Genomic DNA, 71,213 nt, shown 5'->3' with positions numbered 1-71,213 from the left:
TGCTAGAGTTTAATAAACAACATTATCAAACTCAATCCATCAGCATTTCGTATGCAATAAGACATCAAAACTTATTCGCTATTGCTTTTCTGATTAGTGGTTTGAAAATATTCAGAATTTGAGATTATACAGGAGCAAGGCTCAGCGTTTTCGGTTTTTACCAATTTTCACCGAAAAATACCCAGATTTTTTAAAAGGAGCAGATCGGTTTAAACTGATTTTCACCCAGATTTTATGTTTCCACGGATCCAAAAGTTGTTCCTGTTCGTGTGAGGTTATGTAACAGTGTCCTCTTGTGGCGAAATTCAGCATGCTGGATGGCTTTGAAAAATAAAAACCAAAAACGCTGAGCCTTGTACAGGAGTGAGGCCAGCCAAGCATCTGTCGATACCGCAGCGCCCCTCTTGAAGCCATTTTACGTCTCAAATAATGAACATGCTGCTTATTACAGCTGGGGACGGCGAGCGGTGCAGAGGTATAGGTGCACACTCATCCCCCGTTCACAAATTCCTATCCAAACCACGTTTATAAAAGTCTACTTTTACCTAGACAATAGTTAGTTTAGACCGCGATATTGCCACTATCATTAGAGCATAAAACGGTGCAACCTTGTGCTGGGCGATATGGAAAATGTTAGGTTTTTACAGTATCGCTATATATATATATATATATATATATATATATATATATATATATATATATATATATATCACCACACCTGCTTATACATGCAAAAATATCATATTTAAGAATATAACTGAGGTTCATCCCATTGAACTGTTTTGTAATGTAAAGTGTAACCTCAAACCAACATTAGTTTTCAAATAATACCCCCCCTCAGATATTTCAGACCTAATTTTGCCAGATATTTTAGGCAATAAATTCTTGTTATCATCACAAAATTTTACAAAATTGTGTGTCATATGACAATATCCAAATTTCATCCCAAGAAAATAACACTGAAAGTTGAATAAATGATAATATTATTGCCCAACCCTGGGCACTAAAACCATTTTCAAAACACCAACAGGTAGACTCAGAGATGGACAAGTGGGATGTTTCTATATTGTATAACTTATTATCATGCAGGATACACAGACAAATAAAATGAAACAAGTGAGTCAGTATAATAACAAAAATAACTAATGTGACTGAGTGCAGACTATGAAGCAAGGTGAAATCATAGCTGTGCCCAGTCGAACCCCATCACCCAGACTTGAGCGACAGCGAAGGACGACAAGCAAGACGCTGAGAAAGGAGAAATGGCAGAGGGGAAGATGGGTATCGACGCAGGCGAGCATGCTTAGCAAGCAGACTGGTCACCCCGCAGGCAGATGGAAGCGTAAGAAGGCAGACAAATAGACAATGCTACTGAACCACCAGACAGACAGACAGGTGTGCAAGCGGGCAGACAGGTATTCATGTCAAGGAAACTGGATGACAGAAAGGAAATTGCAAAACGGACAAGATGGGCACGTGGGCGGGCAGGAAAAATGTCAGAGGAACAGACAGACAAACGGAAGCATACCAACAACGAGACAGGCAAATTCACTTTGTACCGGCAGCCAAAGGTAGACAGACAGGAGGACCAGTACACAAGACGGGTACGGTTTAACAGAGACAGACGGGTGAGGTTCAAATGACAGACAGGTGGGGTAAACGTAGTCTGCAAGGGATGCAACGACAGGCGGGGAAACGGACAGGCAGATAAAGACCACGCAGACAGACAGATTCAAAGACAACACAGGTGAGTTTGCAGGCAGACAGGCAGGCAGGCAGGCAGACAGGTAGTGCAGACTGTGTACCTGCCAACTGGTCAGCTAGGGGGGGTAGTAAGGGGTGGTGGTGGTGGTGGTGCAGGAGAACAGGAAGAGGCGGAGCCAGAGCAGGAGCACTCTTAGCACTGCGGATAAAGGCTGAGGACAGCAGAGAGTCCCCCGTAGAACAGCTACGCAGCGCTGGGGGGGGGGGGTAGAGAGCAATAAGGGTGAAAGATAAAAGAAGAGAATAAGAGGGAAACAGAGAAAAAGAGAGGAAGATGACCACAGGTAACAAATGACGGAATGAAGGAAAAGGAGGTGGAGGTGCGAAGTGAAAACAGGGAGGTATAGGGTTTTGGGGAAGGAGAGGAAAGTGAGGGTGAGGGGGAAATAAAAATGTATCACGTTCAATAGAAGGATTGAAATGAAAGGGGCCAAGAAGGGACGGAGAAAAACATCGATGACAGAGAGGTTGAGTGAGAGGGATGCGGTTGGAAAAGGGGGGGGGAAGAAAGTACATCGGGTGGAGAGGGTGGAGGAGGTACGGGGGCAGAGGAAGAGGGTTGAGGGGAGAGAGCAGAGGTGGGGAAAGGGAAGGAAGAGTGAGACACTGGGTTAAAACCGGAGGAGAAACAGTGAACGTGAGAGGATAGCGACAGCTTGGCTAACCTTTCCAAGGATGACAGACAATGCTACCGCTAGTCTCAACCAACCGTACACGTTTCGGATTCCTGTGGTCCCTGTGTTCCAGGCGATGGCGTATTCATTTATTCCCCCATCACCATCCCAGTCACAGCCCATATCTCCATTCGCACAAAGGTTTACCAGACACACAGAGCCTTGTTTATTTTGAAACAATCCTGGATGGGAGACTTGCCACCAGCAGCCAGACAAATGCCAGCGGCTTCAGCAGCTGAGGGGGCGAGGTAATCGAACCGGACGGCTTCTCTGAAACCATCCATCCATCATCCAAACCACCTATCCTGCTCTCAGGGTCGCGGGGCTGTTGGAGCCTATCCCAGCAGTCATTGGGTGGCAGGCGGGGGGGGGGGAGACACCCTGGACAGGCCGCCGACATGAAACCAATTACGCATTGGAGTTCCTGATATTTTTCTGAAATCTAGTTTTCCTGAATTCTAGGGAGCACTGAAGCCTTTTCGGACAAAAAGGTTCCCTTTTCCCTTCTGACGTGCCCTATAGACAGGAATGAGAAATAGCAGAAATGGAGTGTAGTCTGACAATGTGAGAATATTACATTAAAAGAGGAAGCATGTCTGGTTCTTGTAGCAGCTGCTACGGCCTTGTTTGTGCAGATTAGTTTAGAATACATGTGGATGCATCCAGAATGTGTAGAAGTTATGCGTTGAAAATAAAAATGTCGTCATGTATTCCATAATAAATAACACTGAGGAGGAAACCACCCCCTTCCTGAAGGGTTTGTGTAATCCATGTTCTACTGAGGAGAGGAGGAGCAGGAATCAAACAGTAGCCAGGATAGAGCATAATGTCTTAGGAGAAAACCAATAAGGGAGAGAGGAGGTGAAGAAGAGGGAGAGAGCAGGAGAGGCTGTGTCCACAAGAGTTTGGGGAGTGACAGATAGCGCTTCTGCCTCTACACCAGTGGTTTTCAATCGGCAAAAAACTGCATTGCCCCCGTCCCAATCTAAAACCTCCCTGATTAGATGGCTGGGATACCTGAGAGTGTCTCCCCTACGTAGCGCCACCTGTGGTGCCTCGCCACAGTATGTTCAAGGCAGCCAAAGCATCAAAAATTATGCCTGGTGCAACAGGCTGTGACGCACCGCAAAAGTAAAGCAACAATTTCGGTGTTGAGTCCATTTCTGGTGCTCGCAAATTCCTACAAAAAACAGCCAAAACTAGAAGAGTGCACCCAGGAGAGTGAAGATCTCCGCCGAGCGTACCTCACCCTTCTCTAGGGCTCAGACTTGGCAACACTTTTTTCGGCTACCAGAAGAAGGGAAAATACTGATGCACTGCCAGCTTATCTCCCCTTCTCCGGTGCTCGGATGAAAAACCAGCTGAGGAGTCAGCGCTCAATTGCAGTACAAAACAGGTTTTTCAAAGGTTTTGAATCACCGCAACCACAAGAAGTCCTTGATAATACGGCCATAACTGTGCACAAAAATTATTAGGCTGACAGGTCCAGTAGTATGCGACATTAGTTGCGGACACACACACACACACACACACACACACACACACACACACACACACACACACACACACACACACACACACACACACACGACCAAACGCACCATCTCCTTAAGGCTACCACCTGGCGGAGACAACAAAGCACTGGAGAAGGTTCAACTGACAACACATCACCACAACAGCATGTCCCTTATGCTCACATTTAGTCTCTATTCTATATGCTTTGTTGCTGATTTTGAGTTGAACATCCTTCAGAGTTGCTTTTAATTTTTGTAGGTTGATTTTGTGTCATAAAATGGGACTTTGGTGCCCTTTCTCTGCCTTTTGGCAGGGCAATAGAGTAATGATCCTGTCGGCCAATGCTGAGGAATATTTTCATCTGGCAAGACTACAAGGCTATTTTAAGTTCTTCAGGAACAGGATTTTTTTTAATCTATAAACAAAACAGCCTGTATACGTACATGTAATAAAAGCCTACTTTTGTTATTATGCCACGACAAAGCCATATTTTTGTCACGTTTAGTAGAGGGCACTTCAAAAAGCACTGGTGTGTCAGCTGTGCTGTGACGGTGTGTTGTGATTGCACCGGGTTTTGCATTTGGCACTGCCGGTTACATCGTCCCACACCCACCAGGCCCTCCACAGATGACCTTTGAACTTAGGGGAAACACTGTTTGACACGATGAGGGAATTCAATTAACTATCTGGTACAACAGAAAACTAGCAATATCAGGAGTGCCCGAGAACCGGATAGAAAACCACTGCTCCGGGCGCTCAGGTGGCGTAGCGGTCTGTTCTATTCCGTAGCCTAACAACACGGAGATCACCGGTTTGAATCCCCGTGTTACCACCGGCCTGGTCGGCCATCCCTACAGACGCAATTGTGTCTGCGGGTGGGAAGCCGGAAGTGGGTATGTGTCCTGGTCGCTGCACTAGTGCCTCCTCTGGTCAGTTGGGGCGCCTGTTGGAGAGGGAGGGGGAACTGGGGGGGAATAGCGTGATCCTCCCACGTGCTACGTCCCCCTTGCGAAGCTCCTTCACCGTCAGGGGAAAAGAAGCGGCTGGCGACGTCACATGTATCAGAGGAGGCATGTGGTAGTCTACAGCCCTCCCCAGATCGGCAGAGGGGGTGGAGCAGTGACCAGGATGGCCTGGAGGAGTGGGGTAATTGGACAGGTACAGCTGGGGAGAAAAAAGGGGGAAAAATCCCCCCCCCCCAAAAAAGAAAACCACTGCTCTAAACCTCCCTTTGAACGTACCTATGCACACACGCACACACACACACACACACACACACACGCACTGACACCTTATTAATTCCCAAGTTCAATCACTGGCAGTCTCTATCACAATCTACGCATAAATCAATCTCTAAGAATCTGAGTGAATACATCAATATTTTTAAGGGGCTTTTTTTTACCTTGCAACTTTGCAAGCATACACACCTTTTTATAGTATTTTCTAGTGCCCCCCCCCCACACACACACACATACACACACACACACAAGGCTAGAGGTCCAAAGACACGGAGACTGACCGACAGTCTTTTGGCGCACTATGCTCCTGGCCTTCTCGATGCCAGGGGAACCTGCCGTGGTGGCACTGCGTTGTCTCATGGCCGCCGCCTGGCCGGGCTGGTCCCTGCTCCAACCTCGAGAGAAAGAATGGTCCACACACTGACGCTGGCCCTCCGAACCTATACCTGGTATGGCGGGAGAGTCAGAGGGGGGGAAAAAAAGGACAGAGAGCGAGTTCACATGGGGGAGGGGGCAAAAAGAGTGTAAGAGATGCAATCTTACCTCTTTTCATTAGCAGGGATAAGTTAGAAGCATGGAGAGGCTTGTCACACTGTATGACGAAGCTATTTACGAGCTACACAGTAACTTCAAAATGTGTTCAGAGGTTATAGCACCTTTCATAAGGCGATAAAGTAACACTTACGTTCCTTGTTACACGGTAGCGGAATAATTTTAAAACGATTCAAATTCAGAATCGAATCAAAATCAACTTTACTGGCCAAGCGTGCCTATGCACACGAGGCGTCTGACTCCGGCACACAGCAGCTTCTAGCACTTGCAGACATCTCTCACACAAGGACAAAAAAAAAAAGGAATAACTGACGGTTTTTATGTAAAAAACAGGCCTTGTGAACTGTGATGACTGCAAAGGATATTTGTTTTAAACCGTGCAATGACTTTTTCCATACAGGTATTAATTTCTGTGCATACGGAGACTTCTGAGAGCGACTGACCTTTTCCTTTGTGTTTCTTCTGCTTCTGTTCACTGAGTTTGTCCAGAGGGAGCTCATTCAGATCGACGCTGTACAGATTCCTGGCCAGCACCTGAGACGCAACACAGACACACATGCAGTGTTGAGGAGTAAGGAACCACTCATTTTGCAGCCTGTCTTTTCCTACTCACATTTAAAAAAGGGGAGTAGATTTAGAGAACGGCGATGGTGGTGTCCATGTATCTACTACTACTTTCGGCTGCTCCCGTTAAGGGTCACCACAGCAGATCATTCGTTTCCATTTCTTCCTGTCCTCTTCATCTTCCTCTGTCACGCCAGTCACCTGCATGTCCTCCGTCATCACATCCATAAACCTCCTCTTTGGCCTTCCTCTTTTTCTCTTCCCTGGCAGCTCCATATTCAGCATCCTTCTCTCAATATACCCAGCACCTCTCCTCCACATGTCCAAACCATCTCAATCTTGCCTCTCTTGCTTTGTCTCCAAACCGTCCAACCTGAGTGGTCCCTCGAATATACTCGTTCCTAATCCTGTCCTTCTTCGTCACTCCCAATGAAAATCTTAGCATCTTCAACTCTGCCACCTCCAGCTCCACCTCCTGTCTTTTCATCAGTGCCACTGTCCCCAAACCATACAACATAGCTGGTCTCACAACCATCTTGTAAACCGTCCCTTTAACTCTTGCTGGTACCCTTCTGTCACAAATCACTCCTGACTCTCTTCTCCACCCACTCCACCCTGCCTGCACTCTCTACTTCACCTCTCTTCCGCACTCCCCGTTACTTTGAACAGTTGACTCCAAGTAATTAAACTCATCCACCTTTGCCACCTCTAGTCCTTGTATCCTCACCACTCTAATGTCCTCCCTCTCATTCAAGCATGTGTACTCCGTCTTGCTCCTACTGACTTCCATTCCTCTTCTCTCCAGTGCATACCTCCACCTCTCCAGGCTTTCCTCAACCTGCACCCTACTCTCACTACAGATCACAATGTCATCCGCGAACATCACAGTCCACGGAGACTCCTGCCTGATCTTGTCCGTCAACCTGTCCATCACCATTGCAAACAAGAAAGGGCTCAGAGCCGATCCTTGATGTAATCCCACCTCCGCCTTGAACCCATCTGTCATTCCAACCGCACACCTCACCACTGTCACACTTTCCTCATACATATCCTGCACCACTACTACATAGTACTTCTCTGCAACGCCTGACTTCCTCACACTATACCACACCTTCTCTCTCAGCACCCTGTCATATGCTTTCTCTAAATCCACAAAGTAACTCCCTCTGACCTTCTCTATACTTCTCAATCAACATTCTCAAAGCAAACATCACATCTGTGGTGCTCTTTCGTGGCATGAAACCATACTGCTGCTCACAGAAGGTTGAATCAGTTCATCTGGATACAACATTTATTGACAGATACATTTAATCACTAAACTAAGTGACATCTTCAGTCTAAGCTGACTGCAGGTATTATCACTCCTTATAAAAAACACAGTACAATACAGTGCCTCACGACCGAAACCAACGACCCGTTTCATATGCAAATATGGGCGTGACCTTTAACTAGAGTTTCAAAGGCCATGCGTACTATTCACAGAGGATTAGGGATTGTTGCAATCAGAGCACTGTAAAATGGTGACAGATGTACTCTTAAGTGATGGTGGTGTCCATTAAGGGGTGTAGGTGTAGAGGACGGTGATGGCAGTGTGGGTTAGACTGAAGGTTTCAGTGTTGTAGTAGGAACATCTCATCCCAGCCTCTCACAACTCTATCAAGAGAGTTTAGTTGGCCAACACCGGGTGTGTCACCTTTCAGCTCGACACATATTTTATTGGTCTAACCTGGTGAAAGTACGGGTTCGCTACGTCACATGGGTCTGGTTGTCCTTGCTGCCCTCGTACTGTGTCGGCAAATCAGCGGTGGGTGGGATTGATTGTAATGTGCGTTTTACCCCAGAAGAAAGGGTCAGCATAGAATTTCTCCCTGGAAGTGGTTGAGTATTGTGATCTAATTCATGTCGAATTTATCATCAGTATGACTAGTTTTACCACTGTAGGTAAATAAACACTCCTTTTCAGCACAGAGTGTAATTAAAGGTTTACTTCCTCTTCAGCTCATATACATTACTGGTGTACTTGGAAAGATGGTGGCTTTGCTTATATGAGTTTATGCAACTGCTTTTTTTTTTAGGTCCTGAACTTAAGATATTATAATAGCATCCGTCACCTTGGTGAGCGTTTCCATGGTCAGGGACCACTCGGTGACCAGCTCCTCCCAGCAGGTGAGATAGGAGAGGACGGAGAGGAGGTCATCCCATAGCTCCCTGCTGATGTAGACATTCAGATTCCCCTTGATCCAGGCTACTATCAGTGTCTAGAGCAAGAGAGGTTCAAATGAAAACACGGTGGTTTATTAGAAACCTGGTTGTATAGCCACTTGGTTTTCCTTAGATCCTTGCTAGCAACAGCCAGCCAACACATGTCAGTAGTCAGAGAAAATTATTTCAAGCACATGAAATACAGCTGCAGCTCGTCCACCTTCTAGGGGTGTTTCTGTCTGATAGGGATAAAAGTAGTAGTAATACCTGAAAAATAGCTCCTGCCAGTCTGCCAGACAGCGTGTTACTCTTCTTGCCCTGGGGCATGATGGAGGGTGGTCTCTTCATCACCGACTCAGTCACCCTCAGCAGCACCAGCAAAATCTGCTCCCTACACACACACACACACACTTCACTTTTAAGAGCAGCTACGTCTTCATCCTCTAGCAGCTTTAAGCACATGGAGGTCCAGGTTTCCAGGTGAGGGTAATAAGAACTCATTATCGTCTAAGCATTCGCATATGATCACACTATAGGAGGCGCTGTGTGTTTTTTCTAGCTGTATTGATGGTGAAGTCTGTTTACATGTGATTTTCGGTCATCAATTTCACACAGCAGCTCGATGGTTTTTCCAGAGGTCAACAGGTCTGTCCGCTGACTTGTCACATCTCATTTCAGATGAGGGCTAGCTGTACTTAAGCAGACTGGTATAACATAAAAAAAATATCATATTGCATTGTAGACAATAATCTGTCTTTAACAAGCAGTAGCCATTTTTGTGGTCCATGGTCTAGTGCATGATGCAGCCAACTCAGGTACAGTGTAGTAAGCATGAAACATGATAATACTGCTGTGTATTAAGCTAGTGTTAACCACGTTGTCTGCTTTATGATCTTGTGCACAATATGGCTGACTAGATAAGTATGTATTTCATATGCAACATGATAGTGTTACCATAAATTTAACTCACGGTTACAACCCGCTGGTGTTGCTGCTGAACCATTAAGGATGTTTGTAGTATGTAATATGGCACTGATTTGCATGCATCCACCCTATATTCACCATGTTTTCTGGTCCATGGTCTCATGCATGACTAGACTGCGGTAGATGTTGAGGACTCGCTTGCACATGTCGACGTGCTCCTCCAGGAGGATCTTGACATCGTTCGCCGGCTCCAACAGGAACACATTGGAGGAGTGGGTGATAAACACCTGGACGGGAAAACCCCAAGTTAGGACATGGGAGGATAGGATATGGGTATGTTTTAGAAGATGGTGGAGAGGGAGGAGTAGGAGGAACGGGAAGAAGATCACACCTCCCTTCCCAGACACACCAATAACCTGCATTGCCCCCAACTCTTGACTACTTCTCTTAGACTTGATTTTCTTTAGTTCTAGTTGTTTTTTTTACTTTCGCAGGTCTAGCTTAGTCACATCCTTGTTCGACTGATGCCTTGTTTTTCTTTTGAATTGAAATGTTACTTAAAGAGAAGACGGTTTACTTAAAACACAAAAACAAATATTTTGTTTTTCTATGTAAATACAGAAGAGAGAATAAGAGTCAGAACGAGAAGAGATGAGCAGGAAAGAGAAATAGGACATGTGGAGGGAGAGGAAGAAAACAAGGAAGAGGAATAAAAATAAGAGGTAAGGGCACCTCCGCGGCTGAATAGTTAGTCCATCCCACATGGCAACATGGTCGCAACCGCAACCTTTGTTGCATGTCTTACCTCTCCCTCTCTCTCTCTCTCTCTTTCCTATCTGCTTCCCCTATCACTAGCTAATAAAAAGGTATAGAAAAATACAAAAAAATAATAATGAAAAAAATATAGCCACAAGTGGTGATTAACGGGGTCCAAGCAGTATTGCAGTTGCCTACCAACCTTGTAGCGCCCCCATGTGTCCGATCTGTTTCATATTTGGTACATGGCTTCTATGTGCCACAAAGAATAAGACTGTCAAGTTTTATGAAGATTGGCCATGCACACTAGCAAATATTAGCTACTGAATTTTGATTGGTTGTTTGGCGGCCATTTTGGTAATCCAGCCAATCGGCACTTTACCCCAGTTGGACCTTTGTGAAAACTGCAACACGTCCCAACATGTCCCAACTCCCCATCGCTCACCCGGTTGGGTGAGCGATGGGGAGTTTCATCACCAGCCAGTCAGACTAGCTTGGTCTAGTCAGAAAGGCACGAACTGATAAAGCCTCTTGGATGAGAGGCGAAACGTCTTCACAGATATATACCAAGTCCAGCTGCACTCGATTCAATTCCTTTGGATAACCATGACCTGGATGAATGAGAACATTCACAGACCTATGGACGAAATTTTTACAAAATTTGGCATGCTTCCAAAGAATGTTGTGGCGATTGTGCGTGATAAGTTTTGTGAAATTTGGAAAATCACATCACTAGATACAGGCAATACAATCACTATGGACCACACCTTAAATTTTGATTGACATGTAACTTCGAAATGGAAGGACATATCAAAATTCTTTTAACAACTTTTTATCAGCGTTGTGTGGAGATGACGCAGACCAAATTTCATGAGAATGGATGAACAGCCTCAGACTAGTTCATTTTACTTTCACTTTGCTTTTTGAAAATGGTGGAAAATTTTGGCAGGCAGAAATTGGCGAGAATGGGTGCGTTAAGATTTGGGAGCTTCTAAGGAATTAGAGGGAAAACAGAATGTCTCAAATATTCCATACAGAGCCCGAGATATGACCCAAAACGTAGAAGCGCCGGGACTGGAGCCGATGCGGAAACAACAACAACAACAACAACAATAATAATAATAATAATAATAATCCTTAGAAAGAAAAACAATAGGGTTCTACAGCCGTCGCTGCTTGGATCCCTAAAAAAGCGATGAAAAGTCATGGTGGTTAATGTTTCAATGTGTGCCTGCATATGAGTGTGTTCGTGGACCGTACCTGTAGTGTGGTTTGTACTCCAGCAGCAACACTATACTCCAGCAACTCGCTGTCAATCACCTTGTCCATCCCCTAAGAACACACACACACACATACAAGTTGAATTTGTTGTGAAATGCATATGCAAACACACCTTGTCTTTTTACACACAATATTTTTTGAGTCTAGACCAACGCTAATACTTGAGATGAAAAAGAATAGAAAATGCATTGATCTCAATCCAGATCTACGATCGGGCTTCATAAGCTTCCATCTTCTTACAGCTGTCCCATCACAATTATTGATCTTCGTGGATTTTTTTTTATTTCAAAAGTGTTGTTCTTCAAAAAGATACCAGATGATGCTGATATTCCAGGTACACACAGGGCAAACATAGTCCAGCGATACAATTGCCACGTAATAGCAGTCTGGTCCTGGTGAATAACTCATCTCACCAAATGCAGTTAGTAGACATTGGAGGTATAGTAACCTAAGATAAACTAACCTACATAAGTAGGGTCGCTATCAGGAGGATTACATGGCTGATTACAATTTTCTGTTGATACGGTGTAATCGATTACATTTTGCTCCTCACCTCCTCCTCGTCCCCGTGCTGTGATCCTGTGTCCATACTGTTGGCTGCTGTGATTGGGTATGGCCCCTCCTCTGGCTCCTTCATATGCACGGGCTTGTCCTCCATAGAGATCCACTCCTGGTAAACTCGGACCACTTTACGCATGGCTGCTGCCTCACACATGGGGAGGAGAAAGGCCTACACAGTACAGATGGAAAAATATCACATTAAAGAGTAAATCTGTCATGATGTAAATCAAATCTTAGATGGTACACTGATGTTAATATATAAGAAAAAGGTTACTGCAATAAAGACTGTATTTTCAGTTGTAAATTGGGTACATCGTGCCTAGACTCAGTCCTGATACACAGGTAATACATTACAATGCACTCACTCACCTCATTAATGAACCTAAGAGAAATTCCTACACTGGCACCCACCATATTTTGAAGGCATTTCAGATGTATATATATATATATATATATATATGTAAGAAAAAGTGGCTTTATTTTTTCCTTGTATTTTTACAACGAATGTGTTCTCTGCATTTAACCCATCCTATTGTATAGGAGCAGTGGGCAGCTGCAGCACCCAGGGACCAACCCCAGTTCTTCCTTCCACTGCCTTGCTCAGGGGCACAGGCAGGAGTATTAACCCTAACATGCATGTCTTCTTGATGGTGGGAGGAAACCGGAGAACCTGGAGGAAACCCACGCAGACACAGGGAGAACATGCAAACTCCACACAGAAAGGACCTGGGACGGCCTGGGGTTCGAACCCAGGACCTTCTTGCAGTGAGGCAACAGTGCTAACCACTGGGCCACCGTGCCGTCACAAGGGAGAAAGCTTTACATTTTGAATCCTTTCATTATTCCCTATATTCTAATGTTTCTGTCCTATTACAAACCACAAAATAACCAGTCTTACAAGTCCTACATAAGTAGTGCTTAGGTAATCAATACCGTGACAGATCATACGTGAATTTTAAGGTAACCAAGGCATACTCAAGTGAATGAATTCCCTGCCTATTAAACTCCAGTAATACATCCATGATTAACTGTGCATGAATTGTATCAATTGTGATGCGCTTAGTGGCTGTAGCAGCTAGAAAAAGAGCTATGTGTGTATATATTAAGATAGATGGAGGAAAAACAACTTTAATTCATAGCGGTACAGGCCTGTTTAGGTGTAGCAAGTCACACATGGTGGTAGGAAATGTCCATGAGTGTCAGCGCTACGTTCTCACCTGTCTGAAGATCTCGGTGATAAAGTTGACGTTAGTCCTGGTGCTAGTCAGCACTCTTCTCACCACCTCCATGTCTGTTAGCTGCTCCTCATCCATGGAGCACAGTGAGGAGGAACTGGGCTCCCTCTCAGTCAGGGTGGAGGTGTTAGAGTGGCTCTGCTCACCTTCGCACGCCCCACCCGGGCCCCCTGGGACGCTCCCACCGGGCCCCGACATGCCCGCACCCACGTCAAGGTGGCTGTCTGACTTGATACCCCCTCCACTGCCACCGCCACTATCATCCGAGCTGCCCGCTGAGCGCGCTGCCAGACCGGCTGCTGCCCGCTGGGGGAGGAAGGAGGGGGTATTAAAGAGAGACAAAGAGAGAAAAACAAATAATATGACAGAGTGACAGAAGAGAGGTGTATACAGAGGTAGGCAAACACAGAGGAGGATGAAGTTAAACAAGCTGATAGGCAGAAACTCAGATGGAGAGCAATACGGGACTGGCAGCTTGACAAACAAATAGAGAGACAGCTAGAGACAAATATATAGATCAGAAATCTCTCTCTCTCTCTCGCCACCTGTCTGCTTTAACAGGCAAAGAAAGAGAGACATGCAAGCAGATGGAAGATACAAGCAGGCAATACAGAGGCAGACAGACAGGTGGTGGAAGAGAAAGGCAGTTTGTGGAGGCTGAAAGATCAGATATGAAAGTGATCAGACACAGATGATGGAGATATTGTAGAACATATTTACAATTTTACAGGATTAACAGTTCAGGGGTCATGACATCATGTCGGCAATTTTTGGATGATTCCTGCCCCTTATCGTCTGTTCCGCATGTGTTGCCCGTGCGTTGGTGTGTCACCTGTATGTTCTTAGGTACGTTCTCGCCCTCTGTTCCAGGGATGTGTGCATGTGTGGTGGGTCGTGGCTCCAGCCAGAAAGAGACCAGCCAGCGGATGAAGATGACTCTGGCCTGGAGGAAGCTCTCTTTGGTGCAGTACACTGCCTCGTTGGTGTCGGGCTCCCTACGGACAACACTGTAGTACGGCTTGGGACGCAGTGGAGGAACATCTGGAGGAAGGATGGTTTAACAGCACACTGTAATGTCTATGACAAATCTGAAAGCCCAAGTGGCAATGATTTGATAATCGAGGACTGATTGTATTATCACTATGTCACACCAATTTATCAAAATGAGTGCATCATACATAATTTTGGTTAACACTAAAATGACCGAGGCGGTCATCGTTTTGGATTTTCAAAGTTTAATAACTTTGTGAAAAAAAATACAGGCTTGCCGCTCCCTGAATGCTCCTAGAACTGCCTATATTTGCATTAAAATAAGTTTTATATCAATTGCACAAAAAAAGTTATGATAAGCTCTACCTAAAACGACCACAACCGGTCAAAGTGACCGCGCGTAACTTGTGCGTCATCTCGCATGTCATGTCACTATTTATGACGTGTGTTGGCCATGTCATTTCCTTTGCGAAGTTCATTGCTCTGTCCTAGAAACACACTAGCGTTCTCCAGTGCAGAGTAATAGTCTAAACTTGATTTCTGATTATTTCCAACATGTCTGGTTACAGCCGCCACTTCAGACGCACCACGACTACCATCGAGGCGTTGCATTATTTACAGGTGTTGCACAGCGGTGATTTTAAATTGTTTGAAATATAGTATTTAAGTTGTTAAAATGTTAATTTTGGTGTCAGTCGTTTCTTAACAGACATACTAACACATGGAATACATTAATATCTCAACTGGGTATTTATCTTGACAGAATATTATAGAGTTTAAAAACCATGGGCAGTCATTTTGTCCACCCATGGTCGTTCTAGTAGTTTTTATGTTCTGGTAACTGTTTGGGACGGTTTCAATGGTTATTTTCAGTTCTTTTTTTTTTACACCTGATTATTATTATTATTATTATTATTATCTCACATTTTATAGGCCTTGTAATGTTTGTTAGACTAGCAATATGTATTTTCAGTTTTGTTTTTCAGGTAATATTTTGCCTTTTTCAATTTTGCTTTTCAAGTTCGATCACATATCTCTGAAGTTTAAATTGCTTAAAATTGTATTATAGTTGTTAAAATTTTAATTTTGGTGTCACTCGTTTCCTAACAGACATACAAACACATGCAATGCATTAATATCTCAATTAGGTATTTATCTTGACAGACTATAGAGTTTAAAAACCGGCGGTCATTTTGACTGCCCATGGTTGTTTTAGGTAGGAATGAAATCCCGGTCGTTCTGGTGTTAAAAGAGATAAAATTTTGTTGCTGGCCAGCAGCATATCTCTTAAAAACAACGGGTATATCCTGTTTAACAGTCTAATAAGTTTTGATGCATCTCTACTGACCCAGTATGGGCTGGTAGAGGCTGGTTTCCATGGCGAAGTTGGGAAAGATGTAGGGCAGGTAGAACTTCCTGAAATGACCGAAGAGGAAGTTGAAGCCGCGCTCGTGGTTCTCTTTACAACGCCACTCCAGAGACTTGGCCTGGTGGATGTAAACACAGCACAGTCATTGAGATGTGCACACATAAACACAGACGCTTTTGTTATAAAGAGAACACTTCACACAGTGTCGAGTCGAGTGGAGAAGAGTGCCATTGTTTCTGAGAAAATGACGAACAGGCAGCTATTTATGGTGGAAGTATGTGTGTCAGAATCAGCTTTACAGAAACAGAAGCAAGCATGGGCAATGCAAGCAGAAAGTCAGTGTGTGAAAGTCAGCGAGGCATCATGTTGTCAGGAACAGACCTCTTTAAGATCCATTTTCCCACGTGTTTTTAAGCATTAGTGGTATTAGTATTGGACTAATATATTACGGGGATTGGACTAACATCTTTTTTCGACCACGTACTTGGATGTATTAGCGGTGTTAGTAGGAGATAGGGCTAATACCTGGTTTACCATGTATTTGAGCAGTGCTTCCAGGAAATAGGCGGTGAGGTCCTCCTGGTTCTTGTCACCTGACTGGGGAGGGACCAATGGAGTGATTTCTTCTGGGGTCACCTGGGCTGTAGGGGAAAGAAAGCAAAGTTTCAGAAAGACTTAAAAAAAAACCATTAGCAGAAAATATTTCCTAAGATAAACATGCATGGTGGCCTGACTGTTTTGTGTATGCGGTCTTTAACGCACGAACTTGGTAAAAAGTATTAGAAATGTTGTATGGATTCCAAAAGTCTGCTCTGTCAACAAAGTGGCCTACAGTCTTTTCAGCAGCAACCAGTCTCTGTCACTTATTCCATTATACTTTAGTTTGTATGGCCAAAAGTATAAAAATAAGGTACTACTGATGTAGTAGCAAAGAAATCGGGGTAGTCTGATGTCTGAAGACAGAATTCAAAAATAGATGACAAACTGTCAGTCCAAGGTACATCACACTCCACCCAACAAATGGGCATCTTTCAAAGGTTTGTGCCGGGCATCCGGGTGGTGTAGCAGTCTATTCCGTTGCCTACCGACAGGGGGGTCGGCGGTTCGAATCCCCGTGTTACCTCCGGCTTGGTTGGGCGTCTCTACAGACACAATTGGCCGTGTCTGCGGGTGGGAAGCCGGATGTGGGTATGTGTCCTGGTCGCTGCACTAGCGCCTCCTCTGGTCAGTCGGGGTGCCTGTTCAGGGGGGAGGGGTAACCGGGGGGGAACAGCGTGATCCTCCCATGTGCTACATCCCCCTGGTGAAACTCCTCACTGTCAGGTGAAAAGAAGTGGCTGGCGACTCCACATGTATTGGAGGAGGCATGTGGTAGTCTGTAGCCCTCCCTGGATCGGCAGAGGGGATGGAGCGGCGACTGGGACAGCTCGGAAGAGTGGGGTAATTGGCTGGATACAATTGGGGAGAAAAAGGGGGAAAATTCCCAAAAAAAAGCTGAAACCCTGTATTATATTCCCCCATAATGTCTTCAGCATATGTAATCTGCCATGTTGCCCACAGACTGTAAACTTGGCTGCTTCTATGAACAGCCCAGCAAAATGTGACCGCTAAAAGAATGAAAGCATTACACCTGCATGTGCGGGCTTATCTCGTGTCTGACATAATCAGTAGTGAAATGCAACATTCCCATGTGAATTGTGTCCTACTTCGGAATTGTGTGTCCTTACTACAAACATCAGGCTGGTGGTGGGCATGACTCAGCTGTAATATCCTGAGTCATGTGTGTGTATGTATATCTATCTATCTATATGTGTGTGCAGGGTCCGAAATTAACTTTCTGGCTTACCGGCCAAGGGGACTGGGAGATGAAAAAATCTACCGGCCAAGCATATTTTTTACCGGCCAAAATAATTAGTAGCCTTTTTTGTGCCATACATATGTTTTCAGTACATATCAATGAGAGAATAAGGTATTGTGTTGAATAAGAGCTTTTAAAAATGTGACAAGAGCTGATCGGAAGCAAAAATATTTTTATGTAAAATTAGTCAATTGTTAAAAGATAAAATGTTACAAGTATAATTTCATGTTTTATTTGCAGTATTATTATAACTACTCGAGTGCTCCACATGCCCATCCCTAGCCCCAGACTACTTCTCACTCTACAGCAGCCACTTTGCACCATTGATGAAGTCTGGCCTCCTGCCCCTGACAGAGTCTTGGTGCCACAGATCAACAGCACTGGTTGGGTCATACTCCCTGATCTCGGGAGATGACAGCTGCACCATCAGTAGATCCGAGAGTGTGTCTGAGTTGAGGTTGGATCGCCAATCAGTTTTTTTTTTTAAATCGTTTTTATTTCTGATTTTTCCTCCCAATTTAGTGGCCAATCGATCCCTATTTTAGTTGGCAAAGGCATGCAATACGATCCATCCTTGTACTGCATGCGTACTGCATGCCAACTGCATCCCCCCGGCCGGCAGTCTCGAAGGAGACGCCTCGCCACTTTCGTGACAAGGCGAATCCAGGCCGAACCACTGTTTTCCCCGACACACACAGAGATGCATTCATGTGACGTACACAAGGCGACTCCACCCCCCTCCCGAAGACAGCGTTGCCAATTATTGCTGCTTCATCGAGTCCGGCCATAGTCGGATCTGACGAGACCGGGGCGCGAACCCCGGTCCCCAGTGGGCAACTGCATCGACACAAAACCGATGCTTAGACCGCTACACCACCGCGGACACATCAATCAGTTTTAACCTGTTTCATGGTGTTGAAGCTAGCACACAGCTAACGTTAGTGCAAACTAGGTGTCCCATACTAGCGCTAGCTGGCTAGCGTTAGCTACAGCCAGCACTTTGTTTACGCTGTAAAAGGATATTTTGAGATGACAACTAAATTCACTTACTCGCACATCGATTCGAAGTCGGAGAGTGGTCTGGCCTTCTTGCCAATGGCATGCACCGTCCTAAACATGTTCTGCATTTTCATGCTGGTCTGCTCGGACATGGCTATTGGCGCTTTTACGGAGGGTGTTGCGAGGAGAGGCTCCGATTGAGCCCGAGAGGCATTCATACAGGTAATGTGACATCTGGAGGTCTCATCTTCCCTGATGTTTTCTACCTTCATTATCTTGTTACCGATGACAAATGAATTGCTACGGGTTTGGCATCCTGGCGACAGACGGAGCAACTCATTATCACGGCCTGTGCATTATACCCCAGCCAGCCTCTCGCAGCTCCTTTATCGCCATACCTCCACTTTTCACTATACTTTCTTTTTTCGGTTTGGTGGTGATGGCGGCTTCTTCCTCCTCTTCGGGGCATGGTTGTCTTTTTGATGGTGGTTTTGCACCTTCTAAATATCGCCACGTAACTGGTGTTGCTCGCTAACGTTAGTTAAAAGAATAGAGTAGGCCAGTACCGAGATTGACGGTGCTGTCGTTGTTCCTCTCGAGTGTGTGTGTGTGTAATGTTACTCGCCAGTAGCGTCTAGCAACATTCTAACGCACTTCGATTGGTTCATTTCTGTTATTGCTGTTGCTAAGGAGAGAGAGGGGGAGAGAGCGAGAGAGATGGGGGGGGATTAAGTGGTTGGATTTCACTTTTTTGTTACTCGCCATTTGGCGGGTAGGCTTCTGAGATTTACTTGCCAATCAGACAATCTACTCGCATTTGGCGGGTGGCGAGTGTTAATTTCGGACCCTGTGTGTGTGTGTGTGTGTGTGTGTGTGTGTGTGTGTGTGTGTGAGAGAGAGAGAGAGAAACATTGTTGTAAAACCTAAGTGGTGTATGTGTGGGTTAGTGTACATCTGTGTGCACATATCTACGTGTCCGTGTGAATGAGTGCATGTGTGTTTGCGTCACTGAACGTATGTATGTGTGTGCGTTTGTGTTCCACTAACTCTCTGTCAGACTCAGTGGAGGGTTGATGAGGGTGTCCAGGGTGCGTGGCATGCCGTGGCACATGGGTGCTGGGAACCCGGGGATCAAACAGGCGAACATGCAGAGCTGCTCCCGTTCCGCATTGCTCTGCAGTGCCTGCATCCACAGCAGGAAAAACCGCACGCCCTCCCGACGGATCTTCAGCGCACGACAAAGGAGACAGAAGAGGGAGGGGAGATGTCAGGGGAGAAGCAACCTTGAGCGGCATGAATATCAAAATAGGAGGGGGCGGGAGCATGGAATGACTGACAGGTTAACACGGCGTGAAAGGTAATGTCAGATCAGTACCTTCAGAGAGTTCCCAGTGTGCAGCAGCTTCTTCAAGATCAACCCTGAGAGAGATAGCGAGAGCACAAAACATGTCACTCTGTTCAGGTAAAAGCTGTAACACACTTGTCTATAATTCAACTAGTCACCATTTCCCCTACAGATCACATTGGAAGGTAGTCACATCATCACAGCTTTATCCTTTACACACATGTAGGGAGGCCATTGGGGACAGTATGCCATGGAGGTCCACGTGTATGCAGGTTTTCTTTCCAACCCAACACTAAACCACAGCTGTTCTCGTGCTGGGCTGGAAAGAAAACCTGCATACACACTGACCGCCATGGCACATCATTTAATACTACTACTACTTTTGGCTGCTCCCATTAGGGGTCGCACCACAGCGGATCATCCCTTTCCATCTCTTCCCATCCTCTGCATCTTCCTCTGTCCTCCCTCACCACATCCATAAAGCTCCTCTTTGGCCTTCCTCTTTTCCTCTTCCCTGGCAGTTCCAATTTAATACATCATTTAATACATAATTCAATACCGCTGTGTTATACAAGTGGCACAATGGATGCTGTGCATTCTTCACTCTGCACACTCTTTGTGCTGTAGCCTCTGCCATTAGATGAAACGACAGATCTTGTGAGAGGCCACGCTGTCTGAATGTGGTCAAACAAGATCCGACTTGATCTTTGACTGACACCAACTCATCAGCTACAAGTAGATATGGCATGGAGACAAGCCACAATGTGCATGCCAGGGGTTGCATGTGTCTGTGGCAAAGTATGTGATGTGTCTGTTTAAGCAACGGTCTAACTGGACATGCTTGTGTGTGGTCCATGTCTGTTTTTTGTGAGTACAACTGCATGTATATGTCTGTGTCTTAATATATCTGTGTATATTTGTTGTGTGTGTGTGTGTGTGTGTGTGTGTGTGTGTGTGTGTGTGTGTGTGTGTGTGTGTGTGTGTGTGTGTGTGTGTGTGTGTGTGTATGCATGTTACCAATGCTGTGGAACTGCCATCTGCTCTGGATTCTCTCTGGTAGGAGCTGGAGGATTTTCTGTAGAAGAATAAAGGTCTATATAATATATGGTTTATATATATATATGTATATCTATAGTTCTAGCTATTTGTGCCTTCACATGGGACTGGCAAGTACACTGTCTTTTAAGGTACACATGAGTAAATCCTCACCTATCGGCATTGGCGGACCAAAAAAACAGAGCAAATACAAACAATTACCAATAGCACAGTCAATGCTGGTTCTTTGGCACACCTACAGTTAGGGTCAAAATTATTAGCCCCCTTTATGCAATCAAACAAAACCCTTAACTTTTCTATGGAAATGACCATAACCAAATAGTTTAATTGCTTCCAAAAGAACAAAGACAAAATCTCCACTAAGCTTGATTAAGATATTTTACTGATGCGCTGAACTGAAACAAGAAAAAACAAAAATGACAAGGCCAAAATTATTAGCCCTCTGACAATTAATAGTCAATAGTGTAACCTTTCTGCCTCACAACTGACAACAACCTCTTATGGTGGTTACCAACTAGGTTGGCACATGTCTCTAGAGGGATCTTAGCCCATTCTTCCAAGGCAAATTGTTCCAGCTCATCCAAATTGCCTGGTTTTCCAGCATGGACATTAACCTTGAGCTCCCGCCACAGATTCTCAATAGGATTGAGATCTGGGCTCTGAGAGGGCCACTCCAGGACCTCGATTTTGGTGTCCTTCAAAAAGTTTTGGACCAACTCAGATGTATGCTTCGGGTCATTGTCTTGCTGGAAGACCCAGCAGTGACCTAAAGCTAGACTGGCAGCAGATTTCTTTACATTATCCTTCAAAATGTCAACATAATCTTCTTTCTTCATGATCCCATGCACCCGAACAAGGTTCCCTGTGCCTGGAGCAGCAAAACAGCCCCACAGCATTATGCCCCCACCACCATGTTTAACTTTGGCAACTGTGTTTTTAGGGTTGAAGGCCTCGCCCTTCCTTCACCAAACAAAAACAACATCCATGTGCCCAAACAGCTCAAGTTTAGTCTCATCAGACCAAAGGACAGACTTCCAAAATTCATGCCCATGTTTCAGATGTTCACGGGCAAACTTCAGTCTGGCTTTGATGTGCTGCTATGTGAGCAATTAAGTTTTTCTTGGACGATGACCTCGAAGCCCACCACGATGAAGAGCCCTCACAACAGTCTTCCTTGAAACATCAAGTCCGGAAGAGGCCAGTTCAGCAACAATCATCTTGGCAGAGATCCGGGGATTGTTGTTGACATCTCTGACTATTTTCCTCTCCAAAGTTTGGAAATCTTGCACTTTCGACCACGCCCAGGTTTGTTTCTAACAGAATTTGTCTCCTTGTGCTTTGCAATGATGCAACACACAGCTGTTCTAGACACTGTGAAATGCTTGGAAATGGCAGTATAGCCTTCCCCCTTAAGATGAGCATCCACTATCTTCTTTCTGAGTTCCAGACTGATTTCTTTACTTTTTGGCATGATGAAATTACTTCTTACCAAGAATTTAAGAGTAGTCCCTCTCAATCAAGCGTTCAAGTGCCAGTAGCCCTGTTCATTGGAGTCCCTTAAGTAAAGTTCAATGCTGACTGATTGCTCAGGTGTGGTTTGAAAGTAAAAAAATCACATGGGGGCTAATAATTTTGACCACCTCAATTTTCACTACATTTGGTATAAAGCAAACCTGAAGATTTATTTTACATTCCAAAATGTACCAAATAGGGGCCTTAACATTGATGAATGTTTTACTATGTAACGTTTTATGAATGATGTAAATATTGGGCAGAATTTTAGGGAAATGTGCCACAGTTCCTTGGGGGCTAATAAGTTTGACCTTAACTGTACATCAAATAGACCCATTATTAATGTTATAATCTGCAGCTGTGTTTATCCTGCTATGCTAACGCCACAGAGTATCAAGACCAGCCTGGCATGTTTTTAACCTTCACATGACTTTTAACCTGTCGATGTCAGCAAACTCACTAAAATGGTGTAGGAAATGATAATTTTCAAATAAAGCTACATTATGATGAAAAAATACAAATACAAACAAGGCAACAGTAAACATGTCAGTCCCGGCAAATGATGCAGCTGACCCCAATTACTGGGATAAAGGAAGTGGAATGTACAAAAAATAAGATCTAAATTAACAATAAATAACAGTGGGCAGAGTTTAATGCTCCAACAGGCCAAAAGGCAAGTCGTCTCAGTCAGTACTACACAGAGTGCTTTTAAGCTAACTCCTCTGAAGGAAATGCATAAATACAGTTTTCTTCTCCAAAGGAGTGGATAACACTCAGCTGTGTGGTCACGATTCAGAGGCAAACTGAGGTCAGCAACACTCCCAGTGAAATACACACACGCACACACATGCACACACATGTGCAGGATACAGAAACAGCTCACCCAAACACACACACACTGCTATCTTATCCCGGCTACTCAAAAACAGCACCAGGCTCTGAGTGTCTCTAAATGTCAGCGGTGTCAGTCTGAGGTCAAGCCCGACCAGTGACTGTGGTGCTGACCGGGGCCACCTGGAAAAAGTTTTAGCTGGCTCAGAAACGTCGATGATTTTGGTCTACCACACAGTCAGACCTTCGATCTGCGGCTATTCGAATCCCACAGTGGAAACTGGTTTTTATTCATTTGAAGACACACAAAAGAAAGAAGAAAAAAAACCCAACTCTATCCTCTATCCTTATTCATCAAATCTACATTCTAATGATTTACCTGTGGTATTGTAACCATAATAATTGTGATAATTGGGGTTTTTCTTACCTCGAAGATGAAGAGGATTGAGTCCAGCTCCTCCCTCTGTGACTTATGGCCTACAACATAAGATAGACTGGCTTTAGGGAAGTTCAGCATCATTAATTGCCTTTATTTAAGATTTATTTTTTAGTACTTATACCAAACTCCAAGTTGACCAATCACAGCTCACCTTACTGCCAGCGTCTGAGAACTTACCTTTTTGTTTGAGGCTGACCTCGATGGTAACAAAGTTCTCGAAGAAGACATAGTAAATGTGGGAGTAGTTCTGATCGAAGAACTGCTTCAGTTCAGATGACTCTGCATTTTCTGGAAGGAGAGAGAAGAGGTGACAGGAGGACACGGGAGAAAAAAAATAAGCCATCAAGTGTGTATGCTCAAACACATGTACACACACGTACACACACAAAAGTGAGTCACACGGTACGATCTGATAAACTATACACAGAAAAGCTGGAAAAAAACATTAACCATCATGAATGATACTCTGGTTACTGACCCGTTTGTGCGATTTCAACACTAAACTGAGAGACTTCTATTATTGCTCATGTCTAGAACAGGGCCGCCAAAATTCCCGAATAATCCAAATATTCTCTGACCCCTGGCAATCCTGAACGTGATAAAGAAAGGGGCAGGCATTACACCGACGTTTGCAAAATCTTTCCAGTCAGGGTACCACAATTGGGAAACGTTGCCTCACTGTAGGACTCTAAACATGTCCTTGCTTTCAACTGGATCCACCAGATACAGATCCACGGCCAAACACAGGTCCCAACCTGCAGTTTAAGACACAGTTTTAGACAGAGGGAGGTAGGGTTGGGTACCATTCGTATTTAAACCGATACCGGTACCTTTTTTCGGTACTTTACTCTCTATAATTACAAAAATGTAATTTGTTGTAAAAAATAAGTCGGCACAGTGGCGCAGTGGTTAGCGTGGCCGTCTCACAGCAAGAAGGTCCTGGGTTTGAGCCCCGAACCTTGGGGGTCGTCCTCTGTGTGGAGTTTGCATGATCTCCCCGTGTCTGCGTGGGTTTCCTCCGGGTGCTCTGGTTTCCTCCCACAGTCCAAAGATTTGTAGGTCAGGTGAATCGGCCATACTAAATTGTCCCTAGGTGTGAATGTCGACCCCGTGATGGACTGGCGGCCTGTCCAGGGTGTCTCCCCACCTGCCGCCCGGTGACTGCTGGGATAGGCTCCAGCTTCCCATGACCCTACGTAGGATAAGCGGTTTGGATAATGGCTGGAGGGAAAAAATAAGTCCAAAATTATCAGTTTCAACATTGTTATTTAGAATGAGTGCTGGCATAGGCTCCAGCATTCCGTGACCCTAAGCAGGATAAGCAGTGTGGATAATGGATGGATGGACGGACATTTTGTTGTAACACACTATACAAAAGCGGCACAGTGGCGCAGTGGTTAGCACGGTCGCCTCACAGCAAGAAGGTCCTGGGTTCAAGCTCCGGGGTAGTCCAACCTTCGTGGGTCATCCCGGGTTGTCCTCTGTGTGGAGTTTGCATGTTCTCCCCGTGTCTGCCTGGGTGTCCTCCAGGGGCTCCCATTTCCTCCCACAGTCCAAACACGTGTAGGTCAGGTGAATCGGCCGTACTAAATTGTCCCTAGGAATGAATGTGTGTGTGTGTGTGTGTGTGTGTGTGGGCCCTGTGGTGGCCTGTCCAGGGTGTCTCCCCACCTGCCGCCCAATGACTGCTGGAATAGGCTCCAGCATCCTCGCGACCCTGAGAGCAGGATAAGCGGTTCAGATAATGGTTCAGATAATGGCTGGATGGACACTATACAAAATAAAACCCCTCCCTACCTCCCTCTCCCCTCCCTACAACCTCCAGCCTGTCACAGACACCAGGGCAGAGCATCCTGTGTCTCGGAGGAAGCACATGTCCTGATCTAGGAGTTGTAACGGCAAGGTTTGTTACTGTAGTGGGGTTGGGGAAAAGGGGAAAAAATAGATTAAAATAAAGCAAAAACAAATGACCAATTTTCAGCTCACCATTGCCCTGACTGTATTGGACTTGAACAAGCGGTAGGTTTAGAGGAGGGGTAATGTAGTCTCTCTCTCTCTCTCTCTCTCTCTCTCTCTCTCTCTCTCTCTCTCTCTCTCTCTCTCTCTCTCTCTCTCTCTCTCTCTCTCTCTCTCTCTCTCTCTCTCTCTCTCTCTCTCTCCTCTCTCTCTCTCTCTCTCCTCTACTCTCTCTCTCTCTCTCTCTCTCTCTCTCTCTCTCTCTCTCTCTCTCTCTCTCTCTCTCTCTCTCTCATCTCTCTCTCTCTTCTCTCTCTCTCTCTCTCTCTCACCCACATGCCCACTTGCAACAAGCGGTAAACTAGGAGGGATTTTTCAAAAGGCTCACAAGGAATCTTATCAATATTTATTTTCATTCACAACACAGCCTGCTCTCAAGGTACCGAATTTTGGCACCAACTGATCTAACGTGAATAGGTACCAATGTAATCCGGTCGGTACACTTAAAAGTATCGAGTTCGCTACCCAACCCTTAGAGGGAGGTTTACCTTGGTGTGTTCTGGTCTGAATCTCCCTCAGCATAGCTAGCTGTCATTTGGAAGGAGACATCAGGACTTATCTTGCTGAGAGATAACACACACACACACACACACACAAGCACGCACCTTCTCTCACGCACACATACACAGAAGGGTTTTGAGCGATAGCGCCTGTCTCTGGGTATGTTTACATGAAACACTGAAGGCTGAACTTTGCCAGACATGCACGCATGCACGCACACATGCACACACAATAATAGTTGCCCTTGTACGGTCTTTTGTGGCACAGCTCAGCGGTTTTCTTGCTCTTTGAGAATGGCATTAAAAAAATTCTTACCACCCAAAATCAATTCTACTGACTGCCGAACAGCCCGATAACTGAGGCTACAATCCTACTAGCTCACAGGATGTTACTCAACCATCTACACGGTCAAGGGAGTTGGAAAAAGGTTGAGATTCAAACACAGTCAGTAAAACTGGGGAGTAATTCTTTTCAGAATAATTTAGAAACCTTAATCAAATCTTTTGAAATGCCATGCACTGGTTCAAAACCAGCCTGCAGAGAGTTGTGAATGACTTCCTCATTTTCCTTCTTTATACTGTGTCGCCAGATAGCAAGTCTGGGTTTACTAACAGCGACAGTCACACATGTCAAAACAGATGACATAAAACAAGGAACTTCTCGACACAGTGAAACCATACCATTGAAAGGCTGTATAATAGAGCGCCACAAAGGCATCCGGCGTAAAACCTTTGCCAAATCAAATATGCGGCTCATACATCAACTTTCCCATACTGGATGAGTTGAGGCCCGGGTTACCAATGACCGCCACCAATACTGTTGGCCAGCAGGGTGCTGGTTGAAACGATGCTACTGTTGGGCGAAGGAGAAGGAGAGAGGAAAGGTACAAAAGGGTAGAGGAGGAAGCGTATGAATGTAGAGGTGAGAGTCTGAACTTTGAATGTTGGCACTATGACTGCGAAAGGGAGAGAGCTGGCTGAGGTGATGGGGGGCAGATATACTGTGTGTGCAAGAGACCAGGTGGTAGGGGAGTAAGGCCAGGATCATCGGAGGTGGGTTCAAACTTACCATGGTCTGGATGGGAGGAGAAATGGGGTAGGAGTAATCCTGAAGGACGAGTGTGTCAAGAGCGTGCTGGAGGTGAAGAGCGTGTCAGACAGAGTGATGAGTATGAAGCTGGAAATTGAAGTTGTATTGCTGAATGTTATCAGCACATATGCCCCACGAGTTGGGTGTGAGATGGAAAAGAAAGAAGAATTCTGGAGTGAGTTGGATGAAGTGGTGGAGAGTGTACCCAAGGAGGAGAAAGTGGTGATTGGAGAGGACTTCAATGGGCATGTTGGTGAAGGGAATGGAGGTGATGGGTAGGTATGGTGTCAAGAAGAGGAATGTGGAAGGACAGATGGTGGTGGATTTTGTGAAAAGGATGGAAATGGCTGTTGTGAATATGTATTTCAAGAAGAGGGAGGAACACAGGCTGACGTATAAGAGTAAAAAAGGTGCACACAGGTGGACTATATCTTATGTATGCAGGAGGTACAATCTGAAAAGGACTGGAGACCGCAAGGTGGTGACAGGGGAAAACATAGCTAGGCAGCATCGGATGGTGGTATGTAGGATGACTTTTGAGATCAAAAGGAGGAGGAAAGTGAAGGCAGAGCCAAGGATCAAATGGTGGGAGTTGAAGAAGGAAGACAGAAGTTGTGTGGAGCTCAGGCAGGAGTTAAGACAGGCACTGGGTGGTAGTGAAGAGTTGCCAGATGGCTGGTCAACCACTGCAGAAATGGTGAAGGAGACAGCTAGGAAGGTACTTGGTGTGTCATCTGGACAGAGGAAGGAAGACAAAGAGACTTTGCAGTTGAATGAGGAAGTACAGTAAAGTATATGGAGGAAGAGGTTGGTGAAGAAGAAGTGGGATAGTCAGAGAGATGAAGAAAGTAGACAGGAGACAAGGACATGCAACATAAGGCAAAGAGAGGTGGCGAAGGCAAAAGAAAAGGTGTATGGCGAGTTGTATGAGAGGTTGCACACTAAGGAAGGAGAAAAGGACTTGCGCCGACTGGTTAGACAGAGGGACCGAGCTGGGAAGGATGTGCTCAGGTTAGGATGATGAAGGATAGAAATGGAAACGTGCTGACAAAGCAGGAGAATGTGTTGAAATGGTGGAAGGAGTACTTTGAGGGGTTGATGAAAGAAGAAAATGAGAGTGTGAGAAGGTTGGATGATGTGAGGATAGTGAATCAGGAAGTGCGGTAGATGAGCAAAGATGAAGTGGGGGCAGCTATGAAGGGGATTAAGAATGGAAAGGCAGTTGGTGCAGATGACATACCTGTGGAGGCGAGACGATGTTTAGCAGAGATGACAGTGGAGTTTTTAACTAGATTGTTTAACACAATATTGGAAAGTGAGTAGATACCTGAGGAGTGGAGAAGAAGTGTACTGGTACTGGTTTTCAAGAATAAGGGTGATGTGCGGAGATGTAGTAACTACAGAGTTGATCAGCCACAGCATGAAGCTATGGGAAAGAGCAGTGGAAGCTAGGTAAAGAAGAGAGGTAATGATCAGCAGGCAGCAGTATGGTTTCATGCCACGAAAGAGCATTACAGATGTGATGTTTGCTTTAAGAGTGTTGATGTAGAAATATAGAGAAGGTCAGAAGGAGTTACATTGTGTCTTTGTGGATTTAGAGAAAGCATATGACAGGGTGCTGTGACAGGAGGTGAAGTATTTATGAGGAAGTCAGGAGTGGCAGAGAAGTATGTAAGAGTGCTGCAGGATATGTATGAGGGCAGTGTGACAATGGTGAGGTGTGCGGAAGGAGTGACGGATGGGTTCATGGTGGAGGTGGGATTACATCAAAGATCGGCTCTGAGACCTTTCTTGTTTGCAACAGCGATAGACAAGTTGATGGACGAGATCAGGCAGGAGTCTCCGTGAGCTATGATGTTTGCAGATGACACTGGGCTCTGTAGTGAGAGTAGGGAGCAGGTTGAGAGCCTGGAGAGGTGGAGGTATGCGCTGGGGAGAAGAGGAATGGAAGTCAGTAGGAGCAAGATGGAATCAACATGCGTGAATGAGAGGGAGGACAGCGGAATGGTGAGGATGCAAGAAGCAGAGGTGGTGAAGGTGGATGAGTTTAAATACTTGGGGTCAACTGTTCAAAGTAACGGAGTGTGGAAGACAGGTGAAGACGAGAGTGCAGGCAGGGTGGAATTGGTGGGGAAGAGTGTCAGGGGTGATTTAATACAGAAGGATACCAGCAAGAGTGAAAGGAAAGGTTTACAAGACGGTAGTGAGAGCAACTATGTTGTACGGTTTGGAGACAGTGGCACTGACGAAAAGACAGGAGGCGGAGCTGGAGGTGGCAGAGTTGAAGATGGTAAGATTTTCATTGGGAGTGATGAAGATGGACAGATTAGGAATGAATACATTAAAAGGGACAGCGCAGGTTGAACGATTTGGAGAAAAAGCAAGGGAGACGAGATTGAGATGGTTTGACATGTGCGGAGGAGAGATGCGGGGTACATTAGCAGAAAGATGCTGAAGATGATGCTGCCAGGCAAGAGGAAAAGAGGAAGGCCAAAGAGGGGGGTTATGGATGAGGTGAGGGAGGACATGCAGGTGGTTGGCGTGACAGAGGAAGATGCAGAGGACAGGAAGAGATGGAAACGGATGATCCACTGTGGCGATCCCTAACGGGACGAGCCAGAAGAAGAAGAAGAAGAAGAGCCTTGCTTTGAACACATCTCAAGTTGGCGTTTTTCATCTATATGAGACAATCACAACTTATTTCCGATATGGAGAGAACAACAAAGATTCAACTTGTTCCCATAAATGGTGCTCTAAGCAAACAGTTGATTGGTCTGATAACAAAAAAAAAAAGATCATAAAACCTACAGCACACCAAAGATACTATAGTGCACATGGTCGGCATCACAAAACATCAAGAAAAACTGCCTGTTCATGCTTGGCAGCTCACTATGACGAGGACGTGACTTTATCTTTGTAAACAATATTTTGTCATTGCTGTAGGCAGGGATTCTCAAATACACTACCGTATAATATTGGCTATGAATCCAAGTCTTTCAGCTTTGTATCTGTGTAGCTATCCCTATTGTTCAACTGTGTCTTTGTGGTTTTACTATTCCAACATAACCAACATAGCTCCAAGTGAGTCCTTGGTGTGTGTGTGTGTCAGAGAGAGAGAGAGCGATTATCATCAAGGTCCAACATTCCCCATGGAGCACAATGTGGAGGCACACCCACCCCTGTCTGAGCAGAACACACTTTCTCACACACAAACTCTTACAATAGAAACAGGAAGTCGGCTTCTGTACGGAACATTTGGAAGGGAATAGCAGCTGCCCTTTCCCTCTATACTCCCAGTGCAAGCGTGAGGATGTGCGCGAGGGGGAAGAGGAAAGGCTGTGGCTGAGAATGAGAATGAGAGAGAGAGAGAGGTCGTAATCTCTCTCTGGGTTTCATTTATTCCCGTACCCCCCTTTCTAACTGTCTGTCGCGTGCGCTCATCTGTCAGTCATAACTCCCCTTATCTCGTATGTCCAAAACTCTGCATCTGGTGTCATGTTGCAACGTGTTGTCAAGCCTTTCTTTCGACCCACACACACACACACACACACATTCTCAATCCAAACACTCGCGGCCGCGCGCGTGCGTGCGCGCGCACACACACCCCTACGTCAAGAAAAATCACAACTGCGTCCCAAAATACGTCTTTCCATGTCTGTAGCTTACAATACCATGTCTTTACACACACACACACACACACACACACACACACACCTACCTCAAGAAAAATCACAACTGCGTCCCAAAATACGTCTTTCCATGTCTGTAGCTTACAATACCATGTCTTTACACACACACACACACACACACACACACACACCTACCTCAAGAAAAATCACAACTGCGCCCCAAAATACAACGTCTTTCCATGTCTGTAGCTCACAATACCATGTCTTTACACACACACACACACACACACACACACACACACACACACACACACACACACACACACACACACACAGGCCTAAAGAAAAATCACAACTGCATCCTCACAGCTCGTAGCATCATCTGGCCTGAACAGCCGGGCTAGGACTCGAACTCACCTAGGACTATTCTCAGATGCTTGAGCCTCGTCAACACATCCTTTTTGGGGTCCAACACTTTCTGTGTAGATTTTTTGACGTCGCCATGGGGCTTTTTGGAGAACATCTCTAAAGCAGGGGACACGAGAAACCCGACGGGCGGAAAGGCGGAGCGAGGAGGCGCTAGCTCCTAGCTCGTCAGCCTGCTCCGGCTCCGGCTTAATCTTCAAACGATCAACAAAACCGCCGCCCCTGTTGTCATTTAGCGACGTTTCGCTGCGAGTCGGCAGCCCGCGGCAACACCAAGCTGTACGTCCACCGGCAAAAAGCAAGTTAAGGGAGGCGCATCCTGCTTTAGACAGTGATGTTATGTAAAAGGTAACGGCGCATAGCATCCATTCCCTCGCACCGCCCCACCAAAACACGGCGGCTCCGCCGAGACACCGAACGAGCTAATTCCTCCTCTTCCTCCTGTATTTCAACGACGTCTGGCGTGCGGCCTCCAAATGAGCATTACCGCCACCTGCTGGTCCGGAGAACGGACCGAAGCACTGTGAAAGCTGGATAGAATAGAATAGAATTACTTTTTTTATTTCAAAACGGAATTTCACATGTAGTATCTATTCTGGAGCAGTTAAAGCAAGTATTCTAGTGTAACCGGTTATTTTCTTGCCCGGTGCGGGATTCGATACGGGGTGTACAGCCCCACAAGGCGACATCACTAACCGCTCGGCTAAAGGGTCAGACCCGTTAGCTAGGGACTAACGTGTCCTATTAGTAGTTTACACTTCTAAAAACACTAGCCAATTTAGGGGAGCAGCCCGGGAACCGCCACAGCCGGGACTCGAGCCCGTGTCTCCCATCCCGCAAGCGGCAACGTTAACCAGTCGACTAAAGAGTTCGACCCCTTAGTCAAGGACCAACGTGCCTACTTATCCATGCACGTTACAATACTAATACTTAGATTGAGATGGCTTGGACATGTGTGGAGGAGAGATGCTGGGTATATTGGGAGAAGGATGCTGAATATGGAGCTGCCAGGGAAGAGGAGAAGAGGAAGGTCAAAGAGGTTAATGGATGTGGTGAGGGAAGACAGGAAGACAGGAAGAAATGGAAACGGATGATCCGCTGTGGCGCCCCCTAACGGGAGCAGCCGAAAGTAGTAGTAGGACTCCTTAAGACAATTTTAATGTCTTAATTACATTTCCTGTCTGTAACTACACATTATTGCACAGCAAAACCACCTATCCGTATGTAGTTTGCAAAGAAGGTTTTGGGCGACGCGGGATTCGAAGCGAGGACTGCCGGCGTACATTGTGGCAACTATGTTGCTATTTATAGCAACGATGGCGCGACAAACATGCGATTTCCTTGGCGCAGTAGTTAGCGCGGTCGCCTCACAGCAAGAAGGTCCCGGAGTAGTCCAACCGCGGGGGTCGTCCTCTGTGTGGAGTTTGCATGTTCTCCCCCTGTCTGCGTGGGTTTCCTCCGGGGGCTCCGGTTTCCTCCCACAGTCCAAAGACATGTAGGTCAGGTGAATCAGCTGTACTAAATTGTCCCTTTGGGGGGGGGGCTATGTGATGGCCTGGCGGCCTGTCCAGGGTGTCTCCCCACCTGCCACCCAACGACTGCTGGGCTCCGGCATCCCCGCGACCCTGAGACCAGGATAAGCGGTTCGGATAATGGATGGATGGAGGGATGTGACAGGTGATAGGTAATCGACTAGCCAGGCTGCCATACGCCAGAAGCAGTTAGGAAGTTACCGACCCAGCACACAGGGGCTCGTATCTGTTCTAACATGGTTACTGAACTTGACATTCATTAGACTGAAACGCTGGCCTATCTTTATGTGGCCAAGCGCCGAGGATCTCTGGTTTAGCTCATTCACCGCCAAAACAACTGCTGGCCGTCTGCCGTAACGCGAATCTCTACCTCATGAATATTCATAAGACGTTCTACATATCCCGTCCACGCCGGTCCGTCGTGCTGTCTACCGCCGTCTGTTGGCTAACACGAGAAATTGTCGGTACGTCTCCCGTTTGTCCAGCAGGCGCCGCTGCCGAGCAAAGCAACCCAGGAAACTTTATTAGCACAGATTCAAACGATACTTTATCAGCGCAGATTCAAATGGAACTTTATTAGTGTGACCTACTGTCGTGCGCTGCGAAGCAGGCGGCCGGACGGGTTGAATGCGGCTACTTTTGCGTCCAGAATGAGCGTCGTTTCGCAGTCGGTTGTTCACGAGGCATGACGTGGTGAGTCGTTTCATACTAAATGAAAGTGACAATAAAGCGCCTCGCTTATCGTCCGCGGCAACTGCGCCGTTCTCTCCGCTGCTCTCATGCTGAATCTGCTCTTCTGAGGTGATAGTGGACCCCCCCCCCCCCAGAGATATTGACATTAGGAGGTAAGGAGTTGCTCGTCTATTATTCTGCGTAATACGTAGGACTTGCATGGGATATTCCTGCCCGGCCAAGGTCAGTCAGCCTTGCGTGGACTTTGATGGCTGAATAGGGGCGAATAATCCAAATTATTTGTTGTGTTTACAGGGCACGTGTTACGTTTACATACTGTAGCGAATTCGGGGGCGGGGGGCAGTCCGAGATACCGTCGCCACAGCCGGGACGCGAACCCGTATCTCCTGCACCGCAAGCGACAACGTTAACCGGTCGACTCAACGCAGTGTTTCTCAACCCAGTCCTCAAGGACCCCCTATCCTGCATATTTTCTTTGCAACCCTGAATAGGTACCTGTTTGTAGTTATTCAACCAATCAGCGATGAATTTTGTCAGACGTTGCACACCTTGCATAATTCAGTGCTGCGAGATGATTGGTCGAGTAAGCACCTATGCAGGGTTACAATGAACATCTGCAGGATAGGGGGTTCCTTGAGGACTGGGTTGAGAAACACTGGACTAAAAGGGTCCGACCCGTTAGTCAAGGACCAACGTGTCTACTTATCCATGCGCGTTACAATACTAAATAACTGGTTCTGGGTGAGGTTTCGGGTGACACTGCTGGGTCTGAGCAGGGCTGTGTCTCTGTCAGCACTCTGCATGATGCAATCCCTGTCTGTCAACTGACAGCCCTCCTCTGTCCTTTTGTTAGACTTGGACAACTGCTTCCCATGCGAAGATGCTTCTGCGGACTTGGCTGTGCAGACTGGGAGGACGCCGGTGTCCGGAGAGAAGGTCCGCCGGTGTGATTGCCTCGTTGAATCCCTCACAATCCTCCCAGCAACGAAAACACGAACCCACATCGAGGACTCTCTCAACCTGGTCTACCTCCGGGATCTTTCCCAGCACCTGGTATCCAGACTGCTGTAAGGAGCAACGGCCTTGGAGAAGAAATGCTCCGCATGTTTCGGGTGGGTTTCAGCGCAACAGCAGCACCTTGTTGGATGACCTTGGGACTCTCCGTGCATGTGGAGGTTCACAGAGGCGTCCCTATTCAACCAACCTCGTCAAGTCGGTTTTAAAATCAGGTCTGAAACCGGTATCAGTCCCCGGGAAGAAGGTCCCCAAAGGGCCAAGAACAAAACAACCATCCAGAGCCAATCAGCCTCACCAGGAGGAGGACAAGGTACCTCTTTCACAGGAGTGATTGTCTGAGTCACCCGTGTTGATTCGGTGGTGTGCTGTTTTGTTAACGTTTCACTTATGTCTGTTTTCCTTGTGTAGGATATGATGCAGTGCATTGCCTTTGCAACAGCGGATCAGTACCATCTGCCAACGCTGTGCCATGACCTGATAGGGAACAACTTCCATGAAGTGGCTTTACCAAGAGGTATGTGTGAAAACAGCCTCACGCGAAACAACGACAGGTTGAACATACTTCTCTAACAAAACATATTTTCACGTTCAGATGCTTCGAACGTGTTGGTGATAAGCACCGACAGCGCTGCTAAACCGGACGACAACGCGGTGATGTTCTTCTTCAGGTAAAACCACGGACAGAAAGCCTGACCCATAGCGTCAGATGCTGGACTTGATCCTCAAAGATCACACAAAGCCTTTGGCATGATTGTTGTGTTTTGATCGTCTACAACGCCGCAGACCAACTTTTCCCCAAATCTCACATTTCAGGGAAGGGTCTGTGGTCTTCTGGAATGTCGAGGAGAAAACGGTGAAAAGCAGCTCCTGTTTTGTTTTTTCAGCCTATCTCCTCTTAACAATTAACATACGATACGCTGTTGTGGTTGCCGTGTTTTTCCTGCGTCATATTAAGCTTGACTTTCCTCCTCTCTCGCCAGATGAAGAGGGTGATGAGGATACTAGAACAACACGAGATCCAACCCTATGAAGTAGCGTTAGTCCACTGGGAAAACGAAGAGATCAACTATTCCTTTGGCGAGTACGTCCGCGTCACTGGCTGCAAATATTTTTTTTTGTCATGTTATGGCTTTAGAATAAGTTTAAGATTTGACTTTCTTCTTTTTTTTTGCTTTGCATGCTCATGTTTACGATTTCTGTGTGTGTTCATTTGAATTTGGTGTGTGACTGGATGGCTTCGGAGTTCATCACATACACTTCTGAAGTATTGGAACTTTTTTTTGGCTCCCAGGGGAAAGTCAAAGCTCGAGCGCGGTAACTTCGTCCTCAACAGTGACATCGACCAGGAGGAAGCCGTCCTGGAGAAATTTGCGTTTTCGAACGCGTTGTCTTTATCAGGTGAGAAGTTATAAAGTTCTGCTGTGCGTCGTCAGTGTGTAAGATCTGAACAAAGGGTCTTTTTGTTCTGCTTCTGTCAGTGCTCCCAGTTCACCTCCTCTTTTTTTTTCTCTGTGTCCCGTTTTCCTCCAGTGAAACTGGCAATATGGGAAGTCTCCTTGGACAGCTTCGTAGAGTCAATTCAGTCAATTCCAGAGGTGCGGTGGACGCTCTAAACGCATCCACCGTGAAATGAGCAATAATTTATTATCTCTAACTGATGTTTATGCCTGGGCCGTGCCAGGACATGGAGGCTGTTACACTGAAAACAAAAAGTCTGCTTTGCTTCACAAATGACCCCAGTTGGGTTTTCCTTCCCCTCCGAACAGATGCTCAAGTCCGGGAAAAGCGTGAAGCTGTCCAGGACAGAAGTCATGCAGAGGATAGGAGAGCTCTTTGCTCTGAGGTGAATTCAGTTTGATTCAAGTCATCTCTTCATGGCATGCGGTTAACACAGTTTCTGTCTTTGTCTACAAGCATGAATGAAGAATCCTTCTGTTTGGACAGACCTTGGTCAGAGAGTATTCACAAGTAATTGTCACCATTACTTTTAAACTAGCGGTTTGGTTACTACATGCAGACAATGTGGGTAGTGTCAGGAAAGGCATCAGATGTCTCTCTTCTGTAATCAACTCAAACCTTCCGGCAACCATTGTCTAGCTGTTATCAGCACCTGTTTGGCACTTAATTTGGACTAAGTCCATTTTAACCGGTGTTTGCAAACTAGCTTCAGTGAGTTTAGATTCAACTACTATCGTTTATTTACTAACTTGCTCTTGATTTATTCTGGGTAGGTTGACTGACCTTGCAGTGTTGTAGTACTCGAGTCCACTCGAGTCCGACTCGAGTCCTGATTTTCAGGACTCGTGACTCGACTTGGACTTGAGCACTGATGACTCGGACTTGGACTCGAGTATTGGCTGCATTCAGACTCGGAAGTTGGAGATGAGGACTTGGACTTGTTAATTGATAGAGACTGTTTTTTGTTTTTGTCAGTTTTTTTTGTAAAGGCTCTAATAATTTGGCATAAGATATTGACAGCTATATTAATACCGTAACATTATTCAATTTCGTGCAAGGGCAGGCACGTGTGTCCCACCTACATGCGGATTCATGTGCAGACCCTCATGTTCAGTAACAGTGCTAAGATGCCTGACTCGAACTCGACTCAGACTCAACCTTGATGACTCGGTCTCGGGTAATGGGGACTTGACTCGAACTCTACTTGGACTCTTCTTTGGAAACTCGGACTTGGACTCGGACTCGAACACTGGGGACTCGAGACTCGACTCGGACTTGAGGTTTAGTGACTCGGCTACAACACTGTGACCACGTACCCTGTTTCACATTCATACAGTTAAAACACACACGACGTAAATGAAATTAACAGAAAATCAGTCATACAATATAATTAAAACAAATCTCGTATTTCAAAAGAATTCCAGAAGCTCGATTTTTGAAGAACGATTAAAACAAATAATTATGATAAGAAAATATTACCAAAAAAATCAACTAGACTACGGTCACACGTGCGCAAAATTTACATTGGGAATATTCACAATCTGTTCACTTCCATTTTATGTGAGCGAAGGGGGCGAATCAAACATTTGCTTCTGGTGGCGAAGGAAATTTGCATCTTTGCGTGGAGTTCAACTTTGGTGAACTTTGAGCGGCGAATCTGCAGCCTCAGCCCATAGCAAAGAAGTGTGTGTGGTTGACCCCACTTGGCGTCACATCCTGCACTGCCCACATTCAGCACGACAAGATGCGAATTTTGCCTCGGCGGACGATGGTCATTCGCCTTCATCTGTGCATCTGTGATCATAGCCTTATGCATTGTGATGAAAACAAAGAGAGTTAAGACACAATGTAACTCCTTCTGACCTTCTCTATACTTCTCCGTCAACACTCTCAAAGCAAACATCACATCTGTGGTGCTCTTTTGTGGCATAAATCCATACTGCTGCTTGCTAATCATCACCTCTGCTCTTAACCTAGCTTTCACTGCTCTTTCCCATATCTTCATGCTGTGGCTGATCAACTTTATACCTCTGTAGTTGCTACAGCACATCACCCTTGTTCTTGAAAATCAGCACCAGTATGCTTCTCCAGTCCCCAGGCATCCTCTGTCTTTTCAAGATGGTGTTAAACAATCTAGTTAAAAACCCCACTGCCATCTCTCCTTAACCTCTCCATGCCACCACAGGTATGTCATCTGGACCAACTGCCTTTGCACTCTTCATCCTCTTCATAGCTGCCCTTATTTCCTCCTTGCTAATCCACTGCACCTCCTAATTCACTATCCCCACATTGTCCAACTTTCACACACTCTCATTTTCTTCATTCATCAGCCCCTCAAAGTACTCCTTCCACCTTTTCAATACACTCTCCTTGCTTGTCAGCACATTTCCATCTCTATCCTTCATCACCCTAACCTGCTGCACATCCTTCCCAGCTCGGTCCCTCTGTCTAGCCAATCAGTACAATTCCTTTTCTCCTTCCTTAGTATGCAACCTCTCATACAACTCGCCATACGCCTTTTCTTTTTTCTTCGCCACCTCTCTCTTCGCTTTACGCCACATCTCCTTGTACTCCTGTCTACTTTCTTCATCTCTCTGAATTATCCCACTTCTTCTTTGTCACCCTCTTCCTCTTTATACTTTCCTGTACTTCCTCATTACACCACCATTCACCTTGCCTTCCCTCCTCTGTCCAGATGACCCACCAAATACCTTCCTGGCTGTCCCCCTTACCATTTCTGCAGTGGTTGCCCAGTCATCCGGTAACTATTCACTACCACCAAGTGCCTCTCTTAACTCTTCCCTGAACTCCACACAAGTCTTCCTTCTTCAACTTCCACTATTTGATCCTTGGCTCTGCTTTCACTCTCTTCCGCTTCTTGACTCCAAAATCATCCTACAGACCACCATCCGATGCTGCCTAACTAGGTTCTCCCCTATCACCACCTTGCAGTGTCCAATCTCTTTCAGATCACACCTCCTGCATAAGATATAGTCCACCTGTGTGCACCTTCCTCCGCTCTTCACCACAGCCATTTCCATCCTTTTCACAAAATCCACCACCATCTGTCCTTCCACATTCCTCTCCTTGACCCTGCTTGATTGATCCCTGCTCTCGTTAGATTTAAACTCTCCTAAAGAAACCAAGTGTGTCAGGCGAAGTTCAGCTCAGTGAACAGTAGGAACTATTATTTGTACCTTGTCTTGGGATTGTAAATTTGTATGCACTATATTTCTGGGATAGTAAAGTCCTGTATATTGGTACATACCTGATTTTTCTGATTTTCTGTTTGTATATAGCAGACACGGTAGGGACCTCGCCACTTGTCATAGCATAAAATCATCCACTCAAACAAACCTTTGTCTGCTGCGTTTGTGTGGTTCTCTGGTCTGACAGACACTGTATAAACCTGAGCTCTGACCTGCTCATCACACCGGACTTCTACTGGGACCGTGAGAACCTGGAGCAGCTCTACGACAAGACCTGCCTGTTCCTCAGCATCAACCGCAGGGTAAAGGTAGGTCATGCAAAAGCCATTTCTTCACCTGGTTCTCCAATAATAGAAAGAACTATGTCTTTATGCATGCTCAATAATCCAGGTGAGAAAATCACAGAAAGTTGAATCAGTTCATCTGAACACCACATTTATTAAGAGAGAAACATTTCATCACTCATCTAATGCCCTTTTTCCACTGCACGGTACTGGCTCAACTCGACTGTACTCTATTCGACTCTACTCGCTTTACTTTTTGGGATTTCTTTTTCCACCGCAGATAGTATCCCCTCAGGGCGAAGCTCCGCTGGTCATTTGTGGGCATGTTGACTAGTTTTTTTTTTTTAAAGATTTTATTTATATTTAAATAAATATACATATATTTATATTTGTATTTTATTTATTTATTTATAGTGGTATTTTCACGTCACCTTAGTATTGGCTCAGCTCACTTGGAACCTCGACGGAGGTGGTACCAAAAAAAAGTACCTGGTACCGGGTACTATCCCTAACTTTGGCCCAATGGAAAACCAAAAAAGTGAGTAGAGTAGAGTTTAGTCGAGCTGGTACCATGCAGCGGAAAAGGGGCATAAGTGACATCTTCAGTCTCAACTGACCGCAGGTATCCCCACCTCTATAAACAATACAGTGGCATAACAACTGAAAACAATTATCTGTTTCATATGCAAATTGCCATGACATTAACTAGAGTTTCAGTGGTAATGTGTACTATTCACAGAGGATTGGTGAATAGTTGTAATCGCAGCATTGTAAGATGGCGACAGATGTACTCTTAGCCCCCCCCCCCCCCTTGGTTCAAGGACAGTCATGCCCTCTTCACAGAGATGGCCTCTTTGACTCCCCGTTCAAACCAATGTTCCTCCTTATCCAGGATGTACACATCCCCATCCTTGAAAGAGTGGCCACTGGCCTGTAGATGGGTGTAGACTGCGGAGTCCTGGCCTGACGTGTTAGCTCTTCTGTGTTGTGCCATCCTCTTGGCCAGCATCTGTTTAGTTTCCCCGATATACAGGTCACTGTGATCCTCCTGGCACTTAACAGTGTACACTATATTGCTCCGTTTGTGCTGGGGGACCCGATCCTTGGGGTGGACCAATTTTTGGCACATCGTGTTTTGGGGTTTGAAAGCAACCGAGATGCGGTGTTTGGAAAATATGCATCTCAACTGTTGCGACACTCTCGCCACATACAGAGTCACCACTGGTTTAGGCTTCGGCAGCTGTTGTCCTTCTCCTCTCTTTGATTGGCTGGTGCACTGTTTGGGGGTCTTCCTGGCTTTGACAAACACCCATTTAGGATAACCACACTTAACCAGGGCCTGTTTAATGTGGGTTTTCTCCCCTTCCCCGGCCGCTGTGTCGGTGGGGACGTTGTCAGCTCAGTGGTACAGTGTCCTGATGACTCCTAGTTTGTGCTCTCGCAAATGAGAGTCAAACCTTAAGTACTGATTAGTATGTGTTGGTTTATGGTAAATATCAAGAATCAAAAGAAAAAACTATGCTTTTTAATGATCTTTTATTAGTGGTTGGCTATTTTTGTTAATTTATTGTTCAAGGTATTGGAAATCTTCTTTTTTTTTCTTGCTATAGGTTGTCAATGAGAAACTGCAGCACTGCACTGAGCTGACAGACTTGATGAGGAACCACCTGAGTGAGAAACACAGTCTACGACTGGAGTGGATGATCGTCATCCTCATCACTATCGAGGTATACGACACGCTACGCATCATTCAAACTAGGTTTTAAGGTTGTCATGAGATATCGATCATCGCATTGTCGTAGCGAGAAAATCTTGAGGCATCAATATAGAAAAATTACAGTATAATCTAATTTTATGACGTCGACTTTTTCTCTTAACTTGCCTTTGTAATGTAGTACATTTTGGCAACCACACAGAGGCAACATACACTCCGCTGCTTCCTGCATACCTCATAAATCTGTGGAGCTGCTGAAATTGTAAAAATACTCGTTTTATATAAAAACAAAACAAATGGCGCACTTGACTTGTGGGGTAAAATGTGCTTAGGTATCTGATTTATCTCTGTAACATGTTTGCATTACACAAGATTGTGTCGGCATTCTCATTATGATAGTATTTTTCTTCTTATTATAGTCTGTTTATCAAGTTTACAGCTGCAGTCGGTACTTTGCCGATATGTACTGATACAAAACGTTTCCTATTACTAATACTTGAAAGAGGTATTGATGACAAATCTACCAAGTTTCATAGTACAATTTGTGGAAATAATATATGCACAACTGGATACAGCCTAGTCCCATATAATTGTCACCACAGTCAATGTTCAATCTGCCAAGGATCTGTTGATAAATATCCTACAGTATTACAACATGCCGTGTGCGAACTCAATTTTTCTATAAATTTTATATTCAGCCCTTCTTTCCAGTGTGCGCGACAGGAGTTTTCTGATTTTGATCACACTGAAGGTTTTGTTTCGATTTCAAGTTGTTTTTTTTTTCCATTGTTTGCCAACTATGAAGGCACAAGGAGTTTGACTTGATGGGAAACTCAACTGAAAATACAGCAGGGACATTCACACAGTGTCCTGGGGTAGTAAAAATATGGAGAGTATGTAAGAGTTTCAATACACAGGTCAGCCAAGGTTTCCCAGCAGAGCATTGCCCAGACCAGCACACTGCCTCTGCTGTCTTGCCTTCTTCCCATAGTGCATCCTGGTGCCATCTCTTCCCCAGGTAAATGATGTGCACGCACCTGGCCATCCAGCCACATGATGTAAAAGAAAACTTGATTCATCAGACAAGGCCACCTTTTTCCATTGCTTCCTGATCCAGTTCTGATGCTCTCATGCCCATTGTAGGCACTTTCTGCAGTGGACAGGGGTCATCATGGGAACTCTGAGCAGTCTGCAGCCCCATATGCAGCAAGCTGTGATGCACTGTGTGCTCTGACGCCTGTCCGTCATAGCCAGAATTAACTTTTTCAGCAATTTGAGCTACAGTAGCTCTTCTGTGGGATCGGACAAAACGGACTAACCTTCACTCCCTGTGTGCATCAATGAGCCTTTGGCGCTCATGACCCTGTAGCTGGTTCACCGGTTGTCCTTCTTGGACCACTTTTGGTAGATACTGACCACTGCACACTGGGAACATCCCACAAGACCTTCTGTTTTGGAGATGTTCTGGCCTAGTCATCTAGCCATCACAATTTAGCCCTTGTCAAAGTCTCTCAGATCCTAACACTTGCCATTTTTCCTGCTTCCAACACTGACTTAAAGAACTGACTGTTCACTTGCTGCCTAATATATCCCACCCCTTGAGTGGTGCCATTGTAACGAGATAATCAATGTTATTCACTTCACCTGTCAGTGTTTAATGTTTTGGCTGATCGGTGATGGTACAGTGCCTTGCAAAAGTATTCAACCCCCTTGACAGTCATCACTAACTTCTTGATCTATTCCTGAACAATATTATTTTTGTGAACCGATAAGCGCTAACGGCATGTTCCCAAAGCCAAAATAAGTTATGTTTCACTGACTTTGTAAATAAAATTCAAACTAAAACATAGTGCTTGCATAAGTATTCAACCCCCACATATCAATACCCTTTTGCTGCAATAACAGCCATGATTCTCTTGGGGTAAGTATGTACAAGTTTTGCACATCCTTCTGGAGTAATTTTTGCCCGTTCTTCTTGGCAGAATTTGTACAGGTCTTCCAAGTTGGTGGGATGGTGCCCCTGGACTGCAATTTTCAGTCTTTGCCAAAGATTTTCAATGGGGTTGATGTCCGGACTTTGACTTGGCCACTCCAAAACATTCACCTTTCTGTTGCTGAGCCTCGTCATCGTTACTTTAGCCTTGTGCTTAGGACCATTGTCCTGCTGGAAGGTGAACCTTCTCCCTAGCTTCAGTTTTATGGCAGACTGCAACAGGTTTTCTTCCAATATTTCCCTGCATTTAGCTCCATCCATTCGTCCCTCAATTTGAACAAGGTTCCCAGTGCCTGCAGATGAAAAGCAACCCCGTAGCATTATGCTGCCGCCGCCAAGCTTCACTGTAGGGAGGGTGTTTCTTAGGGCATGAGCAGTGTTAGCTTGGCGACACACATAACGCTTTGAGTTTTGGCCAGAAAGCTCAACTTTCGTCTCATCTGACCACGAAACCTTTACCCACGCCCTAACTGGGTCTTTCTCATGCTTGGTAGCAAACTCCCACGCGTGCTTTTATATGCATAGTTTTGAGCAACGGCTTCTTTCTTGCCCCCCCTCCCATACAGGCCAGATTTATGGAGGGGCAGTGATACGGTTGACTCATGCACATTTACTCCAGGTTCAGCCACTGAGCTCTGGAGCTCCATCAAAGCGATTGCAGGATAATCTGTGGCTTTTCACCAGCCCACGTCTTGCTCGGACACTGAGCTTTGAGGGACGGCCTGTCCTACAAAGCTTTCTGACAATGGATCCAGCAGTGTTCCGTGGGACCATCCAAACACTTGGGTGTTGTTTTGTATCCCTTTCCCCCCTTCTGCATTTTAATCACTTTGTCTCTTACTTCAGTATTATGCTCCTCCGTCTTCATTTTCTGATGGGAGTTCATGCCCAGCTAATGAACTTCACACAGAGAGCTTTTATACCCATAAACGAAACTGTTACTCTAATATCTTACAGGCGCACACTAATTATGTCCAATTGTATTCACCTGAGTTTATTTTAGGAATAATTTGTCATTTGTGTAAACTTGGAGCTTTCAGAGCACAAGGGGTTGAGTACTTATGCAAGCGTTATATTTTAGTTTTTAATTTATTAATAAAAACTCAGCAAAACACAACTTATTTTGGCCTTGGGAACATGCGGTTTGAGCTTATGGGTTCACAAAAATAATATTGTTCAGGAACAGACGTGTGAGTATGTTTTATAATCCAGAAATTTATGATGACTGTCAAGGGGGTTGAATACTTTTGCAAGGCACTGTATGTCTGTACATATGAATAGATGTGATCTTCATAATGGCTCCATCAGTGACACATGACTGTTCTTTAAAAGTGTATGTATCCCGAGAAGTCTCAGTGGTTCTTAGCAACGACATCCTATTTCACATTCTTAAAATAAACCGAATTCAAACCAAACCATTTCCTGTGCATCCGGTCTGTTGCCACCGGCCACTGAGCAGCTCACCCAGAACAGTCGGTCGTGATGTGCTTTGCTCGAGGGCACATCTGCACAAGCACTTATTCATTTGTCTGTTTTCCATTGAAGGTGATGTTTGAACTTGCAAGAGTGGTCTTCTGAGCTGCTGCGTACCCAAGTCCCCAACTGGTCCTGGGAATCGTAAGGAGGAACGCTGTGCAGCGCAGATTTACTCTGTCACACAAGTTACATAAATTACATGAAATCTAAGAAATAATGGACGCAAATGTGTACAAAGTTCCCAGAGTTGATTTTGTGCACACCTTTCCACACCATGTAATAAATCATTTTGTACCATTTCATTATTTTGCGTAATGTCACTGCATGTAGAGAAATTCAAATGTGGCGTGTGCGTTTGTTCAGACTTTGATGAATATACGTGTGTGTAAATCCGGTCGGTGAGTCATTTAAATCAGATCCCTTTGAATGTGGTTGCGTGTTTTTAGCTTTTTGCTTTCTACGTGGGGTTAGAACGTCATCAGTGGCTCTGTAAACCGACGGGCGTTACCATGGTTACCAGAATGGACAAGCCCAAGAGCTCAAAGTCGTCAATACTTTGTCATAAAAGATGAAAGAAACGAAGTATTTGTTTGTTTGTTTATTTATTTACACATGTGAAAAAATCCGGAAAAAAGATACAGTACATAAATTGAAGAGCATGTGAAGGAGAATTACCTAACCCCCCCCCCCCCCCGGGGGGCTTGAAAATGGCCTTCTCCAGGCAGCACACTACAAGAAACAATGACAGCAATGCAGTAATGCACAATTTGTATCTATCAGTAATTCCTGACATAGCAAGAGACGGAGACACAGTTCAGCACCGCAGTTCAGCACAGCAGCCGACAACAGTGCATCCCATAAACACCCATGTTACACAAGTACGATGAATCAGTCATAGTCGCAAGACACACACACATACACACACACGTCAAGAACGCTCATTCATGATACATGCAAGTATACACAAACACTATCATTAGCAGACTAAAAACGTACACGTGATCTGGCTTAGCTCTCATAAGACGAGAAGAAGGCGTCTAAGGAGAGAAGGACTGTGTGTGGAGTAAGTATGAAATTGATAACTGGATGCAAATATGTCATGAAAAAAAAGGGGGGAAGGGTCCTTTTTAAGGAACTATGAACAAATAAGCCAATCTGGAGATAGTTCACTTGATAAACGCTTCCTTATCTGATGAGAGGGCCTAAGGACAGGATGTTGTGTTGCTGTAAAGCTCACTGAGGCAAAATTTGTAATTTGTGATATCGGGCCATACGAATAAAATTGACTCGACTTCGACACGTAATTGAAGAAATAGAGGCTGAGAGGAACGTCTTCGGCGTACACAATTTATTATTCTTAGTGCTCATTTTTTTTATTTATTTTTGTTTAGATATATTTGTTAGTTTGGATGTGCGTGTTCTTGAAGTTCTGGTAGTTTTTGGATATGTGCTTTTGTCTTTGTGCTGCACTGCTGCGGGCTGGGGGGAAACGATATTTCGTTTCATTTCATGTACAGAAGTAAATGAAATCTCCTGTGGATTTAAAAACTTGAGCAGCGGTGCACTGGAGATCACTGCTTTCGGTCTGTCTAGCACTACTTGGTAATCTGGGTGCATTCGCCATATGATGTCCTTCTGAGCAGCCTTCTCAGTGGTGCAGTGAGTGTGGCCCCGTCTGGGCTGTACTGGGCTAGGCATCGTGTCATGCTCAGCAGCCTCCGTAGACCCGTTATGTCCTCTGGAGGGGACATCTGTGTGATCGCTGTCACCTCGGGGTCATCTGCTCTGACCCCATCTGCACTGATGATGTCCCCCATGTATGCCGCTTCACTCAAAATGTACTGTATTTGGTCAGCATCGAACGTCACATTCAGCCTGGTCACTCTGTCCATCACCTGCTGTAGAACGTGGTCATGCTCCTCCTTCGTAGCTGCTGCTATGATCATGTCGTCTGCAATAATAATGATGATAATAATAATAATAATAATAAACTTTATTTATAAAGGCACCTTTTAAAACACAGTTACAAAGTGTTTTACACTAAAAACAGAACACATTTAAAATACAAGAGAACTAAAAGCCATAAAAATCAACACAATATAAAACATAAAGGGAACAAAACACAAAATTAAAACCAATAAAATCAGGTAAAATCAGTATATGATTTCTTACGAAAGCACGTTTTAAGAACAGACTTAAAAGAAAACACTGACTCGGACAGTCTTATCTCCTCAGGCACGTCGTTCCAGAGCTTCGGGGCCCTGATGGCAAAGGCCATGCCCCCTGTAGTTATCAGCTTGGACTCAGGAAGAGACAGAAGACCTCTGCCCAAGGATCTCAAACTACACAAAGTTTCATAAGGGACCTTGTCAGCTCGGTGGTACAGCGTCCTGATGACTCCTAGTTTGTGCTCCAGTGGATGATGAGAGTCAAACCTTAAGTACTGATCAGTATGTGTTGGTTTATGGTACACATCTGTATACCGCCACGCTCAGCAAAGGTCACATTTTGTGTTGGGTAGTTTGTCTTAGAGAGAACTTACAATAAAACCATCATATTTTATCATATCATATTTTCATCATATCATATATTATATATTTTTGACACACACACACACACACACACAATAGAACTCTGACTCACTTAAACACACCAAGGTCAACACAACATCCTGTCTTTAGACCTTTTATACAGCCATCGTCCTTCTCTTACTGGATGCAAAGTCCTGTATGATGTCTTTAAAGGCCGTCTGTTTAGCTAGTTCATACTTAATGGCAAGTATTGCCATTATCATTGCTTATATTTAGGATAAACATGATTATTGCTGGTCTCCATGGGCCCCACTAGCATCTGGGCCCCAGACAGTTTTCCCATTTTCCCTCCCTTATGCCCGGCCATGGTCACGGGCTCCCAAGGCTCATTGATGCGCATGGGGAGCAAAGGGTAGCCCGTCTGGTCCAATCCTATAGAAGAGCTACTGTGGCTCAAATTGCTGAAAAAGTTAATGCTGGCTATGATAGACAGGTGTCAGAATACACAGTGCACAGCTTGCTGTGTATGGGGCTGCACAGCTGCAGACCAGTCAGAGTGCTCATGATGACCCCTGTCCACCACCGAAGGTGCCTACAATGGGCACGTGAACATCAGAGCTGGACCATGGAGCTTGGAAGAAGGTGGCCTGGTCTGATGAATCGCATTTCCTTTTATATGTGGATGGCCAGGTACATGTGCATCATTTGGGAAGAAGGCAAGCCGGTGGAGGCGGTATGATGCTCTGGACAATGTTCTGCTGGGAAACCTTGTGCTCCCGGCATTCATGTGGATGTTACTTCGACATGTACCACCTACTTAAACATTGTTGCAGACTAGGTAGACCCCTTCATGGCAACAGTATTCAATGATGGCAGTGGCCTGTTTCTGCAGGATAATGCACCCTGCCATGCTGCAAAAATTGTTAAGGAATGGTTTGAGCAACATGACAAAGAGTTCGAGGTGTTTCCTTGGCCTCCGAATTCCCCAGTTCTCAATCCGACTGAGCATCTGTGGGATGTGCTGGAAAAACAAGTCTTATCCATGGAGGCCCCGCCTCACAACTTAGAGGACTTAAAGAATCTGCGGCTAACGTCTTGGTGCCAGATACCAGAGGACACCTTCAGAGGTCTTGTGGAGTCCATGCCTCAACGGGCCAGAGCTGTTTTGGCGGCACGAAGGGGACTTACACAATATTAGGCAGGTGGTTTTATTGTTTTGGCTGATCAGTGTTTACTCTGTACCGGCAGATCTGTTCCTCAGAGATAAACGTGAAAACAAATATCACCCCTGATACAACACAACCAAATATAATAGAGCACAATAATTTCCCCAGCAAATAAGAAACAGATAGGTCAAATACCAAGGCCACACAGCAATAACAGCCTGTAACACAGATGCATGAGCATGGTAAACATAAAAGCTACTATTTTTCACTGTTTGTCCATCGGAGAGGTGGAGATGATGTGGTGGTTGTGTTGGACAGACGGTCAGTATTCCAGTAGAACAGTGGTGTGATATAGTGGATGTAGGAGGCAGAGAGAAACACACCTGTTAACTCTGATGTTCTGCGACTACAAACCAGGTGCGGCAGCCATTGCGGCTGGTGTGCTGTCGGCTCGGCGGTAAACAGCTCCCACCCTTGTGAAAATGGATCCTGGGACCAAAGCTACCACAGACAGTCTAACGTATTACACAATACATCACACTGGGAACACTGTTCTACTGTCATATCGGTTGTCACGGACACATCAGCGCCACGTTTCAGTATTTTTTTTTCCAACACGTACAGAAACAGAAACCCAAGATAAACTCTGCTGTAGATTTTCTGTCTGCTGACTGATGTCATGATGATTCATTTGAGGGGTGTGAGAAAAATAAATAAGCTTCACTGCCGGGCCAGAGATACAGAAATGATAAGGAACGACTGCAGGTGTTTTTCATGTGCTATCCCTGTTGTACATAGACAGGGATAATCAGGGAGTTTCCCTTTCAATTCTGTCTGTAAAGCTTTAAGAAGATTGCCTCCAAACAGAGTGTGTTCAGAGGTGAACTCACTTTGTTTCATCGTTAAATCCCGCTGATGGTGTTCCTGTGGCCCGGACTCGCCTCCCAGCGCGGCAGCTGCTGTTACACTGCCGTTAAACTGTCCTGTTAAACTGCCGGGTGACACTTAATCCGACAACCGTGACTCAGTTTTCACGTTCAAATAAATGTTTGAGTTGAGTTGGAGTTTGTTTTCAGTCTCTTGTCTGTCAACAGCAGCGGTACAAATCAAAATGATAAATTAATATAACGAGAATTATCCCTCTAGTTACAGCAACCTAGCCTCTAGCACACAAAACGGGTGGCACGGTGGCCCGGTGGTTAGCACCGTCGCCTCACAGCGAGAAGGTCCTGGGTTCGAACCCCGGGGTCGTCCGACCTTGGGGGTCATCCCAGGTCGTCCTGTGTGTGGAGTTTGCATGTTCTCCCCGTGTCTGCGGTGGGTTTCCTCTGGGTGCTCCGGTTTTCCACACCACACCATCAAAAAGACATGCATGTTAGGGTTTATACTCCTGTCTGTGCCCTTGACCGAGGCATGGCAGGACGAACTGGAGTTGGTCTACGGGTGCTACGAGGCGGCTGCCCACTTCCCCTAGCTACACAGCTAGGATGGGTTAAATGCAGAGAAAGAATTTCCCCACAGAGATTAATATCTCCAAAAAAAATAAATCTAATCAAAGACATTCAGCCATCAAGTCTAAAATCTACATTGTCAACTTTTTTCCCTCTTAATTCTCAAAATATGCCTTGAGGTAGGCAGGTATGATTGCGTTTGTCGTGTATGGTGTTATTTCGTACAGTACACTGGGCTTTTTGATTAAATTAAATGTTAAATGGATAGGAAATGGTCACATAGTTTGGTCATACTACAATGTACATTTACTGGACTCCACAGCACCCATGTGCAAGATTTTACAATTGCCAAAAAACAGCAATGCGGATTCAGCTCATAAATTCACCAGGTAGATATTGTTAACTATTACATTCACGTTAATAAACGGGTATAGACCGTCTAAAGCTATATACTTTTCATTTGGACACTGTGAATTTGGCCTTGCCTAGTGTTAACTGGGCTTTTGGGGTCGTCGTGTTGAGTGTGGGGAGGTGTGTCGAAGGGAGAGCTGGTGATGGATTGGCTGCGGCAGCCTGGTCTGCTGTGTCCTGTGGGCCCAGGGACCACGGCCCTGACCAGAGCTGCCCCCGCGAAGGAAACACAGAGGGCAGTCTGAAAGGACGGGGGCAGGCTAAGCTAACTGCTAGCCCATGCAGACCGGCAGTTCCGACAGTCATCCTAGCGTTCGCTCTCTTGGACAGCAATATATATATATATATATATATATTACAATATTTTATGAGGACAAGGATGTAACGCCAAAGTACAACCACAAAAGAATAGGTATTTTTGTATTTTACAATTTCAAACCCGCTTTCCCTCGAACCAGGCCCCTGTGAGGCAACTAGATGATTCCCACCCCACAGTCCTCCTTGATGGGATTGAAACAGCGAGTGAAGCATGAAATCAAATCAAGCACTCACATACACAGCGACGTGAGCAAACAAAAATTAAAAATCATAATAACACAAGACATATAAACAAAAACTAGAAAAGAGGAGTTGGTAGTTGCTGACATTCAGGCCGTTATGCTGGACTATTGAAGATCCGAAGCTCAGGAAGACAACATGCGTACTACTGCACACACACAGCCTTTGTATACCCCTTCGTATACAGGGATCTTATATGGGGGCCGTGTGGCAGACGGGCAGCAAAACCCACGCCCGATGCAGGCAGACATAAGGCATACCATTACTGCGACACCCTACCAGGGGGAAGCCGGTCAACATAATTGATCAATGGTCTCCAGTGAGAGTAAAATCTATGGAGGAACCCTCAGTATGAATTTAATTTTCTCCAGTTTTAGGAGAGACAGAATATCAAGCAGCCAGGATTTAAATGACAGTGGCAGGGTGGACTTCCATAAAAGGAGAATTTTCCTACATGCGATCAAGGAGGTGAACATGATTACATTGGTTTGGATGGTTGTTGTAGTGATTTTGTCTGGAGGTCTACCAAAAATAGGTACATGAGGGGAGGGAGGGATTTCAATTTTTAAAATTTCTCAGAGCGCATCAAAAAAAAAAAGATTGCCAGAATCGACTCAATTTGGGGCACGACCAGAACATGTGGGTCAGAGCACAGGGGGCTTGTGTGCATCTATTACATCTATCATCTAGTTTATCTGGTAAAATCGGTAAAGTTTAGCCTTGCTATAAAGGAGTCTATGAAGTACCTTGGACTGTATAAGGCTAAGCCTGGAGCAGCTGGAGGATGAGTTGACAGCTCTTAGGGCTTCTTCCCGCTACAGCCCCCCCCCCTCCCACCACAGCAAATGACACGCTCGCACCTGTAATATCCATGCTTTGTAACATGTTTAGTAATGTTTCCGGCGTTCGTTTTAATCTTTATTCTGGTCACAAGGGGGCGCTCTAGGGGGGCGCTCTAAGTTAAGTGTTAAGCCCAGAAGTAGGAGAGCAAGAGTATGCCATGGCTAGCAGATGCACCAGCGGATGTACCGTTGGCGTTATACAAATGTTTCACTAAAGATCCCAAAATGCAGCTTCATGGTATTTGAGTTATTATTTCAAAACTTTACAGCACTCCTCACGCACACGCACACGCACACTGATCACAGACAGCAGTACCACATAATAAACAAACATGAGGCCGCATCCTGTGCAGCATTCTTCTTTCAGTCGCCATCTTGGCCAGGCCAGTCAGACGCCGCTGCCCGACAACATTGCGTTGGTAGGTCTTGATCCTTTTTAATGCCGAAAACGTCCTTTCTACCGACGCAGTGGGAGATGGCACAGCTAAAAACAATTCGCACAGTCTGAATAGTTGGACCATGCCATCACAAAGGCCATTTGAGCGCACGAAAGACCGTCAATTCGGAGACATTTCTCTTTGCCAGTTGAGGCGATGCATACAATACTTTCAGTCCGCTGCGCAGAAGGACATCATCGGTTAGCGATGTCTCCTGCGGTGCGGGCGATACGGGTTCGCTTCCCGGCCGCGGCAGTTCCTGTGGTTGCGTCTTTGTTGTGGAGTATGGCCAGCGAAGCCGCCGCCATTTCTTAGCTGCTAAATTCCCAAGCTAGCCGTCGCTACGATGTGGGTCGATCTCCGAAAACAAAACAAAAAACCGGGCCTCGTATGCTAAAATCGTGACCTGCAGCGTCGGCCCAAAGAATACTATAACCGGTTATTTTCTTGCCCGGTGCGGGATTCAATACGGCGTGTACTGCACCACAAGGCGACATCGCTAACCGCTCGGCTAAAGGGTCAGACCCATTAGCTAGGGGCTAACGTGTCTTATTAGTAGTTTACAGTCGTCACCCTCCCCGGAAGCGCGCCATCGCGCTTTGTTCTTCCCGCGCTCCGAAGAGACTTCTGAGGATCTGCACACTTCCGGATCCCACCGCTGCCACCAAAGTAACCGGTTATTTTCTTGCCCGGTGCGGGATTCGATACGAGTGTACCGCACCACAAGGCGACATCGCTAACCGCTCGGCTAAAGGGTCAGAACGGGTCTTATTAGTAGTTTACACTATGCTAGCCATGCTTGGGCTATCACACGGTGTGGTCGAAACTTCGACGACTCTCCCCCCCTCTTAGATGACTTCGCCGATTTCGACATTATCTCGGTATGTACTCTGTATAACAGATTGTGTACACATGTATTTTTGATTGTCTGGGGTTATGGAAAAGTACTATTTTCAAGTTAACTCACGGGAGAGAACTCGTCTTCTACAGTCTGACGTCACCGGAAGTCTGATGTGTGTTTTTGTAGTTTTTTTTTTAATTTTTGTAGTTTTTTTGGGTAGTTTTTTGGGTATATGTGTTCTTGTAGTTTGGATGCGTTTGTGTCTTTGTGTTGCACTGCTGTGGGAATGACGTCGTTTCATTTCATGTGCGCAGGTGCATGGAATGAAACGACAATGTTCCTGATTCCGGAATCTTTTGAAAAGGCCAGGTCACCCCCCCCCCTCCACCACCACCTTAACATAGGAATGTGTTAACTTGGAAAGTCCTTCACGTCATTTCTGAGTCTCTACATTAACTGCACTCAGCACACCAAGTCTTTTGTAAAAGCCCATCGATGTCTTTATTCATTTTAATCACCACAGAAGTAAATTTGGGGTGCAACACATGCCACATGTATAGAAAAAGAACCAGAGAAATACAGTCACTTGAATTTAGATTTTTTCATATTATAAACATTTACTAGACAAAGACTACTCGAATCGGACGGTATAAATAATGAAGACGTGGAAACTATGTGGGTTTTGGTCTCGGAAACGCTGTGTGCAGAACACTGCGATGCTTCTGCAGCTCTTCCACCACCGTTAAGATGCACGACAAGCACACAGGGCCAGTCCATGCTTGCATGGCCTAGAAATGGGGGGGCTGGGGGGGGAGGGGGCAAAAACTGGTTGAAATGAAAATAAAAGAGGCGCTTCGACGATAGCTTCAGCATACATAACCCGCCTGCCGTCTGAAACTGAAAAGGCTCTCTCAGAACTTTTTGCACCAAACCATCTCTGTCTCTGGAGGAGCTGCATTATTAATGGAGGCTGACAGCTGAGCAGATCAGAGGGTGAGGCCTTTCGATTAAAAAGTTTTCTCCTTTACAAAACAAAGGTGTAGTTGGTAGGAATGCTCTGCGTCCAGTAAACATATGAGTGGCTTTTCCCTTTTTTTTTTGCTGCGTTGGAAATCAGAGCCGCTCTCATCGGGGCTCCCAGAGAACAAACTCCCAAGGGCCGAAAGCCAAGATTGTATTCGTTTTTTTCCTTCATTTTTGTTTTATAGTGCTTCTCATTTCTGTAAACATATTGATATGTACTACATGAGTTCAAATCATAGAGGGAGTCTAAAATAAAAATTCAACCAGTTCATTGTAATTAAGGGAGATTATTAATGCGTCTGGCATACCTGTGTGGACAGTGTCTATAGTAATAATAATGTGGATGGTTAATTTCATCCTTTTTCTGTATGCATTCGCATGCTAAAGGATGGGGGGGGGGTGAGTGTTTTTAATGCGTTTCTACCCCCAGAAGTCAGTAAAACTGAAACTTCATCTTGAACGTTCACGTGAAGGCTCGTCCTTTAGTAGATCAGCCCGCAAACCACAACCCAAACATCTGTGTTTAAAAAATAATAATAAAACAAATCAGATAAAATTAAGAACAGTTGCACACGTACACATGAGTCATGCTCCCAACCTCGGCTACAGAGAATGACCTGTTTGAGACACATACTGTACATCCCATGCAGCAATACTAAACAAATTTCTCCTTGATACCCATTTCAGTATGCAGGGGGGAAAAAACTTAGGAGATTTATATATATACATATATTTAAATATACATATATATGTATATTTATATATATATTTTTGGACACGTAATAGCATGCATGCAGAGAAACAACTCTTCCTTTTCTGTTTCCCGTGAAAACGTGTGGAACGGACGGAGCAGTCCTCTCTGTTCTCCGAGGGTTCGAAGGAGTCCGGACAGTAGAGACGGTTACAGTTACCACAGGAAGAAAGTACCATAGGAGTTATGTTTCTGTGTTATGGAAAAGCATACAGCGGCTGCAGCGGTGGCCAGCAGGGGAGTCCTACAATACGGCAGGAGGATAAAGTGAGCGCGGTGCTCCACCGATTTACAAGCTATAACGTTGAATGAGAACGTATAGGGTCACTGTGCACAACTCACATCGGCAGGTGTTGTTTTTTTTTTTTGTTTTGAAATATAAACGTATGATATCATATAGCTATATTCAAAATTATTCAGCATTTGACATTCTCATGCATACAACCACAAGAAGCGAGTCCATTGAAAAGTAGTCCAAGCATTTTGTGTGTGTGTGTGTGCGTGCGTGTGTGTGTGTGTGTGTGGTTTTACAGGTGAGCAGAGTTCACTTCTGCATGTCGCACTGCAAGAGGAGCACAATGGAGGGGTCGCTCTTCGCCGCCTCCTTGAACTCCTCCAGCGAGATCTGGTCGTCGTTGTTCTTGTCCATCTTGCTGAAGATCCGGTCCACCCTCTGCTCCGGTGTCAGGCCATCCTCATTCATCTTCATCATGATCACCGTGCCCACCATCTTGTAAATGGCCTTTGAACACAGATGAGAAGATATGGAGACATGTTAGCCATGGATAAGAGGTGAATTTTAGTCCAGTGATTACTGTTCAGTTAGACAGATTTTATTGTGCAATATTAATGTCAGGAGTGTCATTTTATTTTCATCTTCAGAAGTATCATTTGATTTGTTATAACTGTGTTAGTGCTCCTTCTCTGAACACCGCCAGTGCTCAGGAGGTTGACCTCGCAAGACTCTTCATGGATAGCTAGCTAACTAGCGTGATGTTGCTAGGCAACTGTTCAAAAACAGACCAACTAGTAGACTGACGACAATTCATTGACCGTCCAATCAAATTAAAGTATTTGATGATGTCATTTATTACCAGAAGCTGGTTGGTTTTCTGAAATGGTTTAATTATATTGACAACCAGGAGGAGAGTTTCTCAAGGGGCTTTAGTCACATTTTCACTACATCAGCAGTTTAAATATTTTAGGGTTAGGGTTACCTAGCATTTGCATAGCCAGGGTTGTGAGTTTTATAAGTCACTGGTGTCACCCACTGCTACAAATACTATATGCATGTCATTATTGTTTAGCAGCTTCTTTGAGAGGATTACTTACTTATTAAGACTTACTGTACATTTCTGTAAATGTACATTTGTGTCAATTGTCAGTATAAACTGTAGAGTGTCAATACACTATTACACCTTTGGCACTAAGACATGTCTTCACATTTAAACTAGTGCTGAGCGATATGGAAAATAATATTGTGATACTCAAATGAAATTTCACATCACATGATATATAATGATAACTGTTTTCATATACAACAATATCATGTTTAAGAATACAACTGAGATTCATGACTTTGAACTGTTTGGTAATGAAAAGTATAATATTAAACCAAAACTAATTTTCAAATAATACTCCCTCACATATTTCACACCTCATTCTGTGAGAAATTTTAGGCCATAGATTCTTGTTATCATTAAACCCAGCCACTGAGGATGCACAAGCCAGTGCATTCTTAGTGCCGGTCGCAAGCCTGGATAAATGGGGAGGGTTGCGTCAGGAAGGGCATCCGGCGTTAAAACCTTTGCCAAATCAAATATACGGATCATAAATAAGATTTCCATACCGGATCGGTTAAGGCCCACGTTACCAACGACCGCCACCGGTACTGTTGGCCAGCGGGTGCCAGTGAAAACTATGCTACAGCTGGGTGAACGGCAAGGAGAGGGGAAAGGCATGTCCAGAGACTGCAGGAGAGGAGGGTGGGTAGGGGTGTGGAGGTGAGAAGCGGAACTTCAAATGTTGGCACTATGACTGGTAAAGGGAGAGACTTGGCTGATATGATAGAGAGAAGAAAGGTAGATATACTGTGTGTGAAAGAGACCAGGTGGAAGGGGAGTAAGGCCAGGAGCATCAGAGGTGGGTTCAAACTCTTCTACCATGGTATGTCAAGAGTGTGTTGGAGGTGAAGAGAGTGTCGGACAGAGTGATGGAAAGCTGAAGCTGGAAATCGAAGGTGTGATGATGAATGTTATCAATGTAAATGCCCCGCAAGTTGGGTATGACATGGAAGAGAAAGGGGAATTCTGGAGTGAGTTGGATGAAGTGGTAGAGAGTGTACCCAAAGAGGACAGAGTGGTGACTGGAGTTGACGTCAATGGGGATGTTGGTGAAGGGAACAGAGGTCGTGATGAGGCGATGGGCAGGTATGGTGTCAAGGAGAGGAATGTGGAAGGACAGATGGTGGTGGATTTTGCAAAAAGGATGGCAATGACTGTGGTGAATACATATTTCAGGAGGAGGGAGGAAAACAGGGTGATGTATAAGAGTGGAGGAAAGTGCACACAGGAACTATATCTTAGGTAGGAGGCGTGATCTGAAAGGGATTGGAGACTGCAAGGTGGTGACAGGGGAGAACATAGTAGCTAGGCAGCATCGGATGGTGGTTGGTAGGATGACTAGAGCGAGTGGAAGGCAGAGCCGAAGATCAAATAGTGGAAGTTGAAGAAGGAAGACTGTTGTGTGGAGTTCAGGGAGGAGTTAAGAGAGGCAGTGGGTGGTAGTGAAGAGTTGCCAGATGACTGGGCAACAACTGCAGAAATAGTGAGGGAGACAGCTACTTGGTGTGTCATCTGGACAGAAGAAAGAAGACAAGGAGACTTGGTGGTGGAATGTGGAAGTACAGGCAAGTATACAGAGAAAGAGGTTGGCAAAGAATAAGTGGGATAGAGAGAAGAAAGTAGACAGGAGTACAAGATTCAAGAGTTTTATTTGTCACATACACACAAGTACAAGTCCCGAGTGCAGTGAAATGAAAGAGAAAAAAAAGGTACGAGCTCCGAAATGAAATGTGCAAACAACAAAGTGATGTGGCGTAAAGTAAAGAGGCGATGTGATGTAAAGTAAAGAGAGAGGTGGTGAAAACAAAAGAAAAGGCATATGGTGTATGAGAAAAGGACTTATACCAATTGGCTAGAGAGAGGGACTGAGCTGGGAAGGATGGGCAGCAGGTTAGGGTGATGAAAGATAGAGACGGAATTGTGCTGATAAGCGAGGAGAGTGTGTTGAGAGGTAACTCTGGTAACTTCTATGGCAGATGGCAACCCTTTTTGGTGTTTTTTTAACTCTCTTTAATCTCTCTCTCTCCTGATTAATGCCCCCCTCCCCTCCTTTTTTTCCCTGTTCTTCTTCTCTTCTCTTCTTTTTTACCTTTTTCTTTTTCTTTCTATGGCTGTTATGGTTGGGTTGATTTATTAATGGATTTGCTTGCTTCATAAATGTGTTTTTTTGTTTGATACTACAAAAATATTTAATAAAGAATATTTAAAAAAACGTATCTTTACGGAATTAAAGCAAAATACAACATAAAAATTGAAATGCTTATAAGCATTTAAATGTATTTAAATCTTTTTTTGTCCCTGGTGGAACAATAAAGCTGAACTGAGCTGTTGTACACTCTTTCTCCGGCATCAGTAGTTGTTTTACTTGTTTAAATGTTTTATGGGGCATTGTCAATGGAAAATGATAGGGCTGTGTGTTGACCAATACATCTTGGTCTATGAAACCTGTTTACTTTTTATCAATTAGGCACAGTAGCCTACTTATTAGGTATGAAGTAACATTAGGTTTAATTACTATAACTCCCCCACAGAGTCACTTTTAAAATATCTGGACAAACATCGTACTGCAAAAGATGATAATCAAGTGTCAACCATCACTCCATCCACCTCCTCCTCCTACCAGCCACAGCCTGTAACAGGTGAGTTAATTCAGTTGCACACTACTCATGTATTTGTTCCAGAGCAATAAACACACATGTGACATGCCAGTGCAGTAACAGGGCTCAAAATTATTTTGTTTTACTCGGTAGTGCTGCTGCTCCCAACTTCAAAAAGTTAGGAGCACCAGCAAAAATGTAGAAGCACCCACCAAAATGTAAGGAGCCGCAACAATATATTTAAAAGATTTTTTTTATTGATCAAAAAAGACAATAAAAGCAGTATGCTTTATAAGTAACATAAAAGGGTAAATATACGGCAAGTATACTTGCCGTTTTATGTTACTCTCTTACCGTATATGTACCGTTTTGTGTTAGTATACGCCATATACTAGATTAGCATCAAGCCACCTCCACCAGATCCCATAGACTCACCAGCCTTGTCAGATAAAATAAGGACTGACTTGGTCATTCAAGGGCCAAATCAGATAAAGGCTGATTTTATATTTCCAAAAAGGGAGGATAGCAGGAGTTGTTACCACCTCTTCTTTCAAGGAAAGTTAGCAAATGGGGGGGGGGGGAAATCATGAGAAGCTGGCTCATTTACACTACACAAAAGTCTTTACTGTTTCTGCTGCAAACTGTTTTCAAAGAAAGATTACAAACTTGTGGATGAAGGTGTCAATGACGGGAAACAATGTAGTCAGATACCGACGAGCCATGAGAACAGTCCTGAGCATTCAATGTACATGGCATCATGGAAGGATCTGGAAATTAGATTGGAAAATAAATAAAGTAGATATGGCACTGATGGAAGCTGAGAGGAAAAGATGGCTTGAGGTCCTGAAAAGGTTGGTGGCCATAATTCAGCCTCTGGTAGAAAGAAAAATCGCTCTGAGGGGAACAACAGAGGCCCTTTACCAACCAAACAATGGGAATTTTCTTAAAGAAGTTGAGCTCATGGCCCAGTTTGACTCAATCCTAAAAGACCATGTGGAGACGATGCAAAGAGGAGCCACCCATACTTCATATTTGGGGGAAAATATTCAAAATTAATTTCATAGAATGCATCAGCAAGAAGCTTTTGTGGAGAATTGTTTCAGAAATCAAACAATCCACATATTTTTTCAATTATTCTTGACTGTACCCCTAATGTCAGCCACACAGAGTAGCTGTCAGTCATTGCAAGAATTGTTTCCATGAAATACAAACCCCAAATCAAAGAATATTTTTTTGGGGTTCCTCAAAGCAGAGGAGTGCAAAGGCAAAGCCCTGTCATCTCTCATGTTGAAGAGGCTAAAGGAGCTTAACGTCCCCTTTGAAGACTGCAGAAGGCAGGCTCATGATAATGGAGCAAATATGAAGGGGAAAAGAAAAGGTGTCCAAGCCAGGCTTTTAGAAGTTAACCCAAGGGCCTTATTTGTGCCATGTGGTGCACACACTCTAAATCGGGTGATGGCTGATGCTGGAAAAAAAAGCTCCCCAGAGGTCACAATTTACTTTGGGTATTTACAAAAGCTGTTTACACTCTTCTCATCCTCCACTCAGAGATGGGCCATCCTGACAAAACATGTCACTATTACACTAAAATCCTGGTCAGAAACAAGGTGGGGGAGCCGGATCAACAGCGTAGAAGCAGTAAGATGTCAGGCTCTTCAAGTAAGGGATGTTGCTCTGGTGGTGAGAGAGAAAGCCTCAAACCCAGCCATAAAAACTGAGGCACAATCTCTTGCTGAGGAAGTTGGATCATTCTGTTTTTCAATTTGCACTGTGGTATATGGTGTGATATCCTCTGCAACATCCAACATGTTAGTAAATTAATGCAATCGTAGTCCATGCAGTTGGATGTGGCTGTTGATCTCCTAAAAAAAAAAAAACCAGAAGCCTACCTGGTCAATTACAGAAACTCTCTGGGTTTGTCTCTGTCCAATTTTCTGCCATAGAGATTTGTCAGGAGACAAATGTGGAAGGTGTCCTACAGCAGGAGAAGGTCAGGTCAACCAAGAGGCAGTTCTCTTATGAGTCACCAGGTGAGCCTTTCAGCATTGCACTGAAAAAGCTTCAAGTGTTATTTTTCAACACAGTGGTGGAACCCTCTATTGCATCACTGCAGGAGCGATTTAGCACTTTAGGTGAAGTCGAGAACAAGTTTGGGTTGCTTGTCCACTTCCCCAACCTGTGCAATGAAGACATTCTGAAGCAATGTGAAGTACTCAGCAAAACTCTGAGCTATGGCGGGAAGTCTGACTTGGTCGACAGCGAACTGGCTCCAGAGATGCAGAATTTTGCAGATTGGCCCAAGACCAACATGGCCACCTTGGAGCTGTTGTTCTTCCATCAGGAGAGAAAACTGAAGGAGGTTTATCCAAACATGTGGGTAGCCCTGAGAATCCCTGCCACCATGCAGTGGCAGCTACAGAGAGGGGCTTCTCGAAACTCAAGTTGATGAAGACCTACCTTAGATCTACTATGTCTCAGGCACGTCTCTCCGCGCTTGCCATCTTGAGCATCAATCAAGGGGTCTTTTTGAAAAAGTCCAGAAGAGTCAAGTTTTAAAGAACATTGTGGTGAGGGGTGTTGTATTATCATGCTCTTTCGATAAACATTTTAATACAGACTGGTGTACATACTGAAGGGGGGGGTGAGAATTTGGGTTGTGTTTGTGAGCAATATCTTCATGTTAAGTTTTACATTATTTATACTTTATTTATGTTTGATAACTTCAGGTTTTTTTGTGCATTAGTAATGTATTCTGTTAACAGGTAAGCTAGGTATATAGCCTGAATACAGTGCAGTCCAGTGTTGTGAATTGTTTTGGCCCACTCTTCTGACCACAAAAAAGTTTACATTTCTACATATTAACACAGTGTTTAAATTTATTTTATCTTATTATTATCGTTATTATTTTCTCCCCCTTTTTCTTCCCAGTCTAATTTTGGCCAATTACCCCACTCTTCCAAGTTGTCCAGGTCACTGCTCCACCCCCTCTGCTGATCTGAGGAGGGCTGCAGACTACCACATGCCTCCTCTGATACATGTGGAGTCGAACAGCCGAGCTTCTTTTCACCTGATAATGAGGAGTTTCACCAGGGGAACGTAGCACGTGGGGTGGGGTGGGGGGGAGTCACGCTATTCCCCCTAGTTCCCCCTCCCCCCTAAACAGGTGCCTCGAACAACCAGAGGAGGCGCTAGTGCAGCGACCAGGACACATACCCACATCTGGCTTCCCACCCACAGACACGGCCAATTGTGTCTGTAGGTAGGGATGCCCGACCAAGCCGGAGGAAACGCGGGGATTTGAACCAGTGATCCCCGTGTTGGTAGGCAATGGAAGAGACCGCTACGCAACCTGGATGCCCATTATCATTGTAATTCCATATTATTAATTTCTCCATTTGTGACGTCTTGTAAATTACAATGACTATGTTAGAAAGTCATTGTTAAATGTCTTACATGCTTGTTTTTACAAACTGCACGATTTCTCGTGTAATTTGTGTGTTGGCTGGATTGGGGAGGGGGGCAGCTCACACAACTTTGCCCAGAACAACAAATAGGCTAGAGCTGGCCCTGCATTCAAAGACGATAAACGATAATATTGGGATTACTGCCCAGCCCTAATTTATACCACTGATTCCCTTTGTGATATTTATTGGTGTATTGCTTATGGAGTCATGGTGATAGACGACCCCCCCCCCCACAGACACACATACTTTATAAATGAGGACCTTTATTTCATAATCTCTTACCTCAATTATCTCCAGCATCTCCACCCGGGTTATTTTGCCATCACCGTCCAGGTCATACATATTGAATGCCCAGTTGAGTTTCTGCTCAAAGCTTCCACGGGACGTGATGGACAGAGCGCAGATGAACTCTCGGAAATCAATGGTCCCGTCACCATTCTTGTCAAAGGTCCTGAAGGCGTGCTGTGCAAATTTCGACGCGTCGCCGTAAGGGAAGAACTGCCAATCACAGGTACATTTGCGTTACTCTCTACAACTCAATGAGGATTTGAAAATAAGATGATTTACTGTAGTAACCTGCAGGTTACTACAGTAAAACATTGTCTCAGAATACATCAATGGGTGAGTAGTAACAGATGCTTAACAAGGGCAGATCTTGAGGGGGGGGGGTAAATACCTGGTCACCCCTGTTGCTGCCCCACTGTATGAAGAAGAAAAAACCAATCTGATTTTGTATTTGTAGTCAGGTCACATAACAAACAGCTCTTTCTGATCTTTTCCCCCAAGAGGGATTTTTCAATATTGTGTTTGTAGAATCTGACCCGCTGTTCTGGGGAATATGTTGCATTGTATTCAGGGTTCCCATGCATCCTGCAAAATCTAAAAGCATACAGACTACTTTCTAGTCATAGAAAACACCTGGAAACTGATAATATTTATCAAATGTCCGTGGACATATCACCAGGGTTGTGGAAAGTTAGGTTATAAAATCTAATTTTTACCTGCTGAGAAGGTGTATATTTAGTGTGATTTGAAGCTCTAAGATTGAATATTTTTAAGTGTGTTGAGATGTGACGTCAGTGTGTTCAGTCACACAGTCCATCTAGAGACTGTTGAGACTTCCACTGATACTGAATAATATGACCTTCTTGTCTGCTTCTGGTGTGGGAAGATGCCGGCGCGGATTCACGTTTGCAGCAGCCTCACCCAGTACCGGTGTGGGAAGATGGCGGCGCGAATGGCGGCGCGAATTCACGTTTGGGCGGCCTCACCCAGTGCCATCCATGCAGTGTCTTTGTCCTCGTCTGCGTTTAAGTTTTGTCTTCGTTTGATGGCTGGTAGAGCTGGCGCTGGATCAGCTGGGAGGACTTGGTTTGCCGCGTCTTGTGGGCCCAGGGACCACGGCCCTGCCTGGAGCTGCGACTGAGGACGTAACACCGAGGGTGGACTGACAGGACGCAGAAGCGGGGCAGGCTAAGCTAGCCCATGCAGACCAGAAGTTCGGATAACACTGAGGGCGGTCTGGCAGCGGCCTCGCCTGGCGTTGACTGTGGTATTTTCGGTGTCGTCGTGTGGAGTGTCGGGAGGTGTGTCGAGGGTGTCTGGCTGGGAGAGCTGGTGTTGGATCGGCTGGGGGAGCCTGGTCTGCTGCATCAGGTGGGCCCAAGGACCACGGCCCCTGCCTGGAGCTACGCCCGAAGAGGAAGCACCCAGAAGCGGGGCAGGCTAAGCTAACTGCTAGCCCATGCAGACCGGCAGTTCCGATAGTCATCCTGGCTGGCGTTTGTTCTCTTGGACAGTGATTTTTTTGGATATATGTGTTAGTTTAGATATGTGTTAGTTAGTGTTCTTGTAGTTTTTGGATATGTGTTTATGTCTTTGTGTTGCACTGCTGTGGGCTGGGGGAAACAAGGTTTCGGTTGAAATGACAAAGTGTTCCTGATTGTCAGCAACGACTACGTCCAAACAAAACTCATGGAAAGTGTCCTGGAAAAGTCCTGAAATAGGATTTAGTCAACAGAGTGGGAATGCTTTGTATTGTGGAGGCGTCCTGTTTGTACGTCTTGTAGGAACCAAACTGAACCAAACATGACATCGCATCTACTTACTTGATACCTGTAGGGATGTAGAAAGACTGACCACATTTGGTAAAAAGTGTTCTCCAGACACCGCGTATTTGGATTACTGGCCTCGTGTAGGTGGTTTGACACGAAACCCTTCAAGCCATAGCAGGTGAGTAGAGGCAGACGGAGGTGAACCCACCTTGACGTAGAGCTGCTGGAACTCGTCCAGGTTGAGTCTGCCGCTAGGACAGTCCTTCAGGAAGCCTTTGTACCACTGTTTGAGCTCGTGTTCATTAAACTCTGTGTTCTTCACCAGGTCCTCCATCACCTCGGGAGTCAGCTTGCTGTTCTGTTTTCCCATGATTCCTGGGGCATGAGAACACATGAATAATGCATTTATCTATGCTTGGAGAGCGGCTCTAACCAGCATATTAAGAGAGCCGCACCGTTTAATTCTTTATTTCTCACTTCAGAACACAATTACAGTGAATGTGTAAGGTTTTGATATGCACCAAATCCTCCACACGATGCACTTGTTCTAGCTCTTTTTGCCCCCCCCCTTTTCTCCCCAATTGTACCTGTCCAATTACCCCACGCTTCCGAGCCGTCCCGGTCTCTGCTCCACCCCCTCTGCCGAGCCGGGGAGGGCTGCAGACTACCACATGCCTCCTCCGACACATGTGGAGTCACCAGACGCTTCTTTTCACCTGACAGTGAGGAGTTTCACCAGGGGGATGTAGCGCATGGGAGGATCCCGCTATTCTCTCCTCCCTGAACAGGTGCCCCGACCGACTAGAGGAGGCGCTAGTGCAGCGACCAGGACACATATCCACATCCGGTTTCCCACCCGCGGACACGGCCAATTGTGTCTGTAGGTTTGCCCGACCAAGCCGGAGGCAACACGGGCATTCGAACCAGCGATCCCTGTGTTGGTAGGCAACGGAATTGACCGCCACCCCACCCGGATGCCCACACTTGTTCTATTTCTGTTCACTGAGCCTATTTGTGCCAATCTAGACTGAACACACACACACACACACACACACACACACACACACACAAACAGATGCATTGACCTGGATCATAACCGTCAGCAGGACCAGTTCATCAGAGGTTCGATCAGTGAGATCAAGTTTCCACTGGTCACCGGTACCACTATCCCATAAACATGACACTGACAACACAAACTACAACACGACTACCAATCCTGAGACACTGCTGCTCATACTGAAGCACAAGGCCTACCAGTCATCCTCTATGTAGGCTCAGACCTCAGCAAGACATCAGTAGTTCATCTGGGTTGGTGTGGCTCTAATACCACTTCCTGTGCTACTGATTAAATTATACTCTGTTAATTCAGCCTACTCAGTGGGTTATACATCTCCGAGCTGTGGCTGACGATGACAATCCGCAGGCCAAACAGCTTGGATAAGCTGGGTTTTAACGCTAAAAGGGCCCCACGACAAATGGCAACCGCGAGTGCGGCCGGGGGCCCCGAATACAAGTCACTGAGGCAAACGTGAGAAACGGTCCTTGCATGCGTCGGTTCTAGACCCACAAAGGAGGTGAATGAGAAAGGGGGGGGAGGCTTTCTGGTGTGAGATGCGCGAGCGGGTCCACATCTGTTTGCAGCGGCGTGACAGCTGGACACGCGCCGCATCGCGTCAGGCCCGCTCCGCTGTAAAATCGGAAACGGGCTGTGTGTGTGTGGTGGGGGGGGGGGGGGACAAGCCTCGTCTGTTTCTCGCCGCTCGCAGCTGCGTGGGAAACGGACGGGGCCCGGTCGGCGTTAAAGCAGGCTGCAGCGAATGACCTTGAGGACAAACGTTTGTGCGGGAAAAAATGTGCACGGGGGGCGGTAGGAGGGGGGGGGAAGAAGAAGACGGAACACACGAGCCCGCGTTCGAGCCCAGCCGTCGTGTCTTTATGACAGGACGGTGTTCAGTGGCGTACGAGCCGTGTGTCGCGCGGAGCGGGGGCGGGGGGGGGGGGGGTTGAGTGACTTGTGGCGTCCGCATGAGGAGAAAAGCCCCACATTCGGTGTCACGCTGACAGCCGTAACGCGCGCGCCGAGCTGCGCATTCCGATGGAAACGACGCAGTGAGAGAATGCGCGGGTTCGAAAGCCTCCGTCGCTTTCCGCTGAAATCCTTCGGGGCGCATCGGCTTGCAAAATGAAACAAAACCCCCCCCGTCAACATTTCATAAGCGATGGGGCCATTTTCACAACGAGACGGCTCCCCCGACGGACACCCCATCACACCGGGGTGGGGGGTGCAGTAAGAAACGAACAGACACGGCTGATATCTGATGACATTTCGGCCCATTCGTCAAATGATTTCTGGAGGTTTTCGGGGCGATTTCTGCCCAAACGTTCCGCCTTTCAACGCGAGGAGGGGGGTGGGGGGGGGTGCGCAGGTGCCAAAACCTCTCCCCGATCTCACGCCAGACCCTGCGGTCCAATCTCATCCATCCGTTATAGATTTTCAAACAAAACCCCGTTGTAGCACCCTAAATGTAAAATGGTACGCGAGGCGTCCATTGCGCGGCGCGTCTCTCGTGCGGGACCGCGTGCATGGCCAGCATGACATAATGCGTTCTGCAGCGGTTACTTCTTACCTTTTCAGATCTGGAATTTGGCGACTCGGCGTGGCTATAAAACGGCACCGGCTCCTCCAAAAAGTCCCGAAAATAGCAGCTCCCGACGAAGACGGAACGGTTATCTTCAGCCTGTGCTCCTCCTTCTTATAAACGCGGAATATTCTCCCGATTTTTCTCTCGTTTTTTTTTCTTCTTCCTCTTCCCTCCTTTCTTTCCCGACGATGCTCCAGATGAGGCGCAGACCCGCCGCTCAGTCTCTGGTCAGGCTGCAGCGCGTCACCCAGCAGACAGTCAGCCAGTCAGCCTGCAGCGCTGCAGGACGGCCACAGAGGATTAGCAACGCCGCACCAGGCGCACCACACACCAGCCCCCCCCCCCCATCCAACCCAACACCCCAACACCCCAACCCAAACCCCGGCACGGGTACGCTCCGTTAGCACGAGCCAACAATTCTCCAGCAGGGGTTTTAAAACCGGCAGCTTGGTAACCTCGAACCCACCTTTGATTTACGACCCGTTAAACTCAATGATGACAAGCGGCACAGACGGCAAGTACTCCCCTGTACCCATAAATGGTTTTACAGCAAAAGTAACACTCAATTACAACCCCAAAACCAACCACATAGTAACCACAAATTCGCCCTTGAGTAGGTGCACTGCATTTTTTTTGGGGGGGGGGTCATTACCCCAAAAATTCCAACTAAAGTGTATTCAGTGAAACCAAGCGGCAGTTAGCTGAGGAGCAAAATCAGCTCATAGGCACTACCAAGTTGTGTTCTCCAGTCTGAAAGAGCCACTGTTGGGGAAATGTGCCACTGCATTACACGTGTAGGTACACTTTAAGTCAGGGCCTCCCAAACTTTTGCACGCCGTGACCCACCTTGTGGAGATACCCTTTGGCCGGAGAGCCCAAAACTTATATTTTTTGCTGTAAAATAAGCAATAAATTCTCCTTACTTGTCAAAAAGTGACTGACAAGCCTGTCTGTATTGTTGCTCGGTACAGCATGCCCCGCTCCATCCCTCAACCGCAACTTGTTAATGATCAGACCAGACACCGCCACAGACCACACCGCAGACCCGGCACCCCCACATTAAACAGGGTTTATCAGAACCAGAATCAACTTTATTGGCCAAGGGTGTCTAGACACACCAGGAATTTTACTCTGATTCACAGCAGCTCCTAGTACTTACATACATACCATCACTCACACACAAACGCAGAAGAAAAACAAAGGAAATAAGTGGAATAATAAATAGAATACTGGAGGTATAAGTGTGTGTTCACAACAGGCATCTCGCAACTATGAAGAGTTTTGTTATGGCTGAATAACTAATAACTAATTCTGCTCATGTATTATATACTAAAATATTTATCTATAATATATATAGTGGTTAGCGCGGTTGCCTCACCTCAAGAGGGTCCTGGATTCGAGCCCTGGGGTATTCCAACCTTGAGGGTCGTCCCGGGTCGTCCTCTGTGTGGAGTTTGCATATTCTCCCTGTGTTTGTATGGGTTTCCTCCGGGGGCTCCCGTTTCCTCCCACAGTCCAGAGACATGTAGGTCAGGTGAATCAGCCGTACTAAAATTGTCCCTAGGTATGAATGTGTGTGTTTGTGTGTGTGTGTGTGTGTGTGTGTATGTGTGGGCCCTGTATGATGGCCTGTCCAGGGTGTCTCCCCGCCTGCCGCCCAATGACTGCTGGGATGGGATGAGCAGGATAAGCGGTTCGGCTAATGGCTGGGTGGATATTATGTAATTATAATTATCTACGTATGTTAGTTATAATAACAATAACAGCAATGATTTGTAACCAGTAGACAGCAGTTGTGTGAGTATTTACAGTGGCACATTTGTACTGCACATCTGGTTTAAAGAGGTAGTGTACACAACAGATATGTAGGTGAGACACCTTGACCAGAAGGGGCTGTTTACCAAGTGTCGTATTTACAGTGTCCATTATTGCCCCACGCTGTAAAGTGTTCATGAGAGAGATGGTCTGTGGGGAAAAAACTGCCCCTGTGTCAGGTGGTTTTGGTTCATATTGCTCTGTAGCGCCTGCCGGTGGGTGGGAGTTCAAACAGAATAGAATAGAATAGTCTTTGTTAGTCATTTTGTACATATACAGATGAATTTGGCTCCGCATTTAACCCATCCTAGCTGTGTGGCGAGGAACAGTGGGCAGCCGCCGTGCAGCGCCCGGGGACCAACTCCAGTTCTTCTTTCCGCTGCCTTGCTCAGGGACACCGGCAGGAGTGTTAACCCTAACGTGCACGTCTTGTTGATGGTGGGAGGAAACCCGCGCAGACTCGGGGAGAACACGCAAACTCCGCACAGAGAGGATCCGGGACGGCCTGGGGTTCGAACCCAGGACCTTCTTGCTGTGAGGCAACAGCGCTAACCACTGGGCCACCGTGCCACCTGCACAGTGTCAGACTGTGTCCTGGGTGTAGGGGGGGGGGGAGGTCTGTGCTGATTCTGCCCGCCTGTTTCTGAACTCTACAGGTGTACAAGTCCTGCATGGTGGGCAGGGGGAGCGCCAACGATTTTTCTCCGCTGTCCTCACTTACCGCTATTCTTGCCTCCCTTCACTGGCTTCCTATCCATGTTAGATCAGACTACAAGGTGCCTCTGCTGACTTATAAAATCCTAAATGGGCTTGCCTCATCATACCTGTCTGATCTCCTTAAACCGTACAGTCCATCTCGAGCTCTTCGCTCTCGGGAATACAGGGCTCCTGTGTGTCCCCAAAGTTAAGAAGGAGTCAGCTGGTGGCAGCAGGGCCTTTTCCCGTCGGGCCCCGTTCTTGTGGAATAACCTGCCTGCTGCCGCCAGACAGTCAGAGTCTGTTGAGTCCTTTAAATCCAAGCTTGAGACTCCTCTTTTTGCCCTAACCTACAGTTAGTTGCCTTTAGGTTGGGTGCTTCACAACCTGTACTGCATGGCGGGTCGGTACTGCATGGCGGGTCGATCTCAATGAATTTAACAACCACTGTTCTTCCTACCAGATTATAGGGTATAGATTATGACAAATTGATGACTTAATTAATTATGACTAATGACTACTGCAAACTGTTCTCTTCTCTCGCATGTCTTTTCTCTCTCTCTGAACGACGTCTTCTCCTTTCTCTTTTCTGTGTGTGAATGGTGTCATGTGAGTCTCCATGGTGATGGTGGTCGCCACATGGACGCTGCTTGGCGTCCCCCTCATCACATTTTCTTTTTATATAGCTTATAAATTCATGTAATTTTTGTTTCCTGTTTTGTTTTGTTTTTTAACATGGTGATGGTGGTCACGTGGCTCGGGTCCTGGACTGTTCTGGTGGCGTCTGGACACTGCTTGGCATCCTGCGCATCTTATTTTTCATACATTTTATAATTCCATTATAATTCTGTTATCCTCTTTCAGTGTTGTATTCTGTACGTTGTGTAAACACAACATCCATTGCACGCTGTCCGTCTTGGGAGAGAGATCCCTCCTCTGTTGCTCTCCCTGAGGTTTCTTCCTAGTTTTTCTCCCTGTTAAAGGGTTTTTTTAGGGAGTTTTTCCTTATCCGATGCGAGGGTCTAAGGACAGGATGTTGTGTTGCTGTAAAGCCCCTTGAGGCAAATATGTAATTTGTGATATTGGGCTATACAAATAAAATTGACTTACTGTTCTCTGCAGTCTGTTCCTGTCCTGTTTTGTTGCTTCTCTGAACCAGACCGTGACGCATGTGCACAGGACAGATTCAATGACTGCGGTGTAGAACTGGCTCAGCAGCTCCTGTGGCAGACCACATCTCCTCAATTGCCGCAGAAAGAACATCCTCTGCTGGGCCTTTTTGAGGACGGAGTTGAAGTTGGTCTACCACTTCAGGTCCCTGGAAATGGCAGTTCCCAGAAACTTGAAGGTCTCCACGGTTGAGACAGGGCTGTTGTTGGATATTGTGAGGGGGAGCAGTGCTGAGGGGTGTCTCCTAAAGTCAGTCCATAATGGACATACAGCGACCCGGGTCATTTGCAGTCATAGTAGGTCAAAGGTCAGCTTGCATAAAGCAGTATTTAGTAGGCTGACTTTATAAGCCCTGTTCAAACACCAGTGACAGCTAGCTGGTATTGAAATGAATGACTGAGTCCTTAAATTCTGCAGTAAATAATAAAAAGTTATTAACAGCAACTTCATGGGCCATCTGACCTCTTGGGCCCCGGGGCCGTGCCCAGTAATCCATCCATGATGACGGTCCTATTGTCCTTTGTATAAGGAAATGTTTAGTTACACAAAACAATAGAAAAAAATGGGCAAAACAAAGGGGAAGAGTCAGTGCATGGCCAAAGATGTGTAAAGTTACAGGAAATCACGTCAGATGTTTAACTTCTTAGCTCATGAATAAGACGGCAAGGGTTCTCCAAGCAAGGGTGGCAGGGTGGCACAGTAGTTAGCGCGGTTGCCTC

General features: G+C 45.6%; 3 protein-coding genes across 5 annotated transcripts in view; 1 reads left to right on the top strand and 2 right to left on the bottom strand.

The window, feature by feature from the left end:
- Positions 1 to 31,692, bottom strand: part of ralgapa1 (Ral GTPase activating protein catalytic subunit alpha 1) — a 130,097-nt gene extending 98,405 nt beyond the window's left edge. Inside the window, exons 1-17 of the mRNA XM_056295551.1 lie at positions 31,318 to 31,692; positions 23,843 to 23,953; positions 23,654 to 23,703; positions 20,845 to 20,902; positions 19,858 to 19,901; positions 19,530 to 19,707; positions 16,151 to 16,266; positions 15,605 to 15,743; positions 14,099 to 14,307; positions 13,249 to 13,572; positions 12,024 to 12,200; positions 11,450 to 11,521; positions 9,572 to 9,720; positions 8,777 to 8,900; positions 8,419 to 8,565; positions 6,187 to 6,277; positions 5,473 to 5,637 (exon numbers count right to left, since the gene is read on the bottom strand). Coding sequence (XP_056151526.1) covers positions 5,473 to 5,637; positions 6,187 to 6,277; positions 8,419 to 8,565; positions 8,777 to 8,900; positions 9,572 to 9,720; positions 11,450 to 11,521; positions 12,024 to 12,200; positions 13,249 to 13,572; positions 14,099 to 14,307; positions 15,605 to 15,743; positions 16,151 to 16,266; positions 19,530 to 19,707; positions 19,858 to 19,901; positions 20,845 to 20,902; positions 23,654 to 23,703; positions 23,843 to 23,953; positions 31,318 to 31,423 — 2,260 coding nt within the window. The 5' untranslated portion in view covers positions 31,424 to 31,692. The remainder of the gene's footprint in view (positions 1 to 5,472; positions 5,638 to 6,186; positions 6,278 to 8,418; positions 8,566 to 8,776; positions 8,901 to 9,571; positions 9,721 to 11,449; positions 11,522 to 12,023; positions 12,201 to 13,248; positions 13,573 to 14,098; positions 14,308 to 15,604; positions 15,744 to 16,150; positions 16,267 to 19,529; positions 19,708 to 19,857; positions 19,902 to 20,844; positions 20,903 to 23,653; positions 23,704 to 23,842; positions 23,954 to 31,317) is intronic.
- A 1,747-nt stretch (positions 31,693 to 33,439) lies between these two features.
- Positions 33,440 to 45,276, top strand: rmnd1 (required for meiotic nuclear division 1 homolog). Of its 2 annotated transcripts, none has more exons than XM_056296099.1 (12): positions 33,440 to 33,703; positions 34,405 to 34,878; positions 34,977 to 35,082; positions 35,161 to 35,236; positions 35,382 to 35,421; positions 35,549 to 35,649; positions 35,860 to 35,966; positions 36,099 to 36,163; positions 36,335 to 36,411; positions 39,423 to 39,543; positions 41,130 to 41,246; positions 44,772 to 45,276. In XM_056296099.1, the coding sequence occupies exons 2-12, from the start codon at positions 34,432 to 34,434 to the stop codon at positions 44,802 to 44,804; spliced, it is 1,290 nt and encodes a 429-aa protein (XP_056152074.1). In that variant the 5' UTR covers positions 33,440 to 33,703; positions 34,405 to 34,431; the 3' UTR covers positions 44,805 to 45,276. The 2 variants fall into 2 exon arrangements, with proteins under 2 accessions (XP_056152074.1, XP_056152075.1); XM_056296100.1 differs by having other exon boundaries at positions 33,450 to 33,551.
- Positions 45,277 to 55,257: 9,981 nt separating this feature from the next.
- Positions 55,258 to 64,541, bottom strand: LOC130126317 (visinin-like protein 1). Of its 2 annotated transcripts, XM_056295778.1 has the most exons (3): positions 64,380 to 64,541; positions 62,400 to 62,615; positions 55,258 to 55,455 (listed from the first exon to the last, which is right to left on the bottom strand). In XM_056295778.1, the coding sequence occupies exons 1-3, from the start codon at positions 64,539 to 64,541 to the stop codon at positions 55,258 to 55,260; spliced, it is 576 nt and encodes a 191-aa protein (XP_056151753.1). The 2 variants fall into 2 exon arrangements, with proteins under 2 accessions (XP_056151753.1, XP_056151754.1); XM_056295779.1 differs by lacking the exon at positions 62,400 to 62,615.
- Positions 64,542 to 71,213: the final 6,672 nt, after the last annotated feature.

The sequence above is a fragment of the Lampris incognitus genome, chromosome 16 (genome assembly GCF_029633865.1).
Source record: "Lampris incognitus isolate fLamInc1 chromosome 16, fLamInc1.hap2, whole genome shotgun sequence".
Lineage (NCBI taxonomy): Eukaryota > Metazoa > Chordata > Actinopteri > Lampriformes > Lampridae > Lampris > Lampris incognitus.
The sequence above is the reverse complement of the archived record's forward strand: the minus strand, read 5'-3'. Positions and strand labels throughout refer to the sequence as shown.

Bases quoted from the DNA above. Each gene is read 5' to 3' on its own strand.
- rmnd1 (XM_056296099.1), top strand. From the start codon at position 34,432: ATGCTTCTGCGGACTTGGCTGTGCAGACTGGGAGGACGCCGGTGTCCG. The intron at 35,083-35,160 runs GTATGTGTGAAA...TTTCACGTTCAG, and splicing joins TGAAGTGGCTTTACCAAGAG to ATGCTTCGAACGTGTTGGTG. The intron at 35,422-35,548 runs GTGAAAAGCAGC...CTCTCTCGCCAG, and splicing joins GGAATGTCGAGGAGAAAACG to ATGAAGAGGGTGATGAGGAT.
- LOC130126317 (XM_056295778.1), bottom strand. From the start codon at position 64,541: ATGGGAAAACAGAACAGCAAGCTGACTCCCGAGGTGATGGAGGACCTG. The intron at 62,616-64,379 runs GTGGGTTCACCT...TGTGATTGGCAG, and splicing joins TCCAGCAGCTCTACGTCAAG to TTCTTCCCTTACGGCGACGC. The intron at 55,456-62,399 runs GTAAGAGATTAT...CTGTGTTCAAAG, and splicing joins AGATGCTGGAGATAATTGAG to GCCATTTACAAGATGGTGGG.